Consider the following 72,089-nt stretch of genomic DNA (forward strand, 5'->3'; position numbering starts at 1 on the left):
AAGTTTATTGATAAGGAAGGCTACATAAAGTTTGGGTAATATTTTTCAACCCATAACAAAGTGCTATTGTAAAGTACATGATCAATATTCATAAATTTCATTATTCAGGTGTAAGATAATTTAAGAGTTTTAGAATGATACTTAACAAAAATGCAACACTAAAACATGTATGTCCCTCTAAAAGGAAGGCAACCCACCAATACCAAAATGTGTGCCCTTGCCTCCTACCTCTTCCATCAAGTTACCTCCTCTGTGGCTCTTTTACGACTTGCTGAATGCTTCAAAGTGTCCCTAGACTTATCTATGTATATTTTTATCTCATTGGAAAAATGAGGCTCAGCTCTGAGCCTCCCTAAAATTAGCTCTGCATGTTAGAAGTTATCCTTATCAGGTGGTCTATCACATTTATCTAGTAATTACATTTAAACAAACTGGTATATTTTTTCACTCTTGTTCAGAGTTGTTTGTTGTTTTCTAAGTGGTGCATTTCAAGTTCTTCTCCAGTAATCAAAATAACTGCCATTAAGTTACTTAGGGTTTCATGGAAAAAAGATTGATCTCTTCCAGGTATTTAACCAGTCACTGTGCTGCAAAGTTATTAAATCTCTGTATAACAAATGTCATGTAAATTCTTAAATATTTCTTCAACTTTGGTATGATTCAACATTATGGCCCTATAAAGATAAACTTATCTTTGACTATGTAAGAGAAGATTTTTTTAGACCTGTCTAAACAAATATTCAACATATTCCAAACTAGGAGAGGTAAAGAAAATAAAAAGGGTTCTTTTTAAATGCAAACCCTCTCTTGGCTTCTCATTACACTTAAAATAAAATGCAAGTGCCTTTATTTGGCCCACAAGGTCCATAAACTGGCCCAATCCCTCCAGGTACCCTCTTAATGCCCTGCTTCCTCTCAGAGGCTGGGAGCTTCCTCCCCACCACGCACGCTTCCACCCTAGGACCACTGTCCACGTCTGTCTCTCCTCCTCCGGTCTGGCTGTCCACGAGCCCTCCCTCAGATCCACTTGCTAGATGCCTAAGGTGCCCTCCCTCACCTTCTCCTGCTACTTTGTCTCATCTTCCACTTATGAGTATTCGAGATTGCCACCTCCAGTCATTCATTTCTCTGGTATCCGTTCCTCTGTTAAAATGTAAGACCTATTAAAACAGGGCTTTCCTTTTCTTGTCTAGTCCATAACTGTCTGCCCCAAGTCTAGCAAAGAGGCCTGCACAGAGTAAGTTTCTAAATATATGTTGAAGGAATGAACAAACAGATATTTGGAGCTGTTTGTTCAAAATTTAAGGTGGTTGTTACTAAAAAATTTATTTTTTATTATGTTTTCTTACACCAAAATAAAATATTTCAAATATTAATAAGCAAAATTAATTCTTTTATTGATTTTTTTTTTTCAGAGAGAGAGGAAGGGAGAGAGAGAGAAATAGAAACATCAATGAGAGAGAACATCGACTGGCTGCCTCCTGCATGCCCCCCACTGGGGTTCGGGCCCACAACCTGGGCATGTGCCCTGGCCAGGAGTCGAACCAGCGACTTCTTGATACATGGGCTGATGCTCAACCACTTAGCCACACCAGCAGGGCTAAACAAGTTTTTAAAATTTTTTTCTTTATTAATTTGAGAGAGAGAGGAAGGGGGAGAGAGAGAGAGAAACATCAGTGAAAGAGAACATTGACTGGCCGCCTCCTGCATGCCTCCCACTGGGGATCAGGCCCACAACCTGGGCATGTGCCCTGACCAGGAATTGAACCAGTGACCTCCTGGTGCAGGGTTGATGCTCAATCACTGAGCCACACCAGCCAGGCTAATAAGTAAAATTATTTTAAACACAATAGTTAAGCTTAAAGAAAGTCTGTGGAGAGCACTTGACCAATATGAATCATCACCACATAATTTATCTTTCTTGAAGAGATGCAAGTTTGTGGGATGGGTTGATTTGCTTTTTTTCTTAGAGAGAAGATTCATTGTATTAATGATGTGTCTATAAGATAGGTAAGAATGTAATATTTATAAACTAAAAATCTAAAATTAGGTCAGTTGTTGAATAAACATATGCAATATGCAAAAAAGGAAGATAAGTATCAAAATCTAGGGGAAAAATAGGGTGAAGATGAAAAAATATTCTAAATATTTGAAGATGAAAATATACTTATATCTATTCAATTTAGTTTATAAATAAATAGGTAAGTGCCACAAAATAGGTGTCAGAGTAAAGCTGTTCTAATTATTCATTAGGGTTTTGATGGCCACAACTGGAATGACCCCAAGGTTAATATTTCACCTTGACTTTGCATTTTCTCCCTATTTCTTACTATCTCACGCCTTCTCCGAAGATCCCATGTTACAGATGGGGGAGCGGAGTAAGTATTAATTTTTAGAGAAGCAGCTTATTACTTAGCCATTTTAAGTAACACCCAAATCCTTGTGCAAACATGGACCATGGGTTGAGCTTTTAATGAGTATGAATGCTGTCAAAGTAGGATTCCAAGTATTCTGAAGTGAAATGCTCAAAGTGTTTTGCATCCAGTGACTAAAGAGCTAGTTATTTTGGATTTAAAACATAACTGGGAATACAAAGTAAACCAGATTCTATCTGTGCCTTTCAACCCTTGGTTCCTGTGAATGACCTTCAAATAGATTATCAAGCAAGAAAAAAAGAGAGAGGACCCAATAAATAAAATCAGAAATGAAAGTGGAGCAGTGACAACCAACTCCTCAGAAATACAAAAGACTGTTAAGAAAATATTACAAACAATTATATGCCAACAAATTGGACAATGTGGACATTCCTAGAATTATACAATCTTCCAAAACTGCATTAGAAAGAATCAGAAAATTTGAATAGAAATATAATAACCAATGAAATAGAAGCAGTACTCAAAAACTTCCAACAAACAAAGTCTTGGACAAGGATGACTTTTAGGTGAATTTTACCAAACATTCAAAAAAGAACTAATACCTATCCTTCTCAAACTATTTTATAAAATTCAAGAGGAGGAAAGACTTCCAAAGTCATTTTACAAGGCCAGCATGATACTAATTCTAAAACAAGATAAAGACACTACAAAGAAAGAAAGTTATAGGCCAAATACCTGATGAACATAAATGCTAAAATTCTCAACAAAATATTAGCAAACCAGATCCAGTAATACATCAAAAATATCATACAAAATGATCAAGTGGGGTTTATTCCAGGGACGCAAGTTTGGTACAATATGCACAAATCAATAAATGTGATACACCACATAAAAAATGAAAGATAAAAATCACATGATCTTATCAATATATGCCGAAAAAGCATTTGATAAAATCCAGCAACATTTATGATAAAAACTCCCAGCAAAGTGGGAATAGAGGCAATATGCCTCAGTGTCAAAAGGCCATATATGACAAACATCATACTCATAGGGCAACAACTAAAAGCGTTTCCCTTAGAATAAAACAGGGATGTCTGTTTTCACCACTCTTATTCAACATAGTACTGGAAGTCCTAGCCACAGTGATCAGGCAAAAAGAAGAAATAAAAGGCATCCAAATTGGAAAGGAAGAAATAAAATTATCATCTGCAGATGACATGATACTGTATATAGAGAATGCTACAGATTCCACCAAAAAAACTACTACAACCAATAAATGAATTCAGTAAAGAGGATAAAAAATAAATATCCAGAAAGCAGTTGCAGTTTTATACACCAATAATGAACTATCAGAAAGGGAAACTAAGAAAACAATTCAATTTACAATTATATAAAAAAAAAAAAAAAAAAGAGAGAGAGAGAGAAAAGAATATACTCAGGAATAAATTTAGTCAAGGATGTAAAAGACCTGTACTTAGAAAAGCATAAGACACTGAAGAAAGAAATGGAAAAAGTTACAAATAAGTGGAAGCATATACCATGTTCATGGATTGGATGAATTAATATCATTAAAATGTCCATACTACCCAAAGCAATCTGTATATTCAAGCAATTTCTATCAAGACACCAATGGTGTATTTCACAGAACTAGAATAAATATTCTAAATATACATATGGAAACACAAAAGACCCTGAATAGCCACAACAATCTTGAGAAAGAACAAAGTTGGAGGAATCATGATACCTGGTATCAAACTATAATACAAGGTCATAGTAATCAAAACAGCATGGGTACTGGCCTAAAAACAGATATAGATCAAAGAAACAAAACAGAGAGCCAAGGAATAAACCCCATCTTCATGGTCAATTAATATTTGACAAGAAAGTCAAGAACATACAATGGGGTAAAGATAGTCTATTCAATAAACAGTGTTGGAAAAATTGGAAAGCTGCATGCAAAAAAAAATAAAATTAGAACACCTTCTTAAACCAGCACAAGAATAAACTCAAAATGGAGTAAAGATTTAAATGTTAGATTTGAAATCATGTAACTCCTAGAAGTAAACACAGGCAGTAAAATCTCGAACATGTCTTGTAGCAATATTTTTTCTGATATGTCTCCTTGGGCAAGGGCAACAAAAGAAAAAATAAACAAATGGGACTACATAGAACTAAAGGGTTTTTGCACAGCAAAGTAAACTATCAACAAAATGAAAAGACAAACTACTGAATGGGAGAACAGATTCACTAATAATACATCTAATAAGGGTTTAATATCCAAAATTTATAAAGAACTTACAAAACCCAACACCAAAAAGAAAAAAAAAAAAACAGTTAAAAAATGGGCAAAGGACTTAGATACTTCTCCAAAGAGGAAATACAGATGGCCAATACACATATGAAAAGATGCTCAATGTCACTATTCACCAGAGAAATGCAAATTAAAACTACAATGAGATATCATCTCACGCCTGTCAGAATAGCTATCGTCAATAAGTCAACAAGCAAGTGCTGGTGAGGATGTGGAGAGAAGAGAACCCTTGTGCTCTGTTGGTGGGAATATAGAATGCTGCAGCCACTGTGGAGAGCAGTATAAAGTTTCCTCAAAAAATGAAAAATGGAGCTGCCTTATGACCCAGCGATTCCAGTTCTGGGACTATATCTCAAGACACCCAAAACACTGATTCAAAAGAATATATGCACTCCTATGTTCACTGCAGTGTTATTTACAATAGCCAACATTTGAAATCAGCCTAAGTGCCCATCAGTAGATGAGCGTATAAAAACGCCGTGACACATTTACACAATGGAATACTAGTGGGCTGTAAAAAGGAAGGAAATCTTGTGTTTTGCAACAGTATAGATAAACCTGGATATTACTATGCTAAGTGAAATAAGCCAGTCAGAGGAAGAAAAATACCATATGAGTTCACTTCTGTGTGGGACCTAATGAACAAAATAAACAAACAAAATAGAAACAGACTCATAAAAACAGAAAACAGGGGAGGGAGGTTGGGGGGCTGGGTGAGAAAGGTGAAGGGATTAAACAAAAATAAAAAATAAAACCTCACAGACACAGATAACAGTATGATGATGACCAAACAAAAAGGGGGCTGAGAGACGGAAAGAGGTAGAAGAGGGGATAAGGGGCATAAATAGTGGTAGAAGGAGACTTGACTTGCGGTGAACACATAATACAATATACAGACGATGTATTACAGAATTGTACACCTGAATCCTATATAATTTTATTAACCAATGTCACCCCAATAAATTCAATAAAAATGTTAAAATATATGTATATGAACAAAAAAGAACACAGACCGTTATTCATGTCTAAATCAATTCATACCAGTTTCTACACCCAAATACATTTTCCTCTTTTTTTTTAATTTTTCAATTAAAGTTTGCATTCAACACTTTTTTTGTATTAGTTTCAGGTGTACAGCACAGTGGATACACATTCATGTAAGTTACAGAGTGTTCCCTCCATTAATTCAAGTACCCACTTGGCAGCGTAGTTATTACAGTGTTATTAACCATGGCCCTATGTTTTACCTTACATTCCCACGCCTATTGTGTAACTAGCAATTAGAACTTCGTAATCCCATGACCTTTTTACCCTGTCCTCCAATAACCTTCCCCTCTGGCCTCCATCAGTTCGATGTCTGCATCTATAAGTCTATTTTCTTTGATCATTGATTTTGCTCTTTAGATTCCACGTATAAGTGATATTATATGGTATTTGTCTCTGTGTCTGGCTTATTTCACTCAGCATAATACCCTCTAGGTCACCGATTTTCAACCAGTGTGCCATGGCAGGCACACTGGTGTGCCACAAGAATTTTTTAAACATGCAACACCTGACTACTTAGTCAGGGGCACTGACCCCTTTTCCCTTAGACTGTCAAATAAAAAAATTTAAAAAATGACAACAGCCCATACAACAATAGCTTTCCGGTGTGAATGCCCTGTCTGGAACCATAAATATATAGGCCATGTTAACAAGTTGCATCTTATTGGTCATGTCACATAATCAAGTTGTGTCTGATGGGTTAATTCTTGGCACCAGAAATCCTTATATACAAGTGTAGGCACCTGAGTTTTTATAAAGTCACTTTGGAGCAAAAAAGAGAGGTCATTACTATTATTATGTTTTGTAAATCAATAACAATTGTAACTTCTTTTTTTGTCAGATGGGCAAAAAAATGTATTTTTGGTGCGCCACCGAATTTTAGTGATTAGTTTATGTGCTGTGAGATAAAGAAGCTTGAAAAATCGTGGCTCTAGTCAGCGGCTCTCAACCTGTGGCTCACAAGCCCTTTGGGGGTCGAACGACCCTTTCACAGGGGTCACCTAAGATCATCGGAAAACACCTATTTGCAATGGTCTTAGGAACCGAGACACCGCTCCTCTGTCTGTCCAGGCGGGTCCGCCCCATGCAGATGCGCCCACAGACAACAGGAGGGGCTGTATTCAAGGGTCGGCACTGGGAAGGGTGCGAACCACTACTCTAGGTCCATCAACGCTGTCACAAACAGTAAGATTTCGTTCTTTTTTTTTCTTTTTCTTTATTGACCTAAGAGAGAGAGGAAGGGAGAGAGAGAGAGAGAGAGAAACAATGATGAGAGAGAATGTCGACTGGCCTCCTGCATGCCTCCCACTGGGGATTTGGCCCACAATCTGGGCATGTGCCCTGACCAGGAATCAAACAGGCAATTTCACTTCCTCTCTCTCTAAAATCAATTTTAAAAAAAGGAAAAAGAAAAAAATTATAGGTATATTACCCACCACTTAAAGAATACAAAATCCGCCCTGGCTGGTTTGGCTCAGCGGTTGGAGCGTCGGCCTGTGGACCAACGAGTCCCGGGTCCAGTTTCTGCTAGGAGCACGTACCAAAAAAAAAAAAAAAGAGAGAGAGAATTCAAAATCACACCTGCTCATACACCAAATTCATATACAGAAGAAAGACAGATGCTGATGAGTCAATTTACCAAAGACTGTATCACTAAATATCTGTAAATAACTTTGTTTTCATCTATGATAGAATATGGCTTCTTCATAAAATCATGTACACCTAGGAACTGTTTTCTCTTTAGACTAACAAATGGCATTGAACTATTACTAGCAACAGTATCACATTTAGTTGTATCTTTTTGCCCCAAGATGCCCAAGTATGGCCACATGTATTATGTTTTCCCATCCACTCTTTCCATGGGATTGGTAGTTTAAGATCTCATCAGCACCATGTTGCTTCTTTTTAGTATGGGAAACTGAGTGACGTTAATACGTATACTCTTGATCTCCAGTTTTTTCCAATTAGGCAATGTAGATATCTTTAATTTTATCCCGAGTGGTCACATGTAATCTAAAAAAGAAGAAATATAGTCATTAATAGATTTTCTATTGAAGTTGCCATACATTGCTGCATTTAAGCTAGATTTCAGAACCACAGAATATTTTGGATTCTAAATTAAGTCCCATAATAAAAGAAAACAGGTTTTAATAGGACATTATATTTACTATTAGTTCAAAATGCACCCTTTTTTCCTCTACCAAAGTGCTGTTTTGCCTGACCTTCAAAGGTCTCTGGGACTCAAGGAATTCTTCACTATGTAAAAAGACATCATTGTTTCATAGTATATCAAACTCTAGAAGACTATCTTATAGAACTGATCTCAAATGTAAAGATTTTACACACTTCTTTCTCGAGTAAAATTTGTGCATCTCAATCAGATTCTGTTTTCCTTTATAGAAGTATTCATGGAATTTCATTAGTCTTAGTTCTTTCGTTGCATTTTTCACCGTTTTGAATACTGTTACACAACGCCCTCACTGCGAGGGGTTATTAATAAGATACTGTTCCAGAAATGGAACCCCGGGAAGATCATAGTAATAAATCAAAGTACTACTTGTTTAGACAACTGATATTTATTTCAAGCAAATGCTTTTGGGGACCTGAAAACTGTCTTTCATTTTTTATTTTTGTAACAATTTGGTGATAAAAACATAGAAAATAAAGATAAGCTATTTCTAAACCCCAGAGAAACTTGCTGGCTAGGATACAGGCTGTCCAATCCCAATGCACACAGGGAGTGCACCATAAATGTCACTACCCGGCCAACAGTATTACTTCTACAGGGTCTCTCCTCTTAACCCAAGCAGTTGCTTAATTTTTACCAAAAGTATGATTTTCTTTTCTCTGTCCCGGCATGTTTAGATTAATATACCATTATATTTTAAATATACTATGCTTTTTTTTTTTAAGTCAGTTTTTCTTGAGTATCTGTAGATCACATTCCAGGATCTTGTGACCCCCACCACCGAACTGTTCTTCCTAAATGTACTTCCCACACATTGCTTCAAATTAAGTCTTTGAGGGAAGTACCAGGTATAGGACAGTCAAGCTGGGCACTCTGGAGCAGCAATCAAAGATTCCCACAATCTCCACCTGTGGTTTCTGGGTACCGGCATGGAACCAGGATTGCATTCAGACCCCTGGTCTCGAGGTTTGGGACTCCAGGGATCTGCCCATTTCCAGTGAGTTAGGCTACCACACACAGGGCATACATACCTGCACATAAATCCTGCTTTCTAACATTTTAATTATTTATGTAAAGGTTTTTAATCCTTTGTGGACCAACCATGAATCACATTGTTTTTGTAGTTTGATAGTTATACACATTTTTGTCCTCTGTAAAAATTATTTCAAACCTATTTGCAACAACCAAAATTCTTATCATTCTTCATAGGAGTTTTATGCAATAAATTCTCTACATTTTTAAAGAGCAAATGTATAAAAGAAACTAGGGCCTTTTTTTTTATCCTCACCCGAGGACATTTTCCCATATTTTGTTCAGATAGAGTGGGAGGGGGAGAGAGAGAGAGAAACATCGATGTGAAAGGGACACATCGAGTGGTTGCCACCCACACAACCCAACCTGGACTGGGGACAAACTGCAACCAAGGTACGTGCCCTTAGCAGGAACCAAACCCGGGTCTCTCTGGACCGCAGGCCGACACTCTAACCGCTGAGCCAAACCAGCCAGGGCTGAGACTAGGACCTTTAAAACACGTGGAAAACTTACCTTTAAGAGGACTATTTCATTAGTTTAATCACACACAAATCGTTAAACATATAAATAAAACATTTAACGTTATAAATCTTATGTTTTGCTAAGATGTCTTTTCACATATTTAACCTCATCCTTACCAGAAATATAGTCCACTGATGATCTCTTCTAAATTATTTTTATCATCCCTTTAATTTCATAATAAATCCTTTACATGTTCATCAAGGAGAAACAGTCTTAAATATTAAGATTTTTTTCCTTAAACTGTGTGATTTAAGAGTAACATAACAAGTAATAAAGAAGTCTATGTAATAAGAATGTAATGGAACAAGCAGGCATACAATACTTATTTTCCCAAAACCTTAAATGCATTTATGACCACTTTTAACAATCTGGTAAATTAATCCAAAATTACATTAAGCTTCTATAAATTCATTTGGATTTAACCAGTTGATCTAACTTATTGATGAAAAGCTGTCTCTAACAATTAATGAAATTACAGATTTAGGAATGAAATATTCCATTGGTATGTTTGCCACAATAGCAGCATAATGTTACACTTTGTTCCTTTCTTCTCCCACCCCCTTAACAGGAATATGTCCTCTTATTTCACATCCCGACCTCAGTCACTTGCATTTGAAAGACATGGTTTCTACTAAGGTTAAAAGACATATCTCTATATATTATTTACAACAAAAGACCTAAAAAATTCTCTGTAAATTTTGTTAATCCTCACCCGAGAATTTTTTTTCCCATGGATTTTTAGAGAGAATGGATAGGGGGATGGGGGGAAGGAAAGAGAGAGAGAAAGATTCATTGGATTGGTTGCCTCCCTAATGTGCCCCAACCAGTCCTGCAATAGGGGTACCTGCCCTTGACTGGAATGGAATCAACAACCCTATGGTTCAGGGGTGGAGCTCTGACCATTTCGCCACACTGGTCAGGGCTCTGTAACAGGGATCAAAACATCCTTTGGGATAAAAAGTATTTCTGTTCTTCTTCAAAAATTAAAGAACTGAGGCCCTGGCCGGTTTGGCGCAGCAGTTAGAGTGTCGGCCTGCAGACCAGAGGCCTGGGTTCGGTTCCCACTAAGGGCACGCACCCGGTTGGGGTCGTGTGGGTGGCAGCCACTCAACGTGTCTCTCTCACATTGATGTTTCTCTCTTCCTCCCTCTTTCCCTCCTGCTCTATCTGAAGATAAATTCAGGAATGTCCTCGGGTGAGGATTAAAAAAAAAAAAAGAACTGAGTATAATGACTAACTGATTTATGTAAGTGATCAGATGACTGTTAAAGTTGTAATAGAAATGGCATTTTGATTTCCAGTAAGACTTCTTAAGCTTTACCTAGCAGATGCATTAGGATGTCAAAGTTCAAGAGCCTCCTTACTCTTTTTCAAAAAACTGTTTAAAAGAATTGGCTTACCATTTTCATTTGCCAGGAAGTAGCCAAAAGATAATACAGTTGCCAATACTTTCATAGCTGCTCTCTGGACTGGGACAGAAAAGGGTGCTTGCTGAATTGTTCTGGTTTCCATGGCCCAATCCAAACCATATAACACTCTGGCTCCAACTAAGAGTTTTAAAATAAACAAAAGAAAGAACTGTAACTATTGAACGCAGTAGGTTCTACATTTATGGAGCCCATAAGCTGCTTTCCTGGGGAAAGTCAACACAGTCTCAGGACTTTAAATGAACTCTTGGATGCTGGAATCACAGCAAATACAGGAAAATTAGGACTATGTTGGTAACCTCTCATCTTTTTTTAAACTGACCTCACCCTGGGCAAGTAACCATCTCCTGATGCCATTGTTGGAGACAATTTCTGGCTGAAAGATCATTTTTCTGACTCAATCTGGCTTGCTGTTCTTGGTTAATCATCCCCATTTCTCTCCACATTTCATTCCTCTGACAATAGCGGTCCATTTACTCTCAGGAAAGACTTTGTAAGTGATTTGCTTCCTCCAGCCGGCTCCCTCTTGATCCTGGCTAAATCCCCCAGGCCCCGTGCCTACCGCCCTTGTTCCACCAGGACTTCGCTAAACATTAGACACAGCACATGACCTCCAGGCTCGCACCGGCTGGGAGCAGAGATAAAACAGTCGGTGGGAGCCGCTGCGAGCTGGCCTGCGCTTGGGACGGTGCAGGCACCCGCTCTCCCCTCCGCTGCTGCGAGACCCGCAGCGCACAATTTAAATTTAAAAAAAATTTAAATAAAAAAAAAACAACAAAAAAAAAACCGCTCCCTTTTTTCTAACCTTCGGCCACGCCCCCCGCCGCCCTCCCGCCCCGCCCCCTCCCGCCGCCAGCCTCCCAGCGAAACTGCAGGAACCCGGAGGGGGCGGGGCGCTGACGTCACGACGCCGGCGCGTCACGGAACGGCGGCGGCTGCGGCGCTGGCGGCGGCTGCGGCAGCGGCGGCATTTTAGTCGACAGCGGCGGCGGCAGCCGGGCTGCTGCTCCTCCCAGCATCCCTGGCGCGGCCATTTCTGCCCCATCTTGGCCGAGGGGAGGGAGCTGCAGCCGCCGCTTCAGCAGTTTGAATTTCAGTTTCCTCGGCGCCTGCGAGCCGGGCGCCGCGCGGAGCCGCCGGAGGAGCCCCGCCGCCGCCTCACGCCGGAGCCTCCGCCCGCCGGCCGCCGCCCCTCGCTCGCCGGCGCCGCGGGGGTGGCGCCCCTGTGAGGGGAGGACCAGCGGCTCCCTCCCTCCCGGAGCGGGTTTCCGCAGAGACGCTCGCCATGTCCCTGCGCTGAGCTCCGGCCAGCGCGGGGAGGGAGGGCCGGAGCCCCGCTCGCCGGAGCCGGAGCCGCCGGAGCCCGAGCCCGAGCCGCCGGCACAGCCCGAGGAGCCGAGCGCGCAGCGCCGCCCCCCACGCCGCCGCCCCCGCCCCCACCGCCGGGCCTGCTGACCGCGCGGCGCGCTGACCACGGCCGGGGCCGGCAGGAGGAAGCCGCCGGCCCGCCCCTGCATCGCGCCCGCCGCCTCCGAGGGGCCTGAGCCGCGGCGCCGCGGCCGCGGGCGGCGCAGGAGGAGGAGCCGCGAGGGGGCCGAGCGCAGAGCCGGGGCGGACGCGCGGAGGATGCCCCAGCGAGCGGCCGCCCGGCCCGGCCCGTGACTCCGCGGCGGGCCTCAGACCCCGGCGGGCCTCGGACTTTGCCTTCGGGGGCCCGCGCCTGCCCCCCCGGCCTCCAGCGAGTTCGCAGAGCGGCCCGCGGCCCGCCGCCCGCCGCGCCATGTCCAAGATGCCGGCCAAGAAGAAGAGCTGCTTCCAGATCACCAGTGTCACCACGGCCCAGGTGGCCACGAGCATCACGGAGGACACCGAGAGCCTGGACGACCCGGACGAGTCCCGCACCGAGGACGTGTCCTCCGAGATCTTCGACGTGTCCCGGGCCACGGACTACGGCCCCGAGGAGGTGTGCGAGCGGAGCTCCTCCGAAGAGACCCTCAACAATGTCGGGGATGCGGAGACGCCCGGGACGGTCTCCCCGAACCTCCTCCTGGACGGGCAGCTGGCGGCCGCCGCGGCTGCTCCCGCCAACGGAGGCGGAGCCGTGTCGGCCCGGAGCGTGGCCGGGGCGCTGACCGGCACTCTGGCGGCGGCCGCCCCCCCGGCCCCCTCCCCGGGGGCCCCCGGCGCCCCCCCGGCCGCGGGCTCGGCGGCGGTGCCAGGCACGGCCGCTCCGTCGCAGCCTCCCACGGCCTGCAGTTCCCGTTTCCGCGTGATCAAGCTGGACCACGGCAGCGGCGAGCCCTACCGACGCGGCCGATGGACGTGCATGGAGTACTACGAGCGCGACTCCGACAGCAGCGTCCTCACCAGGTCCGGGGACTGCATTCGGCACAGCAGTACTTTCGAGCCGGCTGCGGAGCGGGACAGCGGCCTGGGCGCCACCGGAGGGTCGGTGGTCGTGGTGGTGGCCTCCGTGCAGGGGGCGCACGGGCCCGACTCGGGAACTGACAGCTCGCTGGCTGCCGTGTCACAGCTGCCCCCGTCGGAGAAGGCGAGCCTGCCCGCCCCGGCCCCGCCGCACAGCTTTGGCGTTGGGCAGCTCCCGCCGCCGCCGCCCGTAGGTGGGGCTGTAGCTCCAAGCTCGGCTCCGATGCCGTCGTTCCCGGGAGCCGCGGCCGGGCTGCAGCCCAGCCAGCCCCAGGGAACCGGGCCTGGCGGCGTCCCTCCGGGGCCCAATGGGCAGGCTCTTCCGCCAACGAATGTCACCCTGGCGCAGCCTGGGATGTCTCTGCCTCCGCAGCTGGGCCCGGCAGCCGGCGCTTCTGCAACGCCGCAGCCCCAGCAGTTCGCGTATCCCCAGCCTCAGATTCCGCCGGGGCATTTGCTGCCCGTCCAGCCCTCCGGCCCGAGTGAGTACCTGCAGCAGCACGTGGTCGGCCTGCAGCCGCCGAGCCCCGCGCAGCCCTCGGCCACCGGCGCCGGCCCCGCCGCGGCCGCCAGCCTTCCGGTTGGCACCGGCCAGAGTGCCTCCTCCGGGGCCGCGCAGATCATGGGCGCCTCTTCCCTGCCCAGTGAAGCCGTGGCCCCGGGGCCGGGACCCGCGCCAGGCGGACAGGCCGCGCCTTGCCAGCCAGCTGGAGTTCCCCCGGCTGCTGTGGGAGGCGCGGTACAGCCGGGCCTGGTGCCTACCGGCGCCGGGCATCCCCAGTCCGCGCCTCCGCCGCAGATGGGAGGCACCGGTGCGCCGTCAGCCGGGCCTGCTGGCCCTCCCGCCATGGTGCCCGGAGTTCCAAACGTGCCTGCTGCCGTGTCCGCTCCAAGCGTGCCCAGTGTGTCCACCACATCTGTTACGATGCCAAATGTACCCGCGGCCCTGGTCCAGTCGCAGCAGCTGAGCAGCCATACGCCAGTCAGCAGGAGCGGCAGCATAATCCAGCAAGTCGGGCTGCCCTTAGCCCAAGGCACACCCAGTGCACCGACAAGTCTACCACAGTCTGACCTAAGCCAGTTTCAGACCCAGACCCAGCCTTTAGTCGGGCAAGCTGACGATACTAGAAGAAAATCAGAACCCCTACCTCAGCCACCACTTTCTCTCATTGCTGAAAACAAGCCTGTTGTGAAGCCTCCTGTTGCAGATGCCCTGGCAAACCCCCTTCAGTTAACACCTATGAACAGTCTGGCCACCTCTGTATTCAGCATAGCTATTCCTGTTGATGGTGATGAAGACAGGTATGGAAATTTTATTTAAAATATTTTATAGGAATGTTCGGCCAAACGTTGTGGTTTAGGATGCAACTTTGGGAGAGTTCTTTTTCAGTTTGAGGACCCTAGTAAAGTTGATTCGTCGGTTTTTGAAAAAAACTTTAGTTTTATACTGCTGATGTAAAGGTGGATAATGAGAGAGTCGTCACAGTGGCTTAAAAATACTAAAGTGGATAGGGATGCAACATTGTTTATTCAAAAAGGTGGATTTTATCTTAATCCTCTCACTTTAAAGATGATAGTTAGTTATGCCCCATAGGATTGTCCTTTTTTTAGGTGTCAGTCACACTTGAACACTTACAGCAGACTTTCGTCAGTGTGAGTTTTGAGACTGAAACAATTAGAAGTTTCCCATTCTGGAAAACCAGAATGCCCTCTACTACAGAACGATCAGATCAGTGTACGTGTCTGTCTCCTCCGGTGCATCTGGAAAGGCTGGAGGGAGAATCTTGAAATGTCAAATCCAGCTCAGAAGACCATATCTTCATTCAGCCTTTTAATGAAAGAGAGCAGAAAGTCAGGAAGCTTCCCAGTGACTTCTTTAAGATCTTTTTTTTTTTTTTTAAGTATAAGTGTATCTGAAAATGCTTTTACCTTCCATCAGTCTTTCTTCCTATAGAAATGGGAGGTATGAGCTGTAGATCTTGAAATTAAAGTAGTTTTATAGTATAAGGGAAATGTCAGCAATTGGCTCCCTCTGTTTAAGGGAAGCTTTTTTTAATGGCTTAAGTGAAAATTGGTGTATTTGCCATATCAATTCTGCAACAGTTGATGTTTGGTTATGGTTTAATGAGAATTCTAAATGGTTTTGAGGAAATGTCACATGAAAACGACAAAAGATAGCTAACACAAGTTTTAAATAATGCAAGTTTTAAAAGCTGATTTGTTACAAAGCTTTATAATTATATTTAAAAATTACAGAGAAAGTTTCAGGTATTTCACAGGTAGATATTTATTTGCCGGGGTTTTGTTTTCAGAGAGGTTAATTTTAGATGTGTTCAAAGAACAAGGCTGTTTTTATGGATTTCTAGAATAATTGGTATGTAGATGAGATCTGTTAACTTTTTCTTATGTTTCCTCTGGGTTCCTTCACATTCTATCTTAACTTTTCATTTCTATTTAGCCTTGTATTTTATATATTTCTGTTGGTTTGAAAAATGCTCACTGAAATTCTTCTCTGCTTTTTGTAATTCAAAGTTCATCTTTTTTTATAGGTGATTTGGCTTGTGGGGAGTCTTTCTTCCATTTGAGAACTCTTAGAGAATACCACGTGTCCATAAATGAGCTCAGGTAGCCTAGTCATTGAGAAATTTTATGTGGATTGGACTACCAAGTAAAGAAACTGATTCCACAGGCCACTCAGAAAAATTCCTATTTTGCTCCCATATTTTGCTTTTCACATGTAGGGGCACACCTAAAATGCAGATTGAATTCAATTGTTCACCTTTGGTAATAGTCAACAGGTGATCTTCCCTTTTCTAGCTGCCAGAAGCCATTTTTTCTGATGGGTTGGACCATAAGCATTTGCTCACTGCCCCCATGTTTCTTCACAAAATGATGATTGGTTTTCCAACCCACTCCGCACTCCCAAAACACACACCTGTGAATGAAGAAGTGTCTTCTCTTCATACCTCTCTCAGTTTATAGCATATATAATTACATTCCTCATAACTTTAATATGATGATGTGGCATGAAGCTGAGAGACCTGTTGACAAATGGAAACTCTGGGATATATTCTTTAGGATATACCTCAAAGATGCATTTATTTCTCCTCTTTTTATTAAAAGAGTTGATCATCTCAATCTCATTTCTAAACAGGTGAATGTTAGAACTATAGATATTACTGTATCTGTGTTACCAACTGCAACAGTGATCCAGTGCAGGAATTTTGATGTGTGTGCAGTCCTATTTTAAACGGGGCACTTCCCTCCTCTACCCAGGCTTTTCAAATCTGTGTTGCTTCTCAAATGTGCATTTCTAATTTTTGTTACAGTCTTTTATTGGTTTTTAATTTAACATGCTAGTTTCCAAGATGTAATCTTACACATTTGACTGTTTGTCACTGCAACCAACATACCTGGTGAAGGAATAAATCCATTAAGTAGAAATAGTTTTCTGTTTTTGTTTTTTTAATGGAAAGCTTTTGTAAAAGAGGGCATTTTAAAATTGTGTACTTGAAATTAAATAGTTTTTCCAGGCATGTTTAAATTACTGAGTTGAGAACTTTTGAGTGTACAATACTAACAAAATCATAATTTTAATATGGTGATTTTGGGTTGCCTTATTAAATTAAAATCTGCATACATTTTTTAAAATTTTTTTATTGAATTTATTGGGGTGATGTTGGTTAATGAAATTACATAGGGTGCGTAGAGTTTTATTTAGTCATTCCAATGTAAAATAAAGTGGAGTGAGAAGTCTACAGTTTATGACTTAAACTTTATGAATAGGTTGAAGCAAATTTCATATCCTAAGAAAATATTTGTAAATAAGGTGTTTGTTTTTTAAAAACTTGTTGAGAAAAGGAAGGAAAATAGAAGATGAACAAAAACGATTGAGGTGATTTAGGTTGATATATTGAAAGCTCTATCTTGTGATTTTGGTTCCATTACCTAATACAAGGTCATTTTGAGACCATTTATTTTAAAGAATCAGAAAAGACCTTATATTAGTATATCATATTGTCATGCCTTTAAAAGGTTGTACATACAAAGTAAGAAAATGTCTAAAAGTTCTTGGTTATTAACGTTGCCCATTGGCATATTGTCAGTTATTGAGATTCATCCAATTGATTTTGTGTAAACTGGAGGATATAATGATGGTTGAAAATATAGTTATAGAAAATCATGTAGCCAGTTTTACAGTGAAGGTTACAAAATTTGTTTAAACTACCTGTACACATAACAGAGTTCCTTTTGGTAAGTGGGGGAGTTGCAAAACATCACTGGCCCTTTTTGAAAACGAATGCATCACAGATAACTTTCCATAGATAGCTGACCAGCGTGGACTCTGGGGGCCACGTTCCAGGAGCTCTCACGAATGGCTGCAATTGTGAGCTGTCAACTGCAACCAAAAGACTTTTGAAAACATGATTGTAAGGATCCCTTAGTGGCAGATATCTCCATATCTTGTTCATGGTTTTATTTGTGTAGCTTGCTAATTACTACTGATAAAAGTATTAAAAATTGTGAATGGTTAGTGGTGTGTCCTGGTATGTGCTATAAATACAAATTTTGTTTGTACAGGTTTTACAGGTAGAACTGTCACTGTAGATACTTAGAGTTCTGAAAGTCTCACTATATTTAGTCTTTAAATACAGTGAAATGATATGAAAGCTCCTTACTTAAATCTGTATTTCTTGGGAGTTTATTATTCTTTCTCTGTATTGAATTGTGAAGGTAATTTTGCTCTTCCAGCTTTACAGTTGATGTTTAAATCACATACTAGATATCATCTATGCCTATCTAAGTCTCTAAGTGCTCTTACCAAGGATGTTATAATCCAAGTGTAAAATCCTGTGTATGGGTGACATATTGTTTACTATAAAAACTAATGTTGATGCATTCATCAGAGCGCCATGTTGGTGACTAAAATCCACTTTAGTCATCAACATGGCTCGAAATTAAGGAAATTACCGTAGATTTCCAGAAAGGCTGATGATCCAAAAGTGCTTGCAATTCCCAAACCAAGAGTTTGTGTGACTAGGAATATGGCCTGCTTGCTTGCTTATTTATTTATTTATTTACTTATTTATTTACTTACTTATTTATTTAATTATTTATTTATGGTATGTGCCCCTAACAGGAGCCGAACCCAGGACTCTCTGGTCCACAGGCCAACTCTCCAACCGCTGAGCCAAATTGGCCAGGGCAGGAATGTGACCTTTTTTAAAATTCACAGTGACACATGCATTATTTAAAATTTAGGTGAACTAAATCATAAAGATTGAACATTAATTAACTTTTTAGAAAACATGGGCTTGTATGTGTAAGAATGAGACATACTCCAAGTAACAATTTTAGTTACCCCTGTTTTTTCCTTGTAGTGGAAAGAGAGTATCTTGAACTTAATCGCCTTTATGAGAAGTCATTTTTTACAGTACTGGTAGTGGGGCATATATATTTTCTCATTCCTGAGAATAAATGTAATGCCAATCTGTTTGATAGCACTAATTTGAAAATAGTAAAACATGATACAGATTTATGGATCTGGTACTTGCTAATTTGGAGTGGTGTTTAGTGTTTAGCCATACCAAAGGCTCAGTCATGCTCTCTAGTGTCCTCTAGTAGCAAAGAGCAGTCCCACCAACCAGATGGTAAAGAAACCACAAAATGAATCTCTTTCCTGAGGAATGATTGATAGGGGAGTATAAAACGATCTTGACTTCTCTTTCCTAAAATGAAAAAATTTGGGAGGGGGGTTGGGGTAGAGAGTGACCACAGAGAAAATACAGTGAAATAGCATGAAATGTGGTCTCAGAGGGAATAGGAACCTGTGTTACTCATGAGGACCCATAGTCTAATTCCTTCTTCTAATAGCTGTTTGACCAGTATGTATTTCTTTTTCTGAACAGATACTGTTTATTTCTTAATTGCATTTCTTTAAATACTTAGTATGGAGAGCTTTTAAATAAACAAGTCTGGTTAAATGTAGCCTGAATGATGATGTTCCTTAAGTAATTTCTTATTACTGGGAAGAGCAGATTTTTAATAAGAAATTGTTATAATTGATGGTATTAAAGGAGTATATGTGACACAATTCTTAAAATAAATCATTCAGATTTGGGTTTTTTTTTAAATACTAAACCAGTGGACTTGTGATTTGAGGCTGCTATTTAAGAGGGTATAATATGAATTACATCCACAAAGAATATGCATACCTGAATCATTTATAACATTTAGGTCTTTTCATAGCAATTCCTGAACATATCAAATTACTCAATATTTATTATATTCTTAATCTTAATTCTTAAGACAAAAATTGGGACTCTTTCATAAAGATTTTCATTATATATTTTAGTGTATACATTTCAAATATGACTGATATTATCAAAGATATATTGATGGTCTGCCTTACCTGTCAAAAGTATGTACATAATTTCTATTTCTAAGTCACGTGGATTAAATTTCACCTATGCCACTCTGGATTGCTTACCTTTCAGATTTAATGCCCAAAATCAGATATAAGTTTTTAGTTTTCTTTGTACCCAAGCTAACAGTTGTTTAAAAGAATGAACTCTCGTTCTTTAAGTTCTACGTTTACAATATGATGGTTATATAAAAATCTGCAGATTATTGAATTAATTTTAATAAATTCACCTAGTACACAGATTAGTAGTAAACCTCTTGCTAATATATACTAATTAGAGTAGGCCAGACACACAAGTGAAGTTCGAATGTCAAATTGTGTAAAGCCTCCTTTCACTGAAGATTATTGATGTATAGAAGAAAAACTGATTAATGTAAATACTGCTGGTATATTTTAAATGTTATTTTTTTAATGTTTTAGGCTATCTCTCTTCATTATTACACAAGTAAGTTATTTAATTTTTGAATGAAGGATACTCAAAGCAAAGTTTAAAGCCAACTACTTTCCAAAGTAGAATTAGAATTCAGTTTTACTGAATGGTTTTCTAAAATAAACCAAAACAAATCCTTGTATGGTATATGGTCTACCTAGCCTTTGAAAACAAAACAAAAACAGAAACAGAGAGGGAGGCTGTTGTTCAAAGAAAATCAATGGTGTGTTTAATTATGCATTAGCATATTATATGACTGATCATTACAGACAATGGAGTCAGAGATGCCTGGGACAAAATCCAACTTTGCTTCCTTCATACTTGAGTCATCTGTCCTTAAGCTATTTATTTAGCCTTCTAAGCCTCTTGTTTCCCCATATGAAAAAATGGGGATAATATCTCCCTTTTAGAGTTTGAGAGAATTAAATGAGTTATGCAAGTAATTTGTGAACAATCCGTACATAGCATAAGACAGTACGTATGGCAGGCATACATCTTAGAAACATCAATGCCTCAGTGTTCAAACTGCTCTCCCAGATCACCCCTTGACATACAGATCATACCAAGAGTCTTCAGTTTTGGTCTGAAAGTGTAATTGCTTGGAATGAATGTAATCAGAAGGGCAGACATTGTTTTAAGCCAGAAGTACGGCAAATTGTGTTTTAATCTTGGCTCTTCTACCACTTAGCTGGTTTCTTTGGTTAAGTTATTTAACATCTCAGTTTTCCTCATTAGTAAAACTAGACAATGAGACTGGATCGGGTTTTTGAAGTTCCCTATGTATGTGTTCATACATTTAGACATGTTTCATAATAGAGCTGCCTACTTCACCCTTTCCCTTGTCAAACCCTTTACCTACCACCAAACTATTGTGTGACCAAAAAATGAGGTTTACTGCCCTGGCTGGTGTGGCTCCTTATCCTTCAGTATACCTAAGGTCTCGAGTTCCATTCCCAGTCAGGGTACATACCTGGGTGCAGGTTCCACCCTGAGGGAGTGCGGGTTGATTCCCAGGGGAGCGTGCGCAGAAGGCAGCCCGTTGATGTTTCTCACTCACATAGATGTTTCCCCCTTTCTCTCTCTAAAAATAAAGACATATCTTCAGGTGAGGATAAAAATACATTTTTTAATGAAGTTTACAAATACCCAGTAAGTAGGTTGAATGCCTAAGAAAACATTTAAAGCAATGATATGTCAAGCATTCAATTATCTTTGTGCTCTCTGTAGGTAGTAAGCTCTGGGATATAGAAATAGAACTATTCTCCCTTAAAGATCTCAGGCTATATGAAAATAGTTAGTAAATATAAGGTGCTAATGGAAACAATTTATGATATCTATACATCAGATTGATGTGGGGAGGAAGTAGTTAGATTGACTTACACTTTCATTTACTCTCTGCATAGGTAATATATTTAGACAATTTAAAATTCAAAATGTGCGAGAGTATAAAAAGCCTCTCTGACATCTCTTTCCTCCCGCCACCCAGTAGCTGTACTCAGAAGCAACCCCTTATTACTTGAGCATTCTCTGAGGCGAATTCTTGACTCTTGAAAGGGTCATTCGTGCCCTGGCTGATTTGACTCTGTTTAGAATCAGGTTTGAGTCCCGGTTGCAGGTTCCATCCCTAACCCCCGGGGAGGGGGGGCAACCAATCAATATGTCTCTCTGACATCCTTTTCACATCCATGTTTCTCTCCCTCTCTTTCCCCTTCCCACTCTCTCTAAAAGTCAATGGAAAAAATATCCTTGGGCGAGGATTTTTAAAAATGGATCATTCGTATTAGTCCACTGATAAAAGAAGGGGATGATTTTCCAAGTACAGGGAGAATGCAGTTTGTATAACTGTGTCAGATTTGGGAAATGATGTGATTAATTTGACAGGAACCAAAGTGATGGGCTTAAATGTCATCATAAGAAATTGAGATTTTTATCATTAGTGCATGGCTGCTATTAAAGGTATTTCTTGAAGCTTTTATTGTTAAAGTAGTATGTATCTTGGAACCATTACAGTAAACTTTTCAGTGAGTATCCTATTTTTAATTAAAATCTTGTGGTAAGATTTTGTATGAGGAAATCCTGGGAGAGCGCTGAGTCCCAGGAGTCAGGTTCTCATCCAACGGGAAGTGCTGAACAGCCTGCTTGATCTGGCTCTCGCTTAAGTATTCTGTTGCCCCAATATTACCTTAATAATGATGAAATATTTTCGTATATGTTAAGATAGTCTACCAAAAATCAGTTTTTCATACAGCACAACTGTTTTGAAAACTGTAACCCTATTAAACACAAACCAAGCTTGTGTTAGGCCTTATGTATACATAATCTGATTTGATCTTTTTTAAATATGTTTTTATTATTTTAGAGAGAGAAACATCGATGTGAGAGAGAAACATTGACCCGCTGCCTCCTGCACACCCCCTACTGGGGATTGGGCATGTGCCCTGACCAGGAATGGAACCAGGACCTCTCAGTCCATGGGCCAACGCTCAATCCACTGAGCCACACCAGCTGGGCTGATTTAATCTTTTAAGTAACTCTAAGGAAGTGTTTCTGTCCCCTCTTTATCAATTAAAGCAACTAAGGCTCTGAGTAGCAAATCATAAATTCAGACTGGGGCTTTCTGACTCCAAAGCCAGTGTTCTTGGATATTCACAGAATTTTGTTTTATTATTTTGCTGATTATAAGATAGGAGGAAGAAAAACCTGTATCCATTGATCTGTTGTATTGTAACCCTTTACCTAAAAGATATATTTAATCATTTAAAATCTCCAGATAATAATGTTGGAGGTGGCCCTTGTTGTTTCTCTGTTTATTGTATTTCCCTGGTTTCTATTTAGAGATCTCCCTAAGGTTGAGTTTTGACATAAGAGAAGAAGAAATTCATGTATGTACCTCGTCCTTTAAACTTCAACGATTTTTGTAGCTTAGTTTGAGGTATAGTATATAAGTATGTTTTTTTCTCTTTGTTTTAGTTACCCTACACAGATCGTATCTTAGTAAAGCAAGTAGACATGTGTCACATTTGAGTCAACTTTCTGATATATTATTTTCGTGTATTTGGAAATTAACATGACAGACTAATATATAAAAGTCAGGGAGAAAAGAATATACTTTGTTCACTGGTTTTGAAAAATGATCAGACCTCAGTATTTACAAATGGCTCTTAGGAAGTTCTTGATCAGTTAGGTTTCACAGACTTGACTCATTTAATCTATGCCTATTAATGTTTTGAGACTAATTCTTGTTACAGTTTGCTACAGATTCCTCAGTTTTATGAGTAACATCCCAGCTGAGGTATTCCAGAAAACAAAAATTTTGTATTTTATACCACTGTCTTTAACCTTGGGATCTACACTCTTTAAATTTTTCTGTAGTACATAGATTGTGTAACTCCATATAGTTTCTTTATTTTGAATATATGTAGAAAGTGATTGTTAACTGCAAACTTTAGCAACGTAAGTGTATTTGTTCTGACATTTAGGCTCATTTATAGTATTTTATTTCACAGGTTCTTTTCTCACCCCAAGATACACAACTAACTGCAAATAAGTTCTTTTTTCACTTCTACATTTGACTTATGAGAACATTTCATTATTAGTCTGTGCTATAAAAAATACTGGAATTTCACTAACTTAAATCATATGACTTTATTTAAAATTAGTTTATTTGGCATATGAATTTGATCCCAATTAAATATATGTATATGTTTTTACAAAGTTGGGATCTGAAGTTCTTTTAAAGAATGCCATTTTCGCCCTGGCCGGTTTGGCTCAGCGGTTGGAGCGTCATCCTGCGGTCCAGAGAGACCCTGGTTCGGTTCCCGCTAAGGGCACATACCTCGGTTGCAGTTTGTCCCCGGCCCTGGTTGGTCGTGCGGGTGGCAACCACTCCATGTGTCCTTTCATGTCGATGTTTCTCTCTCTCTCTCTCTCTCTCTCTCTCTCTTCCTCTCTCTCCCTCCCACTCTGTCTGAACAAAATATGGAAAAATGTCCTCGGGTGAGAATAAAAAAAAGAATGCCATTTTCATAAATATATTACAGATATGCTAATGAATTTTAAATTTCAGACTTGCAGAAGAAATTCCAATTTTACTCTTTGTTACTCTCTTATGTTTACTACCTTTCATTTTAAGTCATTCTGTTTATCTTAAACCCAAGGTCTCCAAACAGACCTGTGTGAATAGCATACTTGTTCCCATATGGTCCTGGGTAAGCCTTGTAAAAAAGCCAAATTGAGTTTTCAATTGATTCAGTTGGCTTTCATTTAATTTGGCAGACTGATTCTAAGTACAGTGAAAAAGAGAGGCCTGGCAAATATATCTTTAGAGGATACAAGCTGCTAAGTAAACAGTAGTTAGCAGCCTCTTAATCCTTGCTTGCTATTAGGAGGTCTAATGATGCCATAGATTGCCTTAGATCCTAGTCAAGAGAAAAGTAAAGAAAGGGTTAAAAGAATAGAAAGAAGTTTAGGACAAGCAAAGAGAAGTACACATACTGAAGACCCCTAATTAATCAGAGTTGCTTCGGTGACACTCTGGCATGTAGAGTCTGTCTACCTTTCCTAGTTTTGGATCATCTAAGGTACCCTACTAGTTAAAATTAAAAATGTCTTTTAAAACTTCAGTAGATAAAACAATGAGTCTTAATCTGATTTTTGAAGTCATAGAATTCTATTTGTTTTGTTTGATGATCACTAATACTTGGTTGCTATTCTAGTAGAACTTGAATATAGTTTTCTTATTGTACCATTAATACCACAGAGACTCTCTTAAAGTACCTATTAGGTCTCAGAATTGTTATATTGTATCTGAACCTCATTTTGATGATGAAATAATAGCTGTCATTTATTGAGCATCGACTATGCACCAGGAGCTTTACATATAGTCCTGGTTCTTAAACCACTCTGCATTATTTAACTGATAAAATGATAGACCTAGAGAGGTTGTTTAGCATAGAGGTTAAAAGCTTGAACTCTGGGACCAGATTGCTACCTACTATAACATGAGGCAAGTTAGTCCTATCTGACCCAGTTTCTTGTCTGTGAGATGGGTATAGTAATAGCACCTACTATTAGGGCTGTTGCAGAATTGAGTTAATAAATGTCAAACATTTAGAGTAGTGTCCAGTATATATATAATTACTCATATTCTTAGCTTGCTGCTGTTATTCAGCATGGATCAAGAATTTTAGAATTGATATTTCAAGTTTTTTGTTAGTTTCCTAATGTACAGGTTGGGGTGGGAGAGACTTTAGAAATATGCCGAGCAGGAGGGGAAACTATTAGAGATCAGGTTTGTCAAAAGTTTAGTCCCCTGAGAAGCCACTCCTGAGATGTGAGGTGAATCATGCTTGCTGGGAGCTTGCCCAAATGAGCCCATCAGTTAAGATTCTGTGGTTATAGCCCTAGGGAAAGTGTCCCCAGGGAATAGTAGAAATGGAAGGTAATTAAGGTACATACGCTGTTACCCCTTAAAGGGGAACACTACTAATGCTAGAAATTAGAAAGCTGCCATACAATTATTTTTTGCTCTAACTCAAAGAAACCACACATAAATAAATGGATTCTGAATGTGGAAATTTTGTCAAGTCCAACCTAGAAGAGGACTCATTGTTCATCGTCAAACCCTATCAAATAGATCCTATGAAGAATGTTTGCGTTATGAAGGTACAACTTATTCTACATGTACCTCAGAACAGGTTTATTAAACTGCTAAACATAGGAATTTATGAAGGCATCTGATAAAGAGTAGTGTTCATTAGTCAGTGAACTGGTCATATTCATATGTAGATAAACGTGTATCCACAAGCAATTGAATACTACTTAATATTTGATTCGATTTCTATTACCCCTTTCTTTTAGAACTGTGATCCTGAATTGTGAGGGCCTGCTGGATTTTGTCCAGCTTTAATTTCTTTCAGAATGCTTTTCAGCAACCTTATTGTGGCGCCTCCTCTGTCGCTCCCTCTCTCTCTTCTGGCTGTTACACTGTATTAAAAATCTGTAATCTTCCATCCTTTTTTGAACAGTAGTGATTTTACTGTATTTTCTCAACTTCGTTTCCATTTGACTCTTGGATCTCACAGGAATCCTTCAACTGCTTTCTACCAAGCGTTCCATGTGAACACGTTTCAGGAATCAAAGAGCCTCTGGGATAGGTATGAATACTTGTATATGGAATGCATACATGCATAGGTGTATGCATGAATTGCTTTGCACTGTACTGGTTTCTCATCACTAAAACTGATCTTTGTTATTTTAGGGGGGAATCACGTATCTAGCATGGGACAAAGCAGCAAAATAAACCAAAAGGACAGTCTATATTTTAAATAGAATATAACTATTTCTTCTTACTGAACTTTTAATTAGATTTATTTTTGGAAGGATTTACATATTCTATTGGATTTTATTATATGAAGTATTTCCTTACCCTTGTATATTTTAATGTAAAAATATATTCTATGAAATAAACTACCTGCAGTTATTTTAATTTTGTACTATTTTTATTTCTCTGTAAAAGCCTTAGTGACTCAAAGCAAAATGTTTTATGTTAAGAAATTGGAGGAGACGCCCTGGCCTGTTTGGCTCAGCAGTTAGAGCGTCGGCACACGGTCCAGAGAGACCTGGGTTCAGTTCCCGCTAAGGGCACGTACCTCGGTTGCAGTTTGTCCCCGGCCCTGGTTGGGTTGTGCGGGTGGCAGCCACTCAGTGTGTCCCTTTCATGTCGATGTTTCTCCTCCCCCCCCCCAACTCTATCTGAACAAAAAAAATGTGAAAATGTCCTCGAGTGAGGATTAAACAAAAAAAGAAAGAAAGAAATTGGAGGAGAGACAAGACCAAGGAATCAAACATAGTAGTCGTTGTTTAACTTTTGGCAAGAAACTTTACAATCAGGCGTGTTTGCTAGAATTCACTAGATCTGCATTACTTTTTGTAAACCCCTAAAACAGTTTGTTTTCTCACAGAAATGTGTAATTTTAATTTTTAACTTAAAAATATTGAATGAAGTCTTGAGTTCATTTATGGTAAAAGATACTTTGGTTTATCTTTCTGCTTAATACACATTTTAAGTAGTATATGCTCTGTTGAGTTATTTTGCTGAATATGTATTAGCACTCCATCAGTTTTTGTCTAATTAATAGAAGTTGAGCGCAAACGATATTTTTTAAATTCTCACAAAGCTTTGTAAAATTCTTTTAACTCTGCCTGGCAACGCACTTGTGTCCTCTGGCATAGTTTGGGTTACACTCATGGGCTCAACTCCATCTCTTTCATTGAAAAGAGTATTGCTAAGTGCATGTCATGCTCACCGTGTCATGTTAAGACATGGTTCACGTTGCCTAGAAATGGTAACAGTCTTTTAATTCTTTGGCTTGATTTGCTGTGTGTGTCACTCGAAAGAAATTTTCTAACTATCATTTTTGTGATGTGTTCCTTACTAAAAATGTTTTTTAATACTTGTAGTACAGAAAGTTTTAAAATTTATAGTACCATATTTATAAATTCAGTTTTTAAATTGTTAAGCTAAAATAAATAAAATTCTTCTGCTACAGCAATAAATTAAGACATAAATGTAAATTGTGGCATGAAACAAGCATGGAGGTTTAATCATTCGAATGACTTAGCAGATAGAGCCAGGGTGAGTACTTTGGGATATATTTTATACTTTTCCCTTAGAAAAACGAAAAATAGCACTCTATATAGGAATGGAAGAATAGTTTTTAAATGTATGGTAGTTTATTTCAAATAGCTAATTTTTGTGAGCTGCCATGACATCAATATGAAAAATATCTATTGTTTTCATCAAATCAACATAGAAAGGTTTGAGGGGTTTTTTTATAATTTGGATTTAATACTAAAAGATTTTTTTGTTTCATTATAAAACAACTATAGAAGTTGCCTGCTCCTCATTTGTTTTTACAGCGATATGCTCCTTATCTGTTTTCTTTTTTAGAGACCAGAAACATTTAAGGTATCAGAAATGAGGCAAGTTGCTGTAGCTATAGTTTCTCATGAGTTGAAAATATATTCTCTTCTCTTTGGAGCCAATTGTCCAAGTAAACGGATACATGTCTATAGTATGTTAAAGCCAGAATATAATCAGCCATTCTTCACTGTAAATTGGCCTGTTATTACCGAGGTGACAAGCCCCACCTGGTAGAAACTGATTAGTGGCTTCCTTTTAACTTTTTAACCAGCTTATTAAATTTTCAATTGAGAAGAGTAGTAGTGGCTAGCTTTATTAGTTACAACACATCTACAACTTCACTTGGCAGACATCTACAGACTTTTTAATTAGCTAAAAAGTATTGTGGGACTATTTATTCTTTCTCATTGCAGGAAGGGGTTGAAGGTTTGTGTGTGTTAAGCTTTAAAAAATATTATAACTTCTTCTGACCTCGTTTTGTGTTAGATCTCACCAAATTGCCTTGTTTATTTTTTACTATTATAAATTTCGAATTCTAAAAAATTTTACAACTAATTTGGCAAGTAAGTATTTTGCTGGGATGATTCTATTAAATAGGACCATTCAAGAGTTTAAGGAACTGCGAATCCTTTACATCATCTACTTGTTTTGAGGTATGAATTTGCCTATTAAGGTTCCTATTTATGAAATCTTGGAAATCATTTTCAGTAGGAGCAGCTTCTAAGCTCTATGCCAGTTTTCATTAAGCCCGCCCTAGAAACCTGAAGACCCTGATTTTGCCTTACTTGAAAGACTGAAATCTTGTTCTAGGATTCTTTTCACAGAGTATCTTTTAATCAAAATGTAAGTAACTAATATACCTTTCTCACATTGACTTAGAATTCTCTCATGACCCCTCTGTTTTCTTCCCTATTTAAATTAGAACTACCAAGTTGAGAAGCTTTTCAGCAATCAGTCCACTTCTGCCTGTATTTAGATACTCTTTTTCCTTTCCCTTTCCTGTAGGTACTATCACTGTTTTCTGGCTTTCCCATTTGTCATTTGCAAAGTCCTCAGAGAATCATTCAACTGAAGCCACTAAATATAAGGACAATAGATACTGATATCGGCCTGTGGTCCAGAGAGACCCAGGTTCAGTTCCCGCTAAGGGCACAGACCTCAGTTGTGGTTTGTCCCCGGCCCTGTTTGGGTCGTGCGGGTGGCAGCCACTCGATATGTCCCTTTCACGTCGCTGTTTCTCTCCCTTCCCCCCTCCCACTCTATCTGAACAAAAAATGGAAAAATGTCCTCGGGTGAGGATAAAAAACAAAACAAAACAAAAATACCAGGTCAGTTAGGTAAAGGAGTACTAGAAGGAAGAAACTTTAGGTCAGGTAGACTAAAATCAGGTCGTTTGTAAGGATTTAACCTACTTGATAAACAACTTACAGTATTTCTGCCTTAATGAAGAAAATGTATAAATGTAGTTAAGAAGAGAGTTATAGTTGGTAGTTGCACCATCCCCTTGACTTAGCTTGTCCTTCCTTATGATAGCACCAATGTTTTAATATAAGTAAAGTAGTACACATGGGTTATTAACTAAAAGGTAATGTCTAAGTAAGTTTATGGTATGTCTTTTACTAGATACTTGATGATTTTGCTTAAATTGTATACAGTAATTACTCATAACTAGTTTTAAAATTATTAGATTAAAAAATATTCTTGTTTAAATAACCTAAAGTATTTTGTGTTAGAAAAGGCTTCTAGTATTTTCTATCACTTTTCCCTAAGAGGTTTTATTTTGGAAATTAGGAGTAAATCAGAATTAAGCTGCTTGTATGAGAGTGTTTTGTTTTACTCGTCCTCTACGAAGCTTCATCACTAACACCCACCAGTACTTGTTAACCCAGATGGTAAAACTCAGGTATCAGACCTTGGCTAGTCTATTTTTCAAATGCTCATTATAAGTCTTATTTAAAATATTTTTATGGAAGTATAATTTGAATCAGAAAAGTATAACTTGTATTCACTTATAAATGAGCATACCTGTGTGACCAGTACCCAGATCAAGATACAGAATAGTATACATTTCATGACCCCTTCCTATCACTTCTCTTCCTCAAACTGACTTCTAATAAATGGAATCTTTCATTATATATTTTGTTTCTGCCCTTTTTGATCCAGTATTATGTTTGCATTCATGCATATGATTCAGCATAATTGTAGATCTGAACTACATGATCTTAAAGAATCACCAATAGTTGCCCTGGCTGGTTTGGCTCAGTGGTTAGAGTGTCAGCCTGTGGACCAGAGAGTCCTGCATTCGGTTCCCGCGAGGGGCAGGTACCTCAGTTGCAGTTTGTCCCTGGCCTCAGTTGAGGTTACGCGGGTGGCGGTCACTCGATGTGTCTCTCTCACATCGATGTTTCTCTCTCTCTCTGCCCCCCTCTTTCCTTCCCACTCTGTCTGAAGATGGATGCAAAATTGTCCTCGGGTGAGGATAAAAAAAAAATTTTTTTTTTAAATCACCAATAGTGGGTCACTTGTTTGAGATTGGTACTGGTTTAATGCCCTCTCCTAGTGATATATTATTAAGTACCTTGAGGATAGGAATCTGGACTGTTTTATAACCACCCCAAATATATACCCTAATAATTTGTATCTAGTACTTACATGATTTATTATTTGATTACACTTTTATCTATTGCAGTAAAGAATATCAGGTAGAGGATAAAGACACTAAACATTAGAGGACAAATTTTTAAGGACCTGTCACCTTTTAGTGCTGGCTCTCAGATTTAGATGAAAAGCTAAAATGTTCAGATGACATTAAAGCAGGAAGTCATAGCTATTACTAGATGACAGCATTTATAAATGTAATCATCTGAAGCATGAATAGAAATTGAGAGAACTTGTGTGTAAATTCAGGAAGGTTGAATAGGTAGAGTAGGAAATACCTTGGTGTGTTAGTTGAGTGCATTTATAGACCTGGCTGGCAAATGGCAGGCCTGCCCCAAAAGTTAATGACATTTTAGACAGTGTTTCTATAACTACAGTAAACAGGAAAAGATGGTGATGGACCTGTTGTGCTCCATTTCTATAGGATAGTTATGCCAAGTACAAAGCTAACTAGATACAATCTGCTTTCTTTATACCCTATTTGAACAACCAAGTGGGTGTTTTAACAGGCAGGCTAGAGCTTACTTTCTAAAAGTGGATGGGCCCCCTGGAAAATAGTTGCCATCCCTAGAAATAATAAAGCTATCTTCCTGGCTGTTGATCAGGAATGTTCACTTTGAGCGAGGTTTGAAGCCGATTACTTTTATTTACTTGTTTTTCTTTTTATTAATTAATTTTTTTACAGATGTCCCTCCTTTCCCCCATTGACACCCTCCACCCTGCGTCTATTCCTTCCCCCTTCACCTTATTGTTGTCTGTGTCCGTTGGTTCTGCATATATGTACATAAGTTCTCTGGTTTATCTCTTCCTGCTCCCCCCCCCCCCAGCCATCCTCTTCCCTCTGAGGTTTGTCCATCTGTTCTGTGTTTCCTCGTCTCCAGCTCTATTTTGTTCATTGGCTTATTTTATTATATTCCACAAATTTTTAAAAATGCCTACTCTGTGGAGTTTTATTTTTCTTATTTAGTTCTAAATGGAAAAGAGGTAAGAAAAGCATTAGAATTGAGCTTCTTTTTTGTCATTATTGGACACGATTATCAGAAAACCTCAGAGAGTTGTATGTTTGCTTAAGGAATGGAAGGCTAGCAAACTATTAGCTGTTAGGAAAGAATCCCATATCATAGGCAATTAAATTGTGGTCCCAAGTAGGGAAACCAATGAGCTGTGTCTTAATAGGGAAAAAGATAGGTAAAAACATTATCACATGTTTGAAAGTGATGACTATCATTTAAAATTCAAGTATTTGTCCGGCTGGTGTGGTTCAGTGGTTGAGCATCAACCTATGCACCAAGAGGTTTCCGATTTGTTTCCCGGTCAGGGCACGTGCCCAGGTTGTGGGCCAAATCCCCAGTGGGGGGTTGCAGGAGGTGTCTAGTCAATGTTCTCTCTCATCAAGGTTTCCATCTCTCTCTCCCTCTTTCTTCCTTACTCTCTAAAACAATAAAGAAAAACAAAATTCAAGCATTTTATGCCTCTCAAGTACAGCTAGAGTGATTGGTCAAGCTTCTTCATTAGGAGGTGGCTTTTTGGGTTGGAACCTTAAAGGTGAGTAGAATTTTGTCGTGAAGAGTTGAAGAACTGAGGAAAAGGGAGCATTCCAGTTAGAGGAAATACTGTGAACCACTGTGAAAGTACAGGGCTTATGTGATGAGAATGGTTACATTTGACTGGTACATAAACATTTGAAGACAACAGAGAAAAGATCTTGGGTTGGAAAGATACTAGAAAGGTAATGAAGGCCTTGATCAGGCAATGGAGATAAGGAAAGCGTGGTTATCAGAGGGTAGAAATTATATAATTTTACAATGGATTGGATATGATAGGGAAGCAGTCAAATTTGACTCCAAAATGTCAACCCTAATTGACTGAGGGAATGATGGTACCATTTGAAGTTTTAGTGAAAGAATTGGTTTGGGAAGAAGAAAATCGTGATGAGATTGTGTTTTTAGCTACTTTTGGATGAGTTGAAGAGCTAACAGAAAGTCAAGGTGGAAATACTTGGGATACAGCTGGAGCTGCAGCCCTGCAGCTTGGTAGAGAAGTTAAGGCTAGAAGAAGTTGAAGATAGATTGACTTATATATTTATATGTAGCATGGGACTGATGACATTATTTTCAGCACATGATTGAACTTTAGAATTGGTGATAAATTATTAATGGTTCTTCCATTAGTACATGCTTCTACTCAGGTGTTTACCACCTTCCTCTTTACTTAGTAGTTTTATCAACATAAGTCATCACAGCCTATTGTTGATAGGTCATGGTAATTATTTTCAGGGTAAATTTTGAGGAACAGTTGAAAAAGGTGGACATAGTTGGTAAGGTGTCATTGCTTCTTTTGTTTTTACTTTTCACCAGATGGGTTTTAAGTAAACCAAACCTTTGAAAAGAATGGCAACTTGTGTGTTAATTTGCTAAACCAAATTTACTTTTTCTATAAAACGTAGAACTCTGTAGCATAGCTTTTTAAGAAAAACCTCATGCTGAACTTGTTCAGATGAGAAGGAAATTTAAATATAGCCTGGAATTGTGGAACCAGAACAAATAATAACATCTGTTTTGTTTTGCTTCCATTCTAGTCCTCAATGATTTAAAATTTTAAAGTTATACTTCAGTGTATTTAAATCTGCAGATAGTTTGGCAACCTTTTGGGAAAAAATACTAAGTGAAATTATTTTAATTTTTTGTTTTCATTAAGATTTGAGTTGATAGATGAGAGAAATGGCATTATATTCTAGCTGATGTTTGTGTGTGTGTGTTCATGCACACATATTAATATTCTAAATCGACATATTAGATTTTGTGATTGATATAACACATTTAAATGTGTTAGCTTACTAAAAATTAGCTTCTGTGTTTAGGTATCAGTTGACTACTTTTAAGATATTTTTCATATTTGACAAATTTAAATGTGTATTAATTGATAAATATCCTTAAGAAATAGCATTTTTATACTGTTTTGTTTCCTGATTGTTTTCTAAGTTGAGGATCATTATAAATACTTAAAGATTCAGAAGGTGCTCATTGTAATCTTTTTAATTGTGATAATTGGCCCAGAAATAATGGTGTATATAACCTGTGTCCTGAAATCCAAAAATGTATCTTTTTACATATCTACTTGGTAATATCAAGATAAATAAAGTAGTCTCTCCCAAGACCCCACACTATTAGAAGGAGAACAAGGAAGGAAAAGAATTGGTCTGACTAATCCCATTCCTTCTGTTCACAGTGACTATTAACCATTGAGCTTTAGAAAATTTCTGTGTTTATTTGCAGCAACTGTTTCTGTTTTAGATATTGCTAACTTTGGGGGGAGGGGGATATATATATTAGTTTGGTATGCCTGGGATGATTATAACATACTTTGTTTCAAGAAATGATATATCAGTTCTTAAAAATATAATATGTGATGGTATCTTAAACTTTAAGAACAGTTATATTTCTTTTATGTTAGCTATTAACAAAAGCTCAGAGTCAAATATTTGGCTTTCTGTTAGTAAAGCCTGCATGCAGGTTATTATTGCGTATATTTGAGTAATATATAACTGGCTTTCGTTTACTTTTCCATTTTTCCCACCCCCAGTTTTGGGAGATTTTGGGGTTTTTTATCTCTATAAACTGTTCTTACTTTTGAAAGAATGAGGAGTATAAATAATTTGTGAATAAACATGACCTGTTAGAAATATTAATAACCTATCTTATTAGAACTGTTTTTCAAAACGGTATTAATGAAAAAATTTTAAGCTATATATTTTGCATATCTTCGACCAGTAGATGCATTTGCTATAATGCATAACATGCTAAACAACTTTTTTTTATATATATGGTATCTTGGCTCACCCACAGATATATGAGGTTTCCTGTATTTATGTATGTCTTTTTATATGTGAATTTCTTGGAACAATCTTTCTAGTCTTCTCATTCTATTAGATATGTTTGGACTAATTTTTTTTCCATAAGTTTATCTTCAATATTTCTAGCATTGTTTTCCCAATCCATAATGTATGGAAAGACAGACTGGGTGTAACTTATTGGAGGCATACAGGGTTGCTCCGTTTTCCCCTTTCTTCATTCAAATATAAGCGTTTCTGACAGCTAGAGAAGCAAGCATTGATTTACTCTGCCTAGGATTTCTCAAAACTGTGTGGTGAACTTTATTTAAAGAATGGTTTACACTTGAAATTTTGTATCAAACGAAACTAAGCATATTTATTTAAATAAATAGTTTCTTTAGGACCACTTTTAAGTTTACTTGATTTCATATATCGTTTTTCAAATAACCACTTGGAAATTGCAAGTCATCTACCTTTTTGCTCCCATGCTCTATTTTGTTTTATAAATATAAATTTGACATAAAACTATCTAAATGATGGTAACTTAAGCTTAGTTCTTGCTGGACTATACTGTAAGAACTTTTAATAGTATATTCTCAGTTAAATGGGATTTCCTCTTCCCAAATTGAAAAAGAAATAACTATCAGAAATTATCAAGATTTGTTTTTTATCGCAATCTTGTGACAGATTCAAGATTATTATTGATATATTAGAACAGATTTCTAAGTAAATACTCATTTTTAGGACATTTCTCATTTCAAATTAATTTTTAAAGGATATTTAATTACTCTTAATTCATCCACAAGCCTTTCAGTTACCTAAATTTATTTTAGAGTTTTAATAAGGAAGAATTTAGTGATTGGAACTCTTCAGGTGTGACCCCTGTACTTGGTAGCAACTAATTTTGAAAATGCATGCTGAAAATTTAAAAAAAAAGAATAAGCCCTGGCCAGTTTGGCTCAGCAGTTAGAGCGTCGGCCTGTGGTCCAGAGAGACCCGGGTTCGGTTCCTGCTAAGGGCATGTACCTCGGTTGCAGTTTGTCCCCGGCCCTGGTTGGTCGTGCGGGTGGCAGCCACTCGATGTGTCCCTTTCACGTCGATGTTTCTCTCTCTCTCTCTCTCTCCCTCTCTCCCCCTCCCGCTCTGTCTGAACAAAAAATGGAAAAATGTCCTCGGGTGAGGATTAAAAAAAAAAAAAAAAGAAAGAAAATGCATGCTGAGGAAAATTTTAATATAGAAGTTTTATATTTTTCTAAATGTATAAGTTCAAAATTTACTGTGCATTTGTATAATACACACACTCTTAAATTTTTTTTTCTGTAAGTTTCATGGTGAAATAACTAAATTTGCTTCTTATGGCTGGTTTAAATTCTGTTTTCCAAAGACTTTCCAGGTGTTTATCATGACCATACTGTTGTTGGCAGGCCTTTTAAATAAGTGTCAGATAGTCTGTTCTTTAAACGGCCAGCTCATCAAACCACTACAAACCACTACAAACCACTTACAAACAAACCACTAGCATACGTATGTTTTAGGGAGCATTCACTTTGCTTAATATGGCTAGGTTTTGTATCTTCTCGTGGGACTTGTCCCACAAAAGAGTAAATTATCGAAATAACATTTAAAAAAATACAATAGTATTTTGGTTGATAGGAAACAAAAGTTGCACTAAAACTTTAAAAACCATTTCGGTAATGTGTTTATAAAATGACCACAACTTTATTATTTATCTTCATAAATATGGGTTTTTGCCTTCACCAGGTGATTACATTATAAGGCTGTGCTTTGACAAATGACAGTCAAGTTGTATGATTTTATTGAAGTCAAATGTGTTTTGAGGTTACATTTGGAAAGATATTTATAATTTGGAAAAAATCCTAATAGTTCTTCAGATTGTGTGGGAGAATTTAAATGACAAAATAATAGAAAAATTCCGTTAAAAGTTTAAAACCTGTAACAGCATAACTCCAACCCCCACCTTTGGGTCAGATATCTCTGGAGGTGGCTGCAGAGTTTTCTTACAATGCTGTCTTTGCGTCTGCTATAGCTTTGCACATGCTGATCTTCCTTAACAGTGGCCTCCTTCTTTCCCCTCCCCCTCGCCCCATTACATCATTAGGGGTTAATTTAGGCAAAATTATACCCATAAATATGTGGGTTGCCTTTTCTGCGAATTACTGGCAACTGAAAATGTAAATGAGCATTCTTACAGACTGAAAATGTTATTAATATCCTTCAGTGATTAAAATAGATGCCCAATTTAAAGCTTTCTTGTAAAATTTTAATAAATTTAATATTATATTCTTAATGAAGTAATTGGTACCCTTATTAAATCTTCCTACTCCCGATTTTCTTACGTGCCCACATATAGATGAACAGTAGGACCAATGGGACACATGGTTATGGCTGTTCTGTAAAACACATACAATAACATTTTATTCTTCCCATCATGTTATCTAATTTTAAGATTGGGGGTTGCAGAGACAGACTAGGATTTAGGCATAAAAAAATGCTGTCTTGAGCATTTAAATGATCAGTATAGATTACAACTGATCCAGCCACCTGTGTCGTAAGTCTAGAAACTCATAGATGGATGTGGACCAAACAGTAGAATTCCAGTGCCATACTATAGGACTACAGAGCTGTCTATAACAAGTTATGGTGTTAAATCCTAATTTCTGGATCATGATCTTAAACCTATAATTGATTTCATTTCTATTGACTTTTTACTAACAAGTATTCCTGATGGCCTGAAAGTCCATGCTGAAATTTAAAGTTTGAAGTATCCAGATCAAAGATGAACTTATTTTACATTTAAAAAAATACTTAAGTACAAAATATCAGTTGTGTAATCATGGTAAAACATAAAACTTTGCTATAAAAGATTTTTAAAGGCTATTTGATTAAAACATTTATTTACTTAAACTCTTTGCTAGAATTTTTTTTAGAATTCAGCATCGGAGGAGGAATGTGACATAATAATGATCGAAAGCCGAAAGTTTAAAAGTTGTGATGCCCTCACATGGTTGGAGGGTTATTCTAGCTTCTAAGGACTGAATGTTGTCCACAAGAGTGTCTCATCAGGTCATAAATTGGTAAGACTTAATGGATTAGATTTTATGTATTGTACCTGATGTTATTGTATTGAGATGACTATTTATGAACAAAATGAGCACATTGTATAAGTATAGTATTAAATATAAGTTAAAACTTGGAATTTTAAATACTTGATGTAATCCTTTCAAATTTTCATGAAACTAAAGGCCATATCTTTGCAGTGGTGTTTAATAAATAATCCGTTTTTAAAATAAAGTGACATCCTGTATTATAGTAAGATTATTTAAATATTGCTATTGCATCTGCTATAGATGCTTACAGTATAGGTAAGAGCCCCAAATACTTTCTAGTTATTATCATAGGAGATACTTGAGAAATCTTTTTTAAAACTCACATTCATTTTCTTAATAAACTAAAGTTTAAATTAATTTATTGCTTTTGGGATTTCATTTTTCTTAATAAAAGGCATCTTCTTGATGTCTCTAAAAATAAAGCCAAGAAATTTTTCTCAGTTCGTACATTGAGAACACCTAAGATGCCATTATCAAATCGAAATATGTTAGAAGTCAATATACATTTTTTGTGTGCCCTTTAAATTAAATAATTTCCTTTCAGGATTATATTTGGCTTAGAAACAAATTTTTTAACCTGTTTTGTGTGCCTACTTATTTTGCTTTATTTTTTACACAGTTCTATTTTGTAGGGGGATTTGTGGAATAATACAGATTAGATTAGAAGGAGATCTTAATCTGCACTCTGAAGATACTCATATTTTGCAGATGAGGAAAAATAACTTGGGTTAAGTTTTATATGTCCAAGTTATGCAGTTGTAGAATTAATTTTTTCATTAAAGTGCAGTACACAGATCCTGCAAGTCTATTAAAGATTATTTGAAATTATCATCTAAACTGGCTACTTTATCTATTTCTGATTTTATTTTTAACCAGATATAAGTTTATTCTCTCTCTTACACACACTCACTCACACACACCCATCCTTATTTTTTGACTAATGTTCTAAATTGTGTCTGATATGGTATTCCATGACTTCACATCGATCACATTCTATACACTTAGATTTCTTAAAACCAGTAGCTGCACTCAGTGGTAATCTGGAAGGAAATACAACAAACTAACAACAATTGCCCCTTATTTTATATACTTTTTTTTTCTTTCTACAGTAAATTACATGACTTTGGTAATTAGGAAAATAGCCTCTAATCTTTAGTGTAGGATAGCCATATTGAGCAGGCAGCGGGCGCGTGGGCGTCAGGGATTGTAACCCTGTGGCATCCGGATCGAATGTCATGTTGTTCAGTTGTCAGTGCAGGGTCCAGGGCACTTGTCAGGTTTCAAACCAGTTGAGAAGCATTGTGTGCTGCCGAATGTCTGTGTCCAAGCGACGAGCCTGGTTAGATGCCTGAATGTGTGACTCATGAAAGAAATTTTTAATGTGTACAGTGATTGGACTGCTACTGATATTTATCCAAGGCTAGTTGATTACAAGTGGCCATTAGACTGATGGAACAAATAGACCCCACCTGCTTTTACTATACTGTCAATCTCTGTGCCCAGGTGTTGATTGGATTCCTCCAGAGTAGTTGTGTTTTTGGTACTGAGTAGTTGCTACATATCAGACACAGCTGAGTATTTTTGGATTGTTATTTAATTTTCACAACAGCCATGTTATACAGATACTATCAATAACCTCAGTTTACATAGAAGGAAATTGAAAGTTTTACAGAGATTAAGTAACTTGCTCAGGTCACATAGCTGTTGGCTATGATTCAAATCTAGCTTTCTAACTGGAACGCACTCTCGGTTGGCGGTATGCAGAGCGGCAGGAAAACGCGAAGGGCACCCTGGCAGAATGTCTGTCGTACGCTGATGGGAGTACAGAAATTTGATTTTCTTTTAACTTAAGTAGTGATGGCTCATCCTCTGTTATAAAACCATCTTTTAAAGCACTTGCCAAAAATAAGTGTCAAAATAAATTTGGTAAGTTGCTTACTATCTAAAATTAAGTATTTATTGCATTAGAAAATAACCTGTTTAAATGTAATGCTTATATTATAAGCACATTTATTATGTATGTATTATAAAAGTTTTAGTAGTAACTAGAATGGTATTGTAGTACTAACCATTAAAGAACTCACTGTTTAATATTTAAGGTTTATAATTAGTAAACATTGGGATGGGGTTTAAAAAGCCACTTTGAGCTACATGTATTTCTTGGTAGAGGGATGAATACCATGTAAAACCCTCTACTAAATGCTACATTAGTTTCTCTTCATCCTTAGTTGTGAATAATTCTATTAAAATCCTTTCATGTCTACTTTTAACATAGTTATGCAGCAGAATTTATTTTTGAATTTTTATTGAGCACCTACTTTGTATGAATTCTTTTGGTTGGTTGAATTTTATCCTCAAATGACCTCCAAACCTTATAACATTTTTTTGTTTTTAAGTGTTTATAAATTCTTTTGTCTAAACATTGCTTAAAGTTAAATACACAATAATAGTACTGCTTTAAAAAAAAAAGGAGACCATAAGAATTTGTATATTTTTTAGTTAAATTGAAATTGTCTGCAGATCAAGTGTAAGCTTAATTTCTTCAGGGCTATGGTTTAAAATATACGGATAACTTGATAGGACATCAGAAAATGAAATCCCTATCTTAAAAGTCTTCTTTTAGATAATACATTTGTACATCAGCTCTTTAGTAGTAATATATTTGCCTTTTCAAAATTGAAATTATGGAAGGTTTGGGGAAATAAAATAAGAACAATCAAACTTAATCCAGTTTTTAAGCACTATTACTGTCTCAGATGTTCACATATTCCTTTCCTGACCTTGAGTACATTTGCATGGACATTAATAGTTGCAGTTATGGTTAAGTAGCTTTTAAGTAGTTTTTAGTGTTCCAAATATTTGTCTGTTTGTACAAAGCTAGTACTGCTTTGTCATAGGTTTTGAATTTTGGACTCATGTTTTGACATCTGTGAAACAGTCCCTTCCAGTTTTTCTTTCTACCTTTCTGGGCAGGCTTCTCTTTTTTGTTTGTCCTTTTAAGTATCATTGATGTCCTCAGGATTCTGTCTAGACCCTCTTTTCACATTCTTCATCGTGCTAAGGCATATAGGTGGTGTTGGGTGCCACCTACATGCTCTAGGGAGCCATCTTCATGTTCTAGGTGCCCAAATTGGTTACGTAGGCATCTTTCCTTACATTCCGACTTTGCTGAAATCTCGTAGGCAATTGATCACATAGTGCTGCCAGGTTTGTCTCCTGAGTATTTCTTCAGCCTTTTCACCTCTCTCATCCCTGTTTAGGGTATAGTCCTTTCTTGTGTGGAGATGCAACAACCTTCTAACTGGTCTTCATTATTTGAGTTTCTAACATGGTTAACTGTACCTACTGTTTTTACTTGGAACATTTTGTGTGTGCTCCTTTTATCTCTACCCAGTTGTGGTACTTCCTCTACTAAACATTCTTTCCTGACCCTAAATCTTCATATGTGCCCCCAAAATACCCTGTAAAATCTTTTCTTGTCTTAGCATTTCTCACATCTCTCATTTGTTTATCTCCTGCACTAACGGTAAACTCAAACTCTGGGATTACATTTATTTGATATTGTAACCCCATAATCAGCACCTGATAAACATTGAAGTACATTAAAATCCCTCTGCAGTGTGGTATCTCAAAATTTGGTATCTGGAAAGAATGTTAGAAGTTATTGTATACAGTTAGAGGTGTAAGTCAGGTGTAGAAACCAGATCACCAAAGTTAGTGTTATTTGTGTATTTCATGATACTTAGATTTAATCACTAAACATTACTGATACAAATTACATAGTTAATATATTGAGTGCTTACCACGTTCCAGACACTAAACTAATGCATTATCTCACTGAATCCCCGCATCTGGTCCTGTTGTTATCCTTTGGAGAGGCTAAGTAACTTGGCGAAGTCATATTGTAAAAGTGATGAGGTTGGGATTCAAACCTCGGTATGAATCCAGAGCCAAAGCCTTTTATTCAGTGCCATCTCTGGGTTTATCTTCAGAGTCTAGAATTATAAATCTGGCTTGGAAGGGAATTTAGTAGTCATTTATTCCAGCCACTTTTCTCATACTTGAATCATGTCTACAACACACCTTCAAAGTTGTCGTTTAACCTTTGAACACTTCCAGTGATGTTTATCTTGGCATCCTGGTGTTCTTTCTTTTTCCATTTTATGTTCAAACTTTTTATAAACCCTTCCTGTACAAAAGGGAATCTAAAATGTGAAGCAGAAAAACCAGATGATTGCCATCACTAAAAGTGTTTATTAAAGAGATTAGGTTCATGTGAAACTATAAGCCGCACTGCAGATTCTGTGGAAACATTAAGCTGAGGACATTCTTTGGTTTCATAGCTGCCATAATCAAGAATATGGGTTCCTGTTCATGGCTATACGTTACTGGTGTCAATACAAAGGTAGTTCTAAAGTTTTTGTTTTTTTCAAAAATGGATAAGGAGACATTGTTTAACATATTAGAGATCACAAGGATATTTTCCCACTGTGTAATTATTGATTCTGGTGATGAAGCAAGGATTTCATGGGACTTCTTTAGATGTGCTTTGGTCCACTAGTGTAAAAAGAGTGAAATATATCTGAATTTCTTCAGACTCCGGAATCTCATTCACTTACAACTTCTATTTGTTCGTGAGGCGTGTTTAAAGACATTACAGTTTGAATTGTCTTCTGTGTCAGACCTGACCAAACCAACAAGCTTTTTTTTGGCCTCCTCTTTCCACCTACAGGATAGCTATTGATTCATTTTATTTCTCCCCTTTAGGTTCAGTTCTGATTGTCTGTAGAATATGGTACTGGGCAATTGAGAGAACCCACAGATGGATATTTATGATGTATGATTATACATTTAAGCCTTTCACTAGGTTTACAAAATGATTTTTCCCTAAATCCGTGATTCTAATGAAAAATATCTCATTCAAGGTTTTTAATCTATAAGATCATTAAGAGGTTTGGAAATCTATTTTCCACAAAGTCTTCCATGACTTTGTCATCACCATGACCAGTATGTGGGACTAAATGTCACTGACATAATTTTATCAAAAGTAACCTAAAAATCCATAGAGCTGTAGCTTTTCTGTTCCTCAAACCTAAACAGTTTTTCTCCTGACTTCAGTTACTTATAGCAACTGCTACCCTGCCTTCCTCCTCAGTTAGTAACAACCAGATGCAGGGAACATCACAGAAAAGTTTATTACCTTTGTATTTAAGCCATCCTTGTCAGGAGAAAAACAACTCAGGAGATCTGCCTGGGTTTTTGTTTTGTTCCAGTGACACCCCTCTAATTAGTTTCTAATCGCTGAAAGAGCTGATTAATTTCTTAGTTCTTCTTACTGGCATAATAAACCTAACATAAGTTCATGCTGATCTTAAAAAATGCAATTAGCTATATTAAATAGTATACATTTTGTTCCACCTTTGTCTTCAATTAAATTTTTAATATAAATTATGTACAGAGTATCGTAATAAATAAACCCTTGAAATGGACATAGTTTCTGCCTTTAAGGTGTAATTCAAGGAAAATGATATTCAATAAAGGCAGCAAAAACAAAAGTGTGGAAGAATCAGAGGTGGGGCCTATTGGCAAGAAAGGAAGAGAGAGCAAAGAGAGTGTAGGTGAAGCATCCCGTTTCAAATGACAGTCTTAACTCTAGACTCTAAAGTGAATTAACAAATGTTCAGGTTATGATGTGAGTCTAGAATTCATCATAAAAGATTTTACACAGATTGATGTGTACAAACTATTGTAAAATTCTGTCATCTATATTATAGAGATGGTATTGCCTAGAATTTAAGGACATGGATCTATATTGAAATGAGAAAAGTTGTTAGCTGTTAAAAACTTTTTGTCACTGAAAATATACCTATTTGAATACAATTCCAGTTGAGTGAAAAAAACCTTTAAACCCTTTAGATTTTATAGTAATGTTACTTTATACTTTTCTTTATTGCCCTGCACCAGAATTCCTTTTTGAAGCGGGTCGTTTCAAAGCAATGATCTTCAGCTAGAGTGATATGTGGTTCAGAAGCAAAGCAGCACTTCATCCCACTCTTGATTTGTGTTTAGTAATATTTGTTGTTGAAATTTGATATAACACTAAAGGAAGTCATGGGATATTTTTAGTTAAACAATGTTTTGGAAATGGCTTATTTGTAATTAAATTAAGTTATATCTCAGTGGCCTTTGGGAAAATTTCCCAGAGGAAATTAAGATTATTTTTATCCTATACAATGAAACATTGAGATCTTAGAGAGAATTAATAAGAACCTTTGTTAAAATTTAGTCCACAGGAATATTGTGCTAATCAGTAATGCTGGAAGTTTAACTATCAAGTGAAATAATTTTTATTAGCATATATTTTGTGATTGCATTAAATCTTTAACATGTGACTGATTAAGTACAAAAACATCAAGTAAATTTAAGGCATAACTAGGATTCAATTTGGGCGTGAGACATACATACAAAGGCTGTTTTTTAATACTGATTATGATTTATTTTTAAAGTGTTTACTATTGTAAAAAGTCTCATATAATCCTCACAACAGTCCTTTAAGGTAGATATAACCATGACCCCATTCTACAGATGAGGAAACTGACATTAGTATGTAACTTGCTAAGATCAGCCACTAATAAGTGGTGGAGGTGAGATTTCAGACCAGCTCACATAATACTGAAGCCTGTGTTGCTAACCACTTTATCACCCCTTGAGAACTCAGCCTTTTGCTTAGACATAGCTGAGGTGAGCTCTCTTTAGCCCCAGAGTGCAGTAGAGAGCAAGAGAGTTAGCCAAGTGGCAGTAAACTGATAACCTCGAAAATGAACTCTTCAGGGCATACATTCCCAATACTTCTTGATATTTATCGAAGATGAGCAATGTCATTTTATTGCCCAGACCCAAGCCAATCCAACTAAATCTTTAAAATATCCTGAATGCAAAACATTCATTGATTTATTACAAGTAAAGTAGAACAGATTTTTATTTTTTTAATTCTCTTCTTTTTATTAAGGGATGATGACCATGCTTAGTGCTGTCCCTTTGGTCTAAATCTGACTGAAGCGACTATTTCTTTAAAAACCTCATGGTACACTTACTTTTATTCTTCTGGGTTTATCTCTGTTTTGAAACAACCTCTATTTTTATTATTATCCCTGGACTTTGGGGACAAATTAGGAAAGGGAATGTAAGGTAGCAAAAGAAAGATTAGTTAACAATTTAGGAACAAAAGCTGGGTTTGGGTTAGATAATCCAATTCAGTATGTTGCCCGTAGAATTATGCTTTTTCTATAACACTATTTTAAATAACATCTCTGTACCTTCTAAATATGGGTGTACATGAAAAGATTAGCTATGAAATGAGCAAAATAATCTACGTGCCCTTCATTGGTATTTGGCATTTGGTATTCCAGGGGAGAGTCTCATTTTCACTCATTTGGATAAACTTCATTGTGGAATGGGATTGAGAGGATTTGTTCAAGAATAGCTGTTTAGTTGAAAAAAGTAGTAGAATGTTTGAAGAAAAAGAGGCAAATATGAGGCCAGTCGATGAAATCAATAATGAGGTTTCCAAGGAGGTCAGTTTCTTCCCAAGCCCATCTTCCAGGGCTCTTTGCTTGGTGGTCTCCGTGTCCTCACCTATTCACCCCTCCCCGTGTGAGCGAGCTTCCCTCTCGGTTGAGCCACCTGCCACGTCCAGACAAGTCTGCACTTCTACGCCAGAGAGTGCTCCTGAGTTCTAGTTACCGACTTCCAGCAACCGTCTTTCTGTATTTCCAGGATCTACGATTCACTCAAAATTCAATCCCAAGTGAAACTTGTGTTTCTCATCTTTATTCCCAGGTTCCTCTCCTACTCACTCTTCACTCCCAACAAAATCTAGTTTTCTTCCTATGACACATTAACCACCTCTTCAGATCCCATTGCTCCAAGCACTCCAGCCATCCTTGGCTTTTTTTTTTTTTTTTTTTTCATTATAGGTGAGTCCCTTTCCTTTACCATCTATCTGACCTCTCCCAGATCTCTCTGCATCAGTTGTAAAAACTGTATGATTTTACCTTGCTTAATGCCCATGACCAAACATTTTCAGTGTCCTGTACACTACCCTTCCCCTTGCTTGCCTAGGGAACCTTTTTCACGATCTTGAATGTAACTAGCTCTTACCCCACCCATCTCCTCCTCCTCAGACCCAAAAAATCACATTTGAGTGGTTACACTAAGTTCTATAAAAGCTTTTTGAAACCAGTGATGAAGGGAAAAAACCCAATGAGAGTAACTTGCCTCAGGACACAGCGTATCTGAGATGAAGCCAAACTGCAACATTTATTTGCTAATTCCTTATCTAGTGATCTTCCAAGAGTCGGGCATTGTGCAGAGGAGACCTACTGGGATTTATCATTTTGTACAAAAGTGTCATCTAGAAAGATTAATGTTACTGAGACTTGGCTGTATAGGAAATAATAGGCAAAGTTAGTTCAGTTCAGCATATATGAGCCATTGCTTCCAAAGGAAGTTGGAATACTTAGATGTATGACTTACATATTAGGCAGCAAGAATATATTGCAGGTTTGGTTTCAGAGTGAAAATGAGGAACGAGATGAAAGAATTTTTCCTCAATTATTTGTTTTGAGTTTAGTTAAAATCATAGCATTACACGTCCAAGAACTGCTAGGAAAAAATAATTTGGCTGTTAAGTGAAGGAAATAGTTTTGGGGGTGATCCAGTACAGCTACCTCGTGTTATAGCTAGAAAAACCACAATTGTGATATATTTAAGACAGGTTCCAAATGCACAGTGTGCGAGCCTAGCCTGTGAATTCTTTGCAGACGGCTGCCAGCCCTGGAGCAGACTGTATGCCATACAGGCCTTTGTCTGGTGAGGGAGATGCAGCTGTTCAGACACAGCCTGTGCGGCCAGTGCCATCAGAGCAGTGTGGGCATGACCCACTGCACTACGAAAGGAGTCAGAGAAGTCTTCACAGAAAATAGTTTAGCTGAAAGCTATAAAAGAATGGGAGAACATCCACGGAAGTATTCAGATAGTAAAAAAAAAAGTATGAGCAGAGAGAGTGTGAGTAAACCATGGAGGGTCTCAAGGAGTTGAGGATATCCAGCTTAAAAGTTGAGCTGGCATTTGGAATGGGGCAAAGAATGTAATGGTTAGCATTAGAAATCAATTAGTGAAATGGTTTCAGATCCCACCCCACCCCCACCCCCTTTTCGTCCATTACTATGTCATTGCTGAAGAACTCTGAATTACTTTTAGAAATGATAGATGGATTTAATTTGCACAAATAAGTTTTTATACTTACTGCTGGGTGAAAATTTATTCAGTGTTTGTTGGTCTCTGAAATGAAACACAAATCTTAGAGTTTTATTTATATTTCCCTTGATATTCCTTTCTGTCATGTTCTTTCTCCAATTTTGTTCAGTTTTATACTCTTACACCATGAAAATTTCCTTAGGTCAGGGCACGTGCCCAGGTCGCGGGCCCCATTCCCATGCAGAAAGTAGCCAATCGGTGTGTTGCTTTCACATCAGTGTTTCTCTCTCTCATAAAACAAAACAAAACAAAAACAATAAAAATATATTTTTTTAAATGTAGATAGATCTTTTATTAGGTTAAGGTATACTTTAATGGCTAAATTCTGATGATTTTAGAAGTTGATTGCCTTCAGCTTCTATCTCAAAAGACTAAAAGAATGGTTTTAGAATGAATATATAGAATTACATCCACTTCATTCCTTTAGATTTTTGTTCAGTATTCTGAGCTGGATATCAACTAGCAAAATTTGAAATCCTTTCTAATTAATCCCTCTCCCCTTTTTTACTCTTAGGTACCAGTATACGTGTCAGTCTAGATCATTGTCAGTCATATACTATCTCCCAGTCTCCAGGAAATAATTTAAAGTAGCCAGGGCGCTAATTATCAAATATTTCATTTGGACTTAAGCCCCTTAGCTTGTATCCTTCATTCCCTAGTAATGAATTCTGCTGTCATCAAACTATCTATTGCTGCTGTGCAAATAGTGCAGTGCAGTCTCTGTCAGGGGGCCTGCTCTGAGCGTGAGCACTCCGACATTCAGGGGCGCCCCTCCTCCCACCCCTTTCTCACACCCTTTCTTCTTTCTTTCTGACTCAGAGGAAGGAAGGAAATTTTTCATCCTGTCAAACCTTGCTTAATGTTAGTCTAATAGAACTAGCTAGGGCATATGCTCATTTATCTTAAGTAGATATGACTTCATGTTCTTACAACATTTAAGTATTTAACTTGACATAATAGAATATTAAACTTCTTTACCTTATCTGGAATATTTGGGTTATGATGTAGAATTGCTGTGCATTTTTCACTTTGTATCCATCTCGAGTTTTTCCAGACTAGATTTTACATCTCCCATCTTGAATGTTTTAATAGAAAGAATTTTAGTTTAGCTAGTTTTTTAATTGTTTACTTAAAGTGGCTCTATACAAAAAAATTATCATTATATCAGAATTTTACTACCAAATACTAAAATAATTCCTCCCAAATACCATAACTTGGACATGTAAAAAGATCTGGAAAAAGAAGGTAAAGTTAATGTTATCTACACCTTCTTTGGAATGCATTCTAAATGTAACATTTTTATTGTGTGAGTTTACGTAAGCTATTGTATCATAGATGTTTATTACAGACTTTTACTGTTTACTTACGAGAATCACTTTAAACAGAAATAACCTTACAAATCACAAATATCATTTAACATTGCTTGTTGTTTCTTATGTTGAACATAGTACCTTATCTTCCGGAATGAAGTAATTCCTGAAGAAAGTGGGGTGTTAGCTCCTCTTCCCTCCTTTCACTTTTCCTGTTGGCCATTTGTTCATGTCTTGAGTTCACACTGTGCAAGGTAGTAACTCCATACGTCATTTTCATTTTGGAATATTTTTCATTATTCTCCAAAACTCAGTGAAAGTAGTCTTACTTCTGCCCCTGTCCCCCATCTTCCTGCCTTCCCAAACAGACACTTAGTTTGTGTGTATCCTTCCCGTTTCTTTATGCACGTACAAGCAAATATAGTGTACACTATTATCTTCCCCGTCACACAAATGCTGTTAGACACACATCTGTACCTTTCCTTTTAAAGCTCTCTAAGCACATTGTTTCCATTTCAGTACACAGAAAAGCATCTTTGTGGGTTTTTTAATAAATGGGTAGTATTCAGTTGAATGAATGGCTCTACCATAGTTTCTTTAACCAGTTCCCTATTGATAGAAACATTGCTGTTACAAACAGTGCTGTAATGAGTAGCCTTATATGTATAAATATCTATAGGATAAATTCCCAGATGTAGGATTGCTGACTCAAAGAGTGAATAAAAGTGTGTGTGTGTGTGTGTGTGTGTAAAATTGTGTTAAATAAAACCGAAGTACTCTCCGCTCCGTACAGGTACACCACTCGCAACAGCACTGCACGAGAAGGCCCGTCCCCACAGCCTCACCAACAGTGTGTTACATTTTAATATGTTTGCCAGGCTGTTTAGGCAAAGGGTGTTACATTATAGTTTTAATCTGTATTTTTATCGTGGATGAGATGATGACTATTTTCTCATGTCGTTTCTTGTGAACTTCTGTGAATTCTGTTCACTTTTCTCTTGGGCTTATAGTCTCATAGATTTGCAGAAGTGCTTTATATTTTAGGGAAATTACTGAAAGATTTTTATTTTTCTATATTTTGAGACATAATTAGAAAGGCCTCTCCCACTCCAAAGTATTAAAGATATTCTTCCTAAATGTGCTTTTTTAAGGACCGCTAAATATAGATAATATTTGGCTTGAGACAAAGGGAGTTTGAGATTGGAGGGGGACTTTGTATTGATTGTGTACCTTTTTTGTGTATACCATGCGCATGTATCTTTTTTAACCCTTGTTTTGAAATAATAATAAATTATAGAGTCATAAGAAGTTGCGGGGGAGTACAAGGAGGTTTCATGTATCCCTTCACCCAGTCTCCCCAATGGTGACATCTTACATGCCTAGAGTATAACATCCAAAACCAGGAAATTGACATTGGTACAATCCGCAGCATGTATCCATTTTTTCTTTTCTGGCCAAGATTTTGACCCAAAGTTAATTAGGTGAATGTAAAATATGCTGAGGGCATTAGTGAGCAAGGTTTTTGTAGATGCTAAAAACAGATCAATCTGTATATAAATATTTAGCTGGGTTTTTAATAGTTTTTAGTAAAAGCTTTTTTCACACCATTGTAAGATTGGTTACTTGAGAAAATAATACTATTTAGTTTTGTAAGTATCCATTTCATGCTTTGTTTAGCATGAATAATAGCTGTCATCATTCACAAAAATCACTTAGTTTGTGTTGCCAATAATAAAAATCCACATGGGGCTTTTTTTGAGAGTTTCTCAAATCATAAAATGTATCAGATTATTTGTTTTCACATTGGTAGAATTTATGATCAAAAATTAGAATACATAAAATGTGAGGTCTTTGGCCAGAGATTAAGTCTACATGAATTTTATCTATTTAGGCTCTTTTTCGAAGGAAAATTGCTATTTGCTCTTAAATGAAGTGTTAAGCTATACATGTTGTTAAAATGTCTCTTAAGAAGAGTGGTGGATTCTTTTTTCTACTCACCCTTCACAGGCTTGCTGAGCCAGGTTCCTCAGGTTTATTTTTTTTAAATCAGCATAACGGTTTCTTCTGTAAAAACAAAACGTATGCCCTGGCCAGTTTGGCTCAGCGGTTAGAGCGTCGGCCTACGGTCCAGAGAGACCCGGGTTCGGTTCCCACTAAGGGCACGTACCTCGGTTGCAGTTTGTCCCCGGCCCTGGTTGGGTCATACGGGTGGCAGCCACTCGATGTGTCCCTTCACGTCGATGTTTCTCTCTCTCTCCCTCCCACTCTATCTGAGCAAAATATCGAAAAATGTCCTCAGATGAAGATAAAAATGATATATATATTACCCAGGTTAGAATTAATGAGCTTTAGGAGTAATGCTGTTATTCACAGAGCTTACTTCGGGGCCGGGGGAAGGGTGCTGAAGGTGATAGATGATGCCTTGGAAACGGTAGGTGATTCCTGAGGACTGGCCTCCAGGAATGATTGTAGCTTCTACTTGAGAGTTTATGAAGAATCGTTGTGCCTGGTTTGAGTGAGAAGGTTTGAACATAAGTATATCAGATTTTCAGCTCAAATAAGTTTGTTCTTAATACAAAAGATTTGATTTTGTAATTTTGGAAATTTTCCTGAAGTGGATTTTGTGATTGACTCCACAGAAAGTGAGAGGGGTCTTTGAGTAAAGCAAGGTAAATTTTTTTCGCAATATTCTGTGTATGCGTACATATATTTTAAAGATATCTTCAGCTTTCTAACAAACCAAAAGAACATTAGTTCTTAGCGAGTAGGTAAACTATATTGGCCGTCTAAAGATACTGAGCAAGTGTCTTTTCCCGGAAGTGACCTCCCCTGTTCTCAGAGCAGAACCTCTCCTAGGAATGTGCTAGATAAGATAAATGGCGATTATGAATAGTTTTAACCTGTAGGTTCATGCTTATGGTTTCACAACTAGCGTTTGGTGGTTAGTCAAAGTACTCTTCATACACAACTCTTTGTTTCTTTCAGTCTTGCTGTTATGGTAGAAAAAAGCATGTGTTTTGACATTAATGAGGTCTAGGTTTGAATCCTGTCCCAAGCATTGTGTCTTTGAATAAGCTACTTGACCTCGATTTCTCAACTGTAAAATAAGAACGTTGTTCATGTTTGTAGCTAGGACTCATTAAAGTGATGTGTGTCTGCCGTAAAGTAGGCAATAATTTAAGTGTTCTTTTCCTCTACCTTGTTGCTTTGTTAGTTGACATTAACAAAGTGTTCAGGTGAGAACAGAAGAAATTTGCACTATTTTTATTTTAAACAAGTAGCCATGATGTCTCTGTTCACATTAATAAAGAAAAAAATTGGTTCCTCACAGCTGTTTTGTTTCTGTTGTGTTTTTTGGTTTTCTTATGTGAGATCAAATTAGCATGACTCTGCTTTTAGTTTTTAGAAAGGACAGACTGGGGATAGTTTGTACAAAGTCGCTGAGCTGAGCGTATGAATGAAGCAGTCAGTCTGTTAAGAAGGATGAAAATACGGAGAACTTGTGAAGCTGGTGGTTTCTATCTGGCCTCTTGTCTTCTCAGTGAAGTTGCAAGTGATCTGTTGGTAAGAGTGAGGAGGCTGGGGAGGAAAGCTGTGGTCAGGAGCCGGCTGGGATGAGTGAACATGCACAGCAGCATGGAAAGCATCTTGCTGTAGCGCTGATTCTTTTGAGTTTTACTTCTCCTTTGAATGTGATTGTAATTACTTTTTAAAAACACTAAAGTCAAGCCCATTTGGTTCTTTGGGCCTGCAATTGCAGTAAATAAAAATCTGTCATACAAAAATAGTCATTCTCATGTTTTCCCCCACAGTTCTTATTTGTCAATTTTCTCCATACCCATAATTTTTAATTCATCTAGTAAATGCTAATCAGGGTATGAGTTTATTCTAAAAGAGTGACCCATAGTAAACAGGAAATTTCTTTTTTTAAAAATTTATCCCTTGCCTTTGTATAGCACTTAAAGTGTACAAGAATAGTTCTGAAGTCTTAGGAAGCCTTCCCTTAAGGAACTTAAGTTCAGAAACTGGTTAACCATCAAATTACAGTGTGGTGAATGCAATAATAAAAAATAAAATACCATATAATACTGTAATGTTAGATCACAGAAGCAAGTGAAGGAAAACTATTCATTCTGCTTCAGTTGATCTTTCTCATTTTATTCATTTTAAAAGAACATGAAGCCTACACCATTGTTGACTTTGAACACAATAGAAAACTTGTTACCCTCATAGAAACAATATTCTTAAACTACATTCTTGGACCTTAATATGCTCTCTTATCTTTTTATTTAAGACTATATATTATTATTGGTATCTTTATATTAAAGTGGTGGTTCTCAGACTTTAGTTTTTATCAGAATCACCAGGAGAATTTACTAAAATAGACTTCATGCATCCTACCTCAAGAGTATCTAATTCAGTAGGTCTGGGGTAGACCAAATATTTACATTTCCAACAAGTTCCCAGGTGATGCTGATGGTGTACTTTGAGAATACTGACTTGGTCAAACTCAAACATTTTTAATGGCATCCTAGTATAAACCAGTAATTGTTTCAAATCCAATTAGTATCACATTGGCTCTTCCAGCATGCGTTTGAGCTCCTATGTGCCAAGCACTGGGCTACTCTTTACACAGGTGAAGAAGATGAGCAACCTCCCTCCAAGAGCCCAGCTAACAGTGGTTTAAACTCAGTCATAGGAATTTATGAATTAGGCATATAATCCTTATTTTAGATGGAAAAAAAAAAAATGAACTCTACAAAGGTTAAATAATTTCCCAGAATTCACACAGTGAGTATATGGAGAAGCCAGAATTTGCTAATCTGCTTTCCTGGTTAAGCAGTATAAGAAGTTTGTGAAGATCTGTGGATCACTGGAGACTACCTTAGGAATCGGGACTACCTTAGGAAATCAAGGCAGCCCAGAAAAGATGGCACTAGAGCATCTAAGGAACAAGTGAAAGATGCCTTGGAACTGTCCGCATTTCCAGCTGGGGAGCAGTTCTGCAAAGGCATGGAAACCCGGGAGAATGCGTGTTCCACAGACCAAAATACGTATCTGAGACCATAACACTGTAGGCCGAATGGCATGTGAGGGGAGATGAGACTATAGAAGGCAGGGTTCAAGGTCATGAAGGGTTTTTGTATACCAGGCCAAGATGGTTTTAAAAGAGAATTAAGTTTGACTATTCTTTCTTTTACAACTTTTATCCCTGTAAGATAGTGGTTTTCAAAGTACATATCATGTGGTCTGACAGGCAACAGAATCAGCATCACCTGGAAACTTGTTAGAAATGAAAATTCCTGGGCCCCACCCCAGACCTACTGTATCAGAAACTGAGCTAGAGCCCAGCAGTCTGTGTTGAACAAGACCACCAGATGACTCTGGTGCTCAAGTTTGAGAACCATTGTAGCACATTTTAGAATTCTCAAATAACAGCCTGCGTAATAGCTAAAGGTCACATTGCTGTAGTGATAATAATTTTATCTGTGACTTAATTCTGTTAAAGTACAAGGCTTAACAAAATTTAAATATTAATACCTTTTAAGGGACACATTTTCAGCATAATTTATTTGTTTCAAAATAAACCTGTTCCTCTGTTGCTGTTAAGAGAGGGCTGAGTCAGGACTAGAGTTTATTAAAGAGGAATGGTTTGGAAACTTACTGATTTTATTTTAATTAACAAAAAAGAGAAGCAATGAACCTCTTTTTTTTTTTTTTAAGTAAATTTGTTTTCTTTATTGATTTTAGAGAGAGAGACAGAGAGAGAGAGAAACATCAATCTGCCGCCTCCTGCACTCCCCCCAGCAGGGATGGAGCCCGAAACCCAGGCGTGTGCCCTGACCAGGAACCCAGCTGGACCTCAGCCCATGGGCGCTCAAGCACTGAGCCGCCCAGACGGCAGCCGTCAGCTCATCAGTACATAGACATAGTGTGGTGATGCAGCAAGGCACCCACAGCCGTCAGCTCATCAGTACATAGACATAGTGTGGTGATGCAGCGAGGCACCCACAGCCGTCAGCTCATCAGTACATAGACATAGTGTGGTGATGCAGCGAGGCACCGGCAGCCGTCAGCTCATCAGTACATAGACATAGTGTGGTGATGCAGCGAGGCACCCACAGCCGTCAGCTCATCAGTACATAGACATAGTGTGGTGATGCAGCGAGGCACCCACAGCCGTCAGCTCATCAGTACATAGACATAGTGTGGTGATGCAGCAAGGCACCGGCAGCCGTCAGCTCATCAGTACATAGACATAGTGTGGTGATGCAGCGAGGCACCCACAGCCGTCAGCTCATCAGTACATAGACATAGTGTGGTGATGCAGCGAGGCACCGGCAGCCGTCAGCTCATCAGTACATAGACATAGTGTGGTGATGCAGCAAGGCACCGACAGCAATCCCTTCGTTTCACAGAGGAGGACACTGAGGTCCAGGGAAGTGAAATAGCTGGTTTGGTAAAGGCCACATTAGCAGTGAGCAGCAGAACCAAGAGTGTATCAGATCTGCTCAGATTGTGATGTAAAAGGCACTGCTACATCAGACGTATTTCTGAGCCCCAGTTTGGTGTAACATTGAGGGTCCATATCATCCAAAGTAAAGTAGTCTTCAGATATATTAGCACCTAGATTATCTTGGGTGGGGTATCCTTTATGAAGAGTAGTTAGTGAAGTTTTATATAAAAGTTGTTTAAAGACCTTTTTTGTATTGATACAGTGGACTAAGTATCAGATTTGTCTTTATAAGAAAACCTAATAACTGTTCTTCAAAATTTACAAAAACACCAAGAAAAAGATATAGATCCTCGCTGCTCTTACTGTTTCAGTTAATACTTGGGAGAATATAAACCACCAGAGACAACAGTTATCCAGCCCTCTGTGTCTCTGTCATACAAATGCTACGCTGATATTTGAACTTGGGATATACTTACCAGCTAGACTACTTCCAGTTATTTCCAGGAAAAACTGGTTCAAACCGCATACCTTAGTAGGTGATTTTGCCAGCAATAGTAACCTACAATCAAAGCTTGTAGATCTGCCAGAATGTCAAGTTCCTTGTTAACCAACACTGCAAGTACCGTTTGCCCTAAAGCTTTCTGGATCATTCTTATAAGCCAGTTTTTAAAATGTTAAAATGCCAAATCTATAGAAGGAAAATCATCATCTGAAGTTTAACACAATAAGTAACTACGGGGATTTCCACCTGTAGCAATTTAGGATCTATAGTTGGTAAATGAAGTAGACTTACATAATAAGCTTTAAATTAACTATTTTTTGTTTTAAGTAAAACACAGATAGATGTTCTAATTTTAAGAATTGAAAGGGAGATTACATTTTTTAGAATAATTTAATGAAATATTCTAATTTTTTCCAGTGCATCTGGGGGAGGTGGTGTAGCCATTGACAACAAAATAGAACAAGCAATGGTAAGTAAAAGTTTATAGTCCTCTCGTTTTATATTGTTGTCTATATGAAGCACTTGGTTTTTATCAATTCTAAAAAACAAACACCTAATTTCTTTAAACCAAGATGACCTAAGTATATTTATTGATAATGAGATTTAGTTGTTAGAACATGGAGAGTTTTTAGTCTAAAAATACCAGTGGAGTAAATATTTTCCCCATTTGAACATCTCACATTTCATGCATTACCATTGACAGAGGGCCATTTTGGGGGGTATACATAATCAAAATGCATTATGTTCCCCCAAATATTTTCACATCAAAAATAGTTTAGAGACAAAAGAGCATTAAAATGAAAATGTCAGCTGGAAATTTTTGTCCTCGTTTGGTCATTTACAGACACTGTTTTACTCAGTTTTAATAAATACGACTTGTTTCTGTTGATCTGGTTACGATTTCTATTACTATCAAAAATTTTTGTTCCCTTAAAGATACTCTGCTCATATTATATAAAATATTTGGATTCAAGTTTATTAAAACTGTAGCAAAGCTATAAATAAAAGGACCATTGTCTCAAGCCATTAAACAACAACAACAAGGTTTTAAAGTTGGAAATTGCTATCACCTTGTCTCTTAAAGTGGTAGTACATAATTAGTGTAATATCAGAGTTTAATATCCTTCGTTCTCTTAGTCCAACATCTAAGCATGTGATTTTCGAACTTTTTTGAATTCTAAACTTGTAATTGACAATTTAAGGAGCTAGTATTTTTGGAAATCTCTCCAAACTTCGGAAAGAAAATCCTGGGCTTGCTGCCCAAGTTGGAAAGTGGATTTTTTCTACCCCGTTTCCCTTAGGACCAGTCAAGATACAGTAGAAGCATTAAACGCAAGAGCAGGAAAACGAACAAAAACACCTTATGTTTATAAGACACCAGGTAGGCAACACCTTTTCCTTTCTCTCCTTTTGACATTCCTAATTTTGTTTTCACAGGATCTGGTGAAAAGCCATTTGATGTATGCAGTAAGAGAAGAAGTGGAAGTTCTAAAGGAACAAATAAAAGAATTAGTTGAAAGAAACTCTTTACTTGAACGAGAAAATGCACTGCTAAAATCTCTTTCAAACAACGATCAGTTATCCCAGCTCCCAGCCCAGCCAGCCAATCCCGGCAGCGCCTCCCAGCCGCAGGCAGCCATAGCGCAGCCCCCGCAGCAGCCCAACGTCTCCTCCGCCTAGCTCCCTGCCTCCCTAAGGAGCCCCGAAGCCGCGTGTCCACTGCTGTTCTCCCCGCGCCCGCGCCCGCGGAAGCACGTAGCCATGCTTCGGCTGTGCGTCTGCCTTCTCAGTATTAGACAATCATTCTGCGAGAGCTTTCCTGAGACGTCGGCAGGCTGCCGCTGTCCGGGCTGCCGTCCGGGCTGGTCCTCAGCGCAGGAGTGATCGGTGGGGTTTGTAGGAGCCTCTGCATTGCCTGTGCGCAGGAGCGGGGTCCCGGAAGAGCTTTGGTGGCTCTTCCATGTGTCTGTCACCCACGGGTTACCCTGAGCCTTCTTACCATAGTATAAGTAACAGTTCATCTAAAGAGCCACTTTTCTTTCAATATCAGTAACATTTGCCTACATAAGTTTTCATTTATTTGTGTTTTATTTATTACAGGGCTGCTATTTTCATAATGTACATGAACAATGTCACAGAACTTTTTTAATTTTTGAATAATTATAAGTATCGGTAAAGGAATTGAAAGACAGGATTGCATTTAATAGATAAAACATTTAGGCAATAATTGAACAAAAGAATCCTGGCATATTTCTAACACTAACGGCAATTTATCTTCGGTATTTATTTTTAGTAGTAAAGACGCAGCTTGAATGTAAATTTGTATAGTGTAAGTATGAAGAACATAGTGCAGCTGTACAGGTAGTCACCAGTTATTGTGATATAATAAATAATTGGGCTATTTTGATGAAGAAAATTTTGTTCATTTGTTTCTACTTTCTAATAGAGAAATTGCCACGATTCCTCTGCTTTTTGACATTTCGTATGACTTTTGGGGGGAGGGTGGGAATAAAAAGCTGTGAAATTGTTCAACCTACTTTGTAACCAAAGAAGCAAAGCTGTGTAATGGAGTTTTTTGTTTTTCGTTTTTTTTTTTTATAATGCACATTCTTTATGTATTTTTATTTAGTGTTTTCTTGGTCACAATTTTCTTTGCTGTCTAGCATGATCTGCATGCCCTATACTCTTTGAACCACTTTCGTACCTCATGTTTTCTCCAGCACTCTCATTGTAAGATGTACCAGTCTGTGAACAATGTCAGATAAAACAGAACAGGTGGTGTGGTGGGGCTGAGCTAGTGCCCTGTGCACTAGTTGTAAAATACAAAAAAATGAAGTGAGCCATCTTCTGTTCATTTAAAATGGTGTTTTGAATTTCGTATGCAGAAGACGTTTTGTTACATTGCAGATTTTAATGTATTTAATAAATGCAACATGCAGATAAAGTGCAGTGTATACTGAGTATTTAAATTAAAATGTACATTTCATAAATATAGTTTCAAGAGAAAGCATCATTTTGTGTATACTAACACATTAAGTGTATGTCAGAAATTGATGTATAAATATATATTTTAACACATTTTCTGAAATTAAACTGCAGTTTTGTTGAAATATTTGGCTCTATATGTGTTCAAAATTTAATTTAATTAGATTTGTATTTTCATAGTTCAAAATATTTCTTAAATGAAAACCTATGTTACTAGTGACTTAATGGTAGTTCTTAAATTTTCAAAGTAAAATAATTCAAAGAATGCAAGAATGGTGAGCAATATTAGTACTTAATGTTCATATTATGTCAATGACATTTAAGTAGGAAATCCTTGTCTACCAAAACATTTACTTGAATTCAGAAAGGTGCCTATAGAAACTAACATGCTCTGTGTCTATCGCCAGCTAGCTAAGAGGAGTTACCGAGAACCCAGAGTTAGCTCTTCCTGTTGACAGAGGATAAATAAGAGTTCTCTGTCCATCTAAAAGAAAAACTTACCAGTTTAGCCACAAACTAAATGCATAAAATCGGGTATATGTGGGATTACCAAATATTTTATATTCTAGTTTTGCTGCAAGATATATTGTTCAATATGAACAAATTTTCATGTTAATGGGTAACATTAGAAATAACGAAAGGAACTAAGCACATAGGCTTAAAAAGCAACCCTGAAGACGGAATGGAGTGAGGTTTTAAGTCGAGCCTCCACAGATGAGAGAGAGTGGGACTCCGTGTTGGAGTGTTGACCAGGAGGCCCACTCATTGTGCCCTCAAGTGTGAGCAGCGCGAGATCTAGTACAGGTGGAAGGGAACTAGTACTGGAGAAGGTGGGAGTTTGTGGAAACACAACTTCTGGTTCTGGGGATAAAAAAATACTTTAAACATAAAAGTAATAGTCACAGAGGAAACAACGTTAGTTTAAAATGATAATTAGAAGCAATTACTACTTTTATATTTTAAAAAAAATTTTTTTAAATGGATAGTTCACAGAATAAATGACAGTTTCTAGTAACTTAAGACATGCAAATTAATAATTAGAAAGTTATTTGTATTTTAAAACAGGACCTAATGTAGAAAGGCAAGCTTTCCTGTGTACTTCTAGAAAGTAGTTTGGCAATATGTACATCAAGAGCCTTAAATATTAACACTTTTCAGTTTAATGACATGAGAATATACTCAACTCATGGTGCAATGTTCAAAAAATGCTAAGTTATAATAGTCCACTGCTCTTTTCCCTCTCTTCTCTCTGAACCCAACCTTCCCCCATGTACAGCCCCAAAAATAACCGAAAGGAAGCGTTGACAGCCAAGCCTGCACTCAGAAGGCGTACGTACACCGAGGGGACATCAGGCAGGCTCCCGCTGGCGAGTTTGTGTAGGATCTGAAGTCCATTCCAGCCTGCCCTCGGAGATATGGGGTCTTCTGCTCCGCAGCCTCCTGGGATGTGACTTGACAGATGCCAGCTCAGGGCGCGGTGTACTGCCCGTAGGCCAGGGGGCCCTGTAAGTGTTCCCCGTTTGCTTCAGCCAACCAGAAAACCGTAGGCAGAACGTTTTGTGTCTGATACGGCAAGTGTCTGCGATGCAAACCTAACTTTCCCCAAAGAAAATTCCCTTTAGGTCGATAGGATGTGATTCTACAGCTCGCTGCAGCCCGTGTGCCCGAGGTCGCTGGGTATTTCCAATGCGGTTTCCAAAGTTCGGAGCTGAGGAGGAGCGTTAAGAATGCTTCCCCCAAGTTCCAAACTCTAGGCATCCCTGGGCCTTTTTAAAAAGGTGCGGGTGGGGGCTGAAGAGTAGAATGACCGAAATACCTGTTCTTCGTGGAAATTTCTGTCTGTAGAACCAGAAATAGCTAATTTTCTGGAAACCAGTCTTTAAGATGCTCGGAAGTCACTTTTTCTTTCTTGAAAGGCAGCTTGTGGTTCAGTGGCAGGCTCTTTGTGATGACTCCGTTCTCTTCAATAATCCTGCTAAAAGGACAAACCCCGGCCCGGGAGGTTCATAGTTTAATTGAGGGTATAGGCACGTCGTCAGACAGGATGCAGTAATAATCCAGACATACAGTCAAGGATGGCTGTCGGGAGGCTTCCTCAAGACATGACACCCGATTGACACTTGAAGGGCGCTCACCGGAGTAAAAGACGGTTCGGGTTTTTAGAACATAGCGCTCCTTGGTCAGCCACAGGTCTGTCCCTCTGCAGGCGGGCGCCGTGCCTCACCCGGCTCCGCGGCCTGTCTCCCATTCGGAGAGGAAGAGTGAGTATCGAAGGCTCAGCGGTGGGTTTGTGGTCCGATGTGCATTGTAGAAAAATTAATCACTCTGGGGACAGATGGGAGATAGATTGGGGGCTGAAACGAAGCTGAGAACGAATCAAGGAGGAACAATGATCCAGGAAAGATGAGGAACAAGCACAAGTACAGAGGCAGTGTGGTGACGCCCGTGGAGGAAGTCCGTCCGGGGTCGCTCTGTGCCCTTTCTCCTCCACAGTGGACGTCCCGCTCCCAACACCGGGGTCCTGTCTGTGTTGCTGCAAGGGAAGGTCAGAGGCCAGAAGTCTGAGAAAGTCGCAGTCAGATTTTTCCTCCCAACAGTCATAGATCTCTTACAAAAGTCTTTGTTTCCTGTTAAAGAAATCTCAAGAACTTAGCAAAAGGGGCGTGGGAGTGGGGACCGGAGGCGGCGTGCCTGTCCCTTTATGCCTGTGTGTGGACTCAGCTGTAAAGGTAAACCAAGTTGAGTCTGTTTATGGTGACGGCGTAGAGTGGCATTAATCCAGAGCCCGTCCCTCAGAGCCATGCTATCCCTTCCTCCCCAGAAAGGGTAACGGGGGCCAGAGCCCCCGTTGCGGGTGCTGACGGCCCACGTCGGACGAGGCTGAGCTAGGCTCCCTCCTTCCTTCTTCGTAGTTCGGCTCCGCTTCCTTCCCTAAGCCCAGGTGAGGCTGCACCTTCTCTCGGCCGCCTCCTGCCTCAGGCCCAGCAATCCAGGTTTCTATTTCGAGCCAGAGTAACAGGTTACTATTTAGTCCCATATACGTGACCCCTATTTTTCCTTTAGGACATTCCAGAATGCACCTGTTTCATATACTTCTGTACCAGGTCACGGGATGTCTATAGCAAGATCTGTTCTCTGAGTGCACCTGTTTCCCTTGTCAGTGCAGAGGTGAGTGGATAGCGCAGTTTGACAGCTTCCCGGCCGGGCTGCGTGGTGTGTCCTGCTGCATTCAGATGGAAAGGGCTAAGCGAGACTAGACAGCAAGCGAAGGGTCAGAGACATTCGTTGTTTCCTTTTTTTTTTTAATTAACAGAATCATCATAAAGTAAAGACAGTCTTTCAAGGTTGGTCAAGGAAAAGAAGCTGGCATTTTGCACTGGCGTGGTCTACACGCCGTAGAATTTGTTCAACATGCGTAGATGGTAAATCAGCTGTATTTTCCTTCTCCTCACCGGGGAGAGTGATAGAGGAGGCAGTTTGGGGAATCTTCCCATGGTCTGATGACATGGGTTGAGCTGTAAAACACAGCTTCTAAGTTTATGGACTAAGACAATGTCCCCAGAAGCCAAAGGCACCCCTTTGAAAGTGGGAAGGGAAAGGTGTGCATGAAAATAACTGAGACAAATGCCACACTGTTCCTTTCCCGTTAACAAAAAGGAAAAAGCTGAGTTTATCTTTTCATTTCATTCTTTTGTGTGCCTGAGCTATTTCTACACAACTGTGAAGTACTCTTGCCTGCCACCATCTGAGCCGATTTCCAGACCACAGTTTTTGCTCTCGTTTCACACGCTCACACGCATTTATCGATACATTGTGCCTGAGGAAGTCCACAGACAGCAAGGGCACGTTCTCCCCACACTGGGGCACGAAATAATATCAGGTCCGTGTATAATCCTCGTGTGCCTACTAAACAAAGATACATGTCGTTTAATCACGTGGCCAATGGACAGGAAGAAACGAATATGTGTAACTTTGTAAAGCCCCTAAAATGAAGGCTTTGTTTGGAGAAGTTTGGGTCTTATTTTTGTCGTTTGTAGAAGCGCTGTTGAAATGCGATGGATTCTGTGTCTGTTCAGGCACCGCACACTGTGCTCTGCCTTTGGGGACAGAAAGATGAATGGGACATGATTAGTGCACCTTGGGAGCTCATCGTCCAATATAAAAGTAAAAGCTAGAGTCGCCGCATTGCTTATTCTAAGTCTGTGTTGTAGCTTGTGGAGCTCATTATCATTTGTGGGGTGCAAGGGTCACAGAACTCAACGGTAACGCTGTCATGCCGCATGAAACTGTTCGACACTGCCAAGAAGCAACTTGAAATCACCAAACAGCTTTAATGTCAAATAGAAGAGGGGACCTGGTGCAAAGCCTCCCCCATCTCTGCATTAAGCCTATTTGGTGTCCCCTAAAAAAGAGGAACCAATCTGAGAGAAGTTTACACATTTTTTTAATACTCCAAGTTCATAGAGGACGGAACTGATTTAAATCAGACTTAACTAGAATAGGATTTGTGTCATGAGTCTCATAAGCAACACATTTTCTTGGCTGATAAAATCAGCTACCATTCAATGAACACAAGTTAATAACTAAGGTGACTGATACCGAAATAAACTGATCGAGCTGGGAATCTGGAAACAAAAACAAATATCCACTGAGTAAATGATCAAAGTGACATTTCAAATCAGTAGTGGAAGAATAGTTTGTTTAATAAATAGTATTGAAACAACATGGCCACTTGGGGGGGGAATGAATTTAGGTCTCTAACTCATAAAAATTAATCCCAGCTAGACTAGCGGGGAGTCTTGCTTTTCAGTCACATCCGCCTGTTAGAAATCTCCCTGTGAAATGCACCAAGCAAAACGTTTTACAAATGGGTTATGAAGAGATGTCCAGTCTCAGCAAGATAAAGGAAATGCACATTAAAACACAAGACACCGTCTCAGACCCGATTGGCAACTATTTCAAATACGTATAAATCAAGCGCCGGCAAGGGTGTGGAAACGAATCCCATACTGCTGGTGAGCGTCTAAATTAGCACGGCCACCTTTACATCCAATGAAGTGGTCTCCATTTAAATTTAAAACTCACATGCCCTGTGACTCACCAGTTCCAATTTTTAATGAAACACACTTGACACACTTGTGTTCACAAAGTGGCTTGTACAATGATGTCAGTTACACCTCTGTAATAGTAGGAAAGGGGGAAAACCAAAATACCCATCAAGAGGATGGAGCATGGTACACATTATAAAATACTAGGCATCAATGAAAAAGAATGAGAATCCGACATGCACTAATATGGAAAGATCTCTAAGATGCAATGTTAATTTGTTTTAAGTTCGGGGAAAAAACTGAAGGACCATACATGTACTACATAGGACACCACCGGTGTTAAAACACGTACTACACATTCACACACACACATACTGTAGCGTGTACTTCCTAAGTACCTACTTGTGTATTATAAAAATGTACAGAGAAGGTCTGAAAGGATACGAGCAGTTAACAGTAGTTTGATGGAGTGCGTTAGCTTTACTGTAACGTTTGATGTGTTTGAGTATGCATTCATGTATTGTTTGTGTAATGACAAAACTAATAAATTAGAAATAAAATAAAATAAAATAGGTGTTTTCTTCTTGTCTGCCGCCAATGTCTCCGCGGGGCTCTGGGTGTCACTGTGTCCAGCCCCCTCCGCTCCCCGGGAGTGTTTTCCCCCAGTTCTCCCACTCCGTGTCAGTGTTTCTGCAGTGAATAAGTTATAAATAAATAACCCTCCTCTCCTAACTGGGAATGTGCTACCTCCGCTTGCTCTCTCTACTGTCTCTTCTTCCTTTCCACGGATGTCCCCTTCCACTCACGGCTTCTCACGGGCTCCCGCTGCGCCGCCAACCCACCCTCGTGTCGCCACCAAGAACCACTCCGGCGCCGGTGCCGGCTGACCCGTTCCAGCTCTTAGTCACCGTTTCACCTCGTTTCTGTGCATCATTTGTTTAGTCTAGTAGGTCGTTTTCTATCTCATTTTCCTCCTGTTCATTTTTCACGGTTTTCTCTTGTAAAAAAAAAAAAAAAATATGTAGCTGAAATGTTCAACCCAATCTGTCTTTTAATAGATTAATCTGTTCCCATTTATTATCATTACTGGAGTGTTTGGGTGTTCGGAGACCATCGTTGTTTGGTTATCTCCTCATAATGCTTTGTTATTTTCCCCTTTTCCTGGCTCTTGTTCCATTTCATTGTTTTCTTATTTATTTTTGTCATCCCTGTAATGGCTGGGATGTGACACATTCCATGTCCATTCTTCCCGTGGTTTAGTCTTACAATGTGTCATTTTGTGGAAATTTTCAACCATATACAAAAGTAAACAGTATAATAAACTCCTGTGTACCTATAATCCAGTTTAAATGTTTACCTAGTCGTGGCCAGTCTTGTATTTTTTTTTTCTTTTTCTTTATTGATTTTTTTAGTGAGAAGAAGGGAGAGGGAGAGAGAGATAGAAACATGGATGAGAGAGAACATCGATTGGCCGCCTCCTGCACGCCCCCCACTGGGGATCAGCCCACAACCTGGGCATGTGCCCTGACCGGGAATCGAACCAGCGACCTCTTGGTGCAGGGTCGACGCTCAGCCGCTGAGCCACACCGGCGGGCTGGTCTTGTATTATTTACACTCATACCCATTTACCCAACTATCCTCTGGATTATTTTGAAAGAACTTCAAGATACCATAATACTTTATATATATATATATATATATATATATATATATATATATATATATATATATATTTCAGTACGTACCTCTAAAACATATTCTTCGTAAAAAATAAACCATAATACCATTATCCCACTTCAACATTAATAATAATTCCTTAATATATAAAAAAAAATCTAGTCAATGTCTACATTTCCCTGCTTGTCTTAACTTTTTTTAATAGTGCATTTGTTTGAATTTGGATCATAAGGTCATACATCACAATTGGTTAATATGCCTCTTAAGTCTCTTAATCTCCCCCTTTTATTCCCTTGAAATTTTTTTAAACTTTGGGTTGTTTGTCCTGAAGTTTTTTCGCAAGTCTGAATTTCCCTGACTGCATTCTTGTACAATCATCTGTCACCTGTATTTTCTGCAAATTAGTTAGATCTAGAAGCTTAATCAGATTCGGATTTATATTTTGTCAAGATTAATTCATAAGTAATGGGGTATATATACTTCTATCACATAATGCCCGGTTGTCTCATGTGTGATTTTGGCAACCCTGATCATCACTGCCTAGATCCGTCCGCCTGTTAATTCTGTCACTGTGTCTCAGTCGTTAGCGAAATTGCCTTTATCAAGTGCTGAGTTACCTCGAAGCCCAGTTCCTACAGGGAGGCCAGGGACTTAATTCTTTCTTTTTATTTCTAAGTTTATGAGTTAAGTAGCCAGAAAGGAATAAAAATAAGTAAGGACAGATGGCAGAAGACTTACTCTAATATTTTATTCCGAGAAGGAGAAAGAGAGTCAGGTGCTACTGGGGAGAGGCTAGGAAATGATAACCCTAGAAAGTGGGAGACGGGAGACGGAAACCTGAAGGGGCGTCTGGTCGCTGCGGAGCTGGGAGTGACTTCCGGGCCACTCGAGGGAGCTGCGGTGGGCAGTGCACAGCTGGGCGGAGAGGGGCTGGCTCAGGAGCTGCAGCACAGCCCTAAAACCAAGCAGGTCAGGGTCCCTGAGGATCCAGGGAGGGAGCAGCTCCCCTGAGCAGGGACTGGTGTGTGCGCACGGTCTGCAAACGAGACAGCTCTTCTCCTTCCAAGCTGACCCCAGGCCAGGAGCGTCCTGCGAACACAGCAGGGGGTGGCTAACAGTGTAGCCTCACTTCCAGGCAAGACCAGCGGCCCGACCAAGCTTGCTAACCAAGCGTCACTGCATGAGGACGGGGGTTTCCTTACCTCTAGGCCTTGCCCCGGCCACAAGGAGAGGTTCGGAGCTGGGCCATCGCGGAAGCACCTGGGTACCTGGCACAAGAGGGTCCTGTGGCCTTCTAGTGGCCACTCCTCGCGCCCACCTTCCTCCAGCCCTCATCCCGTCCCTCCCCCAGCCCTCCTGCCCCCGTGGACTGTTGTCCTTAAACATTCATGGAGAAGGACTAAACCGGAGCCCCTTCCCAGGAACATCACCCTCATTTCAAAGGGATTCTTGCAAGCTCCCCTGCCCCGTGTCCAGAGAGCAGGAGCAAGCGAAGACGGCGCCGGCTGCAGAGATGCCAGGCCAGGTCGGGCCAGACCCGGAGGCTCAGCGGTGGCCCAGTCAGCCTCCCGAACCGGCCCGCAGCCTTAGGTGAGGCTGGAGGGCGCTGCCCACCGGGAACGCGGCCCTCCTGGGAGTTCCTTTGCTCAGATGACCACCCGCGGAGGACACACTGGTTGACACAAGCTCTCGCTGCCGGACATTCACGAGCGGGGTGGCTCGGGGAAGGAGGAGGAGGGGCAGCAGGGTTCTGTGGCCTGCATGCAGGGCTCGACGTGGGCGGTGAGGAACGGCGGGTGGGAGGGCCAGGGCCAGCGCCTGAGTGGGAACCCCTCTGCCCTCCGACAGCTGCGAAGCTTCGCACCAGGTTGCCTTGGAAGGAGGGTCTGGGAGAGCAGGAACTTCTACTACTTTTTATTCACAGTTGCATTCCTGGTACCTAGTGCTATTAGTAAATGGATGATGGACGGTGAATGGATGGTGGGCGGATGGTGGATGGATGGTGGGTGGATGGATGGTGGGTGGGTGGTGGATGGTGGATGGTGGATAGATGGGTGGATGGATGGTAGGTGGGTGGGTGGGTGGATGGATGGGTGAATGGATGGTGGGTGGGTGGTGGATGGTGGATGGATGATGGGTGAGTGGTGGGTGGGTGGTGGATGGTGGATGGATGGGTGGATGGGTGGTAGGTGGGTGGTGGATAGTGAGTGGGTGGATGGTAGGTGGGTGGGTGGGTGGATGGATGGATGGATGGATGGTGGGTGGATGGGTGGTGGATGGTGGATGGATTGTGGGTGGGTGGTGGATGGTGGATGGATTGTGGGTGGGTGGTGGATGGTGGCTGGATAGTGGGTGGATGGTGGATGGTGGATAGATGGGTGGATGGATGGTAGGTGGGTGGGTGGTGGATGGTGGATGGATAGTGGGTGGGTGGTAGATGGTGGGTGGATGGATGGATGGTGGGTGGGTGGTGGATGGTGGATGGATAGTGGGTGGGTGGTGGATGGTGGGTGGGTGGGTGGGTGGATGGATAGTGGGTGGGTGGTGGATGGTGGATGGATAGTGGGTGGAAGATGGACGGATGATGGATGGATGGATGGTGGGTGGATGGTGGGTGGGTGGTGGATGGTGGGTGGGTGGGTGGGTGGATGGATGGTGGGTGGGTGGATGGATGGATGGATGGAAGGTGGATGGATGGATGGATGGATGGATGGAAGGTGGATAGATAGGTGGATGGTGGATGAATGGTGGGTGGGTGGTGGGTGGGTGGTGGATGGTGGATGGATAGTGGGTGGGTGGATGGTGGGTGGATGGATGGATGGATGGATGGAAGGTGGATAGATAGGTGGATGGTGGATGAATGGTGGGTAGGTGTTGGTTGGGTGGGTGGTGGACGGATGATGGATAGGTGGATGGTGGATGGATGATGATGGATGAATGATGGATGGATGGTGGGTGAATGAATAGATGAGGGTTCACATTTATGTTATATATTCTTTATTCTTTAGTGTTCTGATCTGTAAATGTAGCCTCAGATAACTAAATCATAGGTTTGCTGTGAGGATTACATAAGATAAAATATGTAAATCACTGAACTGGCACCTGGCCCGTAATGAGCACACAATGAATAAATGCTCAGTCTTTCTACTTCTTTCTTAACGGATTGAAGAGAGAGAGACGTCGATCTGGTCCACTTATCTATGTATTATTGGTAGCTCCTTGGCGTATCGGGACGACAATACTGACCAACTGAGCACCCGGCCGGACCCTTTCCAGCCCTTTCTAGGCATCTGGTTGAGGTTCTACTCTTCTTCCTCATCACTTTTTGACCAAAAGCTCTAGGGAAAGACTGGGTAACGTTAAGGCCCTGGAAATAGCACCTATAATAATTCAGATGACCTAAATAAGTTACACCACCTTCTTCAAAATCTCCCCATCCCTCCCCTTTTATCTCAGATCCTCAGACCGACCACAGTCTGTCTCAGGAAAGCAAGTATTTTACTCAGTTGACAGAAAGGTTCACGAAATCCAGAGCGCCTGTCAGCTGCCCCAGATCTCAGACCTGGTTAGTGGTAGAACCAGATTCCAGGCTGCGGGACGACATATCCTATGTTTCTCCCCGCATTGTATTCAACGGGTTCAAGGTTAGAGGTTACAGGACACAACAACTCCTTTTCTGGAACAAATTACATTGAGGCTATACATAAATCCTTCCTAATCACTGATTCATCTATTTGATTTCCTGAGGCAGCTCAGTGATGGGAAAGGTAACTGTATGGGGTAGACAAAAGGAGAACATGTATGACAATGTATCCTCTTTGGAATGAAGAAAGGTAAGTTTCCATTCACAGAATACCAACCAGATTGCAATCGCTTCCTGGGAGCTCTGAGTTCTGGGCCCAAGGAGGGGGGGGGGAAGGGGGTACAACTGTTCATCTGTTAGAAATGTGCGTTTTCTTAATAAGTAGCACATGCTCACTGAAAAATTCTAATAAAGACCTTTATTTATTCAAAAGGCAAAACATGTCCTTCCTGGTCATCCTCAACCACACTCTGCAGTTCATCTCTGCTATCGGATAGTTTTGTCTGCATATAATTGAGATACACACCCATATGTGGGGCTTTTGTAAACATAAATGGGATTATACTAAACCTATTATTTTCACCTTGCCAGCAGTGATGGTGAGCATCCTCACATAACAGCACAGAGATCGTTGTTCTTTTAAATAGTTATACAGTGGCCTGGCTGGTGTGGCTCAGTGGTTGAGCGTCGACCCTGCACCAACAGGTCATAGGTTTGATTTCCGGTCAGGGCACATGCCCAGGTGGTGGGCCTGATCCCCAGTGAGGGGCGTGCAGGAGGCGGCCAGTCGATGTTCTCTCTCATCGATGTTTCTATCTCTCTCCCTCTCCCTTTCTCTCTCTCTGAAATCAATAAAGGAAAAAAGAAGTCCCCTCCTGCCCCTTTGCAGCTGAGTCCTACCCACTCCCAGCCCTGCTGTGCTTGTTCCTGACACTTTAGATCCCCTGTTCCTTGAATTGCATATGGAGGGAATCATGCAGAATTAATCTTTGGGGTCTGGCTTCTTTTGCTCAGCGAGGTGTCTGGGGAGATTTATACAGGTTGCTCACTAACTTCAATCAGCTCGACTTTCCCGAACTCCAGTCTGATCTTCCCAACCCAGTGACACTGTCTCTCCCCGCTGGAGTCTTCTCTCCCTGTGCAGTGCTCGGAAACCACCCGCATGCCGAAGCTAGGGCTCACGGGTGGCCTTTGTCCAGTGTTAGAAAGCTATTTCATTTCCTTGTCCGGTTTCCTGCTGGTCTACAGCAGAAGGTTGGATCTGGTTCCAGTTACTTCATCATTGCCCGAGGTAGAAATCCATTTACTTTTATCTTTAAAATTTATAAATGGATCCAAACGAAAACCTGTGTAGGCCCATTACCTAAATGTATCAATGATCATGGTGAATAAGTTCTGAGAATCTAATAGTCAATAATACAGTACTGAACATTGAAAAATTGCTGAGAGTGTCCTTAGCCAGTTTGGCTCAGCGGTTAGAGTGTCGGCTCTCAGACCGAAGGGTCGAGGGTTCAATTCCCAGTCAAGGTCATGTATCTGGGTTGCTGGTTCTATCCCTGGCCCCGGTCAGTCGTGTGGGAGGCAACCAATCAATGTGTCTCTCTCACATTATGTTTGTCTCTTTCTCTCTTCCCCCCTCCCTTTCTCCCTTCCACTCTATCTAAAAAATCATTGGAGAAAATATCTTTGGGTGAGGACTAACAAAAAAATGCTGAGCCCTGGCCAGTTTGGCTCAGCGGTTAGAGCGTCGGCCTGCGGTCTGGAGAGACCCGGGTTCGGTTCCCGCTAAAGGCACGTACCTCGGTTGCAGTTTGTCCCCGGCCTTGGTTGGTCGTGCGGGTGGCAGCCACTCGATGTGTCCCTTCACGTGGATGTCTCTCTCTCTCTCTCCCTTCTTCTCTCTCCCTCCCACTCTATCTGTACAAAAAATGGAAAAATATCCTCGGGTGAGGATAAAAAAACAAAAACAAAAACAAAAAAAAATGCTGAGAGTAGGTCTTTCTTAAGCATTCTCACCACACACACACACACACACACACACACACAGAGTTAACTATGTGAGGTGATGGATGAGTTGACTCTCTTGATCTTGGTAATCATTCCACCATGCCTATTTATATCAACTCGTGATGTTCTACACTTGAAAATACATACAATTATATTTGTCAATGATCCCTTTATGAAGTTGGAAAAATAAATGAATTCATTGAATTGATCCATCATCAAGATTTTGCATTTCATTCTGTAGGGGACTGAATGGTCCCTCTCCAAAAGCCATGCCCACCCCCCAGTCCCTGGGACCTGTGATTCACACAGCTCCACATCCACGGTGAAAGAACTGATCGTCCCACAGGGCAAAGATGTGACTGAGTTAAAGACACAGGCAGGAGGCACACTTCCTGAGTCACCTGGCGGAGTAAAGGCAATCCATGTGTCCTTATATGAGGAGACACTTTGTGTTTTTTGTTTTTTTTTTATCCTCACCCGAGGACGTTTTTTCTATTTTTTGTTCAGATAGAGTGTGGGAGGGAGAGAGAGAGAGAGAAACATCGACGTGAAAGGGACACGTCAAGTGGTTGCCACCCGCACGACCAACCAGGGCCGGGGACAAACTGCAACCGAGGTACGTGCCCTTAGCGGGAACCGAACCCGGGTCTCTCCGGACCGCAGGCCGATGCACTAACCGCTGAGCCAAACTGTCCAGGGCTGAGGAGACACTTTGGACACAGCAGAGGAGGAGGCGGCCACAGGCCAGGGATGCCCAGAGGCCGGGCCGCGGGGAGGGGCAGGGCTGAGTTCTCCCCTAGGCTTGGAGGAAGTGCAGCTGTGCTAACACACTGCACGTTCGGCCTCCTGGGCGCAGAGAGAACACATGCTGCTGTCTCGAGCCACCAAACTGGTAGTGAGGCGTTACGGCGGCCACCAGAAACCAGTATGGATGCCTTGTCTTCTTTTTTCTTGCTGAAGTGTTTTGAAGCAAATCTCAACTCAACTGTTCTCATTTAAGCTGTTCTTCTCCCCTCCCACCCCCTCGCCTGCTCACCCTGGGGGCCTGCTCACCCTGGGGGCCTGCTCACCCCTGGGGGCCTGCTCCGGCTCCACCCGGCCAGGAGCTCCCAGAGACGGGCTCTGATTGTTCCTTAATGCAGTTTTAATCGGACCCTGCTTTCAAATGAATTATACCATCTCTGCCTCAAGACAACTTCCAAACGAATGTCAAACTCACATTCAAACTGTGTCTCCTGGCCCTGGCCGGTGTGGCTCAGTGGTTGGAGCACAGGCCCGCGCACTGATGGGTCGTGGTTTCGATTTCCGGTCACGGGCTCATACCTGGGTGACAGGGTCCATCCCTGGCCCTGGTCGGGTCATGCAGAGGCAACCAATCTCTCTCTCTGTCTCTCCCTCTCTCTCTCCCCCCTCCACGCTCTCTAAAAATCAATGGAAAGGATGTCCTTGGGTGAGGATTAACAACAACAAAATGCGTCTT

General features: G+C 39.8%; 1 protein-coding gene and 1 long non-coding RNA gene across 3 annotated transcripts; one reads left to right on the forward strand and one right to left on the reverse strand.

Annotated features, from left to right (window-relative positions):
• Window positions 1-7,164: 7,164 nt before the first annotated feature.
• LOC118616823 lies at window positions 7,165-11,074 on the reverse strand. Its single transcript, XR_004956714.1, has 3 exons — window positions 10,873-11,074; window positions 7,622-7,743; window positions 7,165-7,257 (listed from the first exon to the last, which is right to left on the reverse strand). It is a non-coding gene; the product is annotated as an uncharacterized LOC118616823 (long non-coding RNA).
• Window positions 11,075-12,659: 1,585 nt separating this feature from the next.
• On the forward strand, window positions 12,660-58,291 carry TSC22D2 (TSC22 domain family member 2). Of its 2 annotated transcripts, XM_036243274.1 has the most exons (4): window positions 12,660-14,628; window positions 26,264-26,335; window positions 55,727-55,778; window positions 56,747-58,291. In XM_036243274.1, exons 1-4 carry the CDS (start codon window positions 12,680-12,682, stop codon window positions 56,987-56,989), a joined length of 2,316 nt encoding a protein of 771 aa, XP_036099167.1. In that variant the 5' UTR covers window positions 12,660-12,679; the 3' UTR covers window positions 56,990-58,291. The 2 variants fall into 2 exon arrangements, with proteins under 2 accessions (XP_036099167.1, XP_036099168.1); XM_036243275.1 differs by lacking the exon at window positions 26,264-26,335.
• The last annotated feature ends 13,798 nt before the right edge of the window (window positions 58,292-72,089 follow it).

Source organism: Molossus molossus, unplaced genomic scaffold (genome assembly GCF_014108415.1).
Source record: "Molossus molossus isolate mMolMol1 unplaced genomic scaffold, mMolMol1.p scaffold_m16_p_5, whole genome shotgun sequence".
In the NCBI taxonomy this organism is placed as follows: domain Eukaryota; kingdom Metazoa; phylum Chordata; class Mammalia; order Chiroptera; family Molossidae; genus Molossus; species Molossus molossus.

Excerpts from the sequence above, each read along its gene's own strand:
- TSC22D2 (XM_036243274.1), top strand. The coding sequence starts at position 12,680 with ATGTCCAAGATGCCGGCCAAGAAGAAGAGCTGCTTCCAGATCACCAGT. Across the intron at positions 14,629-26,263 it reads GTTGATGGTGATGAAGACAG|GAATCCTTCAACTGCTTTCT; the intron begins GTATGGAAATTT and ends TGGATCTCACAG. Across the intron at positions 55,779-56,746 it reads ACAAAATAGAACAAGCAATG|GATCTGGTGAAAAGCCATTT; the intron begins GTAAGTAAAAGT and ends TTGTTTTCACAG.